This window comes from Oncorhynchus keta, chromosome 25 (genome assembly GCF_023373465.1).
Source record: "Oncorhynchus keta strain PuntledgeMale-10-30-2019 chromosome 25, Oket_V2, whole genome shotgun sequence".
Classification (NCBI taxonomy): Eukaryota; Metazoa; Chordata; class Actinopteri; order Salmoniformes; family Salmonidae; genus Oncorhynchus; species Oncorhynchus keta.
Window position 1 is genome coordinate 41,867,600 of NC_068445.1, and position 58,954 is coordinate 41,926,553.

Here is a 58,954-nt window from a genome sequence, read left to right on the forward strand (position 1 = left end):
TGCCGCCACTACACTCTAACCACTAGGCTACCTGCTGGCCCTACACTCTAACCACTAGGCTACCTGCTGGCCCTACACTCTAACCACTAGGCTACCTGCTGGCCCTACACTCTAACCACTAGGCTACCTGCCGTCCCTACACTCCAACCACTAGGCTACCTGCCGTCCCTACACTCTAACCACTAGGCTACCTGCCGTCCCTACACTCTAACCACTAGGCTACCTGCCTCCTCTACACTCTAACCACTAGGCTACCTGCCGGCCCTACACTCTAACATATAGGCTACCTGCTGGCCCTACACTCTAACCACTAGGCTACCTGCCTCCTCTACACTCTAACCACTAGGCTACCTGCCGCCCTACACTCTAACCACTAGGCTACCTGCCGTCCCTACACTCCAACCACTAGGCTACCTGCCGTCCCTACACTCTAACCACTAGGCTACCTGCCGTCCCTACACTCTAACCACTAGGCTACCTGCCTCCTCTACACTCTAACCACTAGGCTACCTGCCGCCACTACACTCTAACCACTAGGCTACCTGCTGGCCCTACACTCTAACCACTAGGCTACCTGCTGGCCCTACACTCTAACCACTAGGCTACCTGCCTCCTCTACACTCTAACCACTAGGCTACCTGCCGCCACTACACTCTAACCACTAGGCCACCTGCCGTCCCTACACTCCAACCACTAGGCTACCTGCCGTCCCTACACTCTAACCACTAGGCTACCTGCCGTACCTACACTCTAACCACTAGGCTACCTGCCTCCTCTACATTCTAACCACTAGGCTACCTGCTGGCCCTACACTCTAACCACTAGGCTACCTGCTGGCCCTACACTCTAACCACTAGGCGACCTGCCGTCCCTACACTCCAACCACTAGGCTACCTGCCGTCCCTACACTCTAACCACTAGGCTACCTGCCATCCCTACACTCTAACCACTAGGCTACCTGCCTCCTCTACACTCTAACCACTAGGCTATCTGCTGGCCCTACACTCTAACCACTAGGCTACCTGCCGGCCCTACACTCTAACCACTAGGCTACCTGCCGGCCCTACACTCTAACCACTAGGCTACCTGCTGGCCCTACACTCTAACCACTAGGCTACCTGCCGCCCCTACACTCTAACCACTAGGCTACCTGCTGGCCCTACACTCTAACCACTAGGCTACCTGCCGCCACTACACTCTAACCACTAGGCCACCTGCCGTCCCTACACTCCAACCACTAGGCTACCTGCCGTCCCTACACTCTAACCACTAGGCTACCTGCCGTCCCTACACTCTAACCACTAGGCTACCTGCCTCCTCTACACTCTAACCACTAGGCTACCTGCCGCCACTACACTCTAACCACTAGGCTACCTGCTGGCCCTACACTCTAACCACTAGGCTACCTGCTGGCCCTACACTCTAACCACTAGGCTACCTGCCGTCCCTACACTCTAACCACTAGGCTACCTGCCGTCCCTACACTCTAACCACTAGGCTACCTGCCGTCCCTACACTCTAACCACTAGGCTACCTGCCTCCTCTACACTCTAACCACTAGGCTACCTGCCGCCACTACACTCTAACCACTAGGCTACCTGCTGGCCCTACACTCTAACCACTAGGCTACCTGCCTCCTCTACACTCTAACCACTAGGCTACCTGCCGCCACTACACTCTAACCACTAGGCTACCTGCTGGCCCTACACTCTAACCACTAGGCTACCTGCTGGCCCTACACTCTAACCACTAGGCTACCTGCCGTCCCTACACTCTAACCACTAGGCTACCTGCCGTCCCTACACTCTAACCACTAGGCTACCTGCTGGCCCTACACTCTAACCACTAGGCTACCTGCCGCCACTACACTCTAACCACTAGGCCACCTGCCGTCCCTACACTCCAACCACTAGGCTACCTGCCGTCCCTACACTCTAACCACTAGGCTACCTGCCGTACCTACACTCTAACCACTAGGCTACCTGCCTCCTCTACACTCTAACCACTAGGCTACCTGCCGCCCCTACACTCTAACATATAGGCTACCTGCTGGCCCTACACTCTAACCACTAGGCTACCTGCTGGCCCTACACTCTAACCACTAGGCTACCTGCCGGCCCTACACTCTAACCACTAGGCTACCTGCCGTCCCTACACTCCAACCACTAGGCTACCTGCCGTCCCTACACTCTAACCACTAGGCTACCTGCCTCCTCTACACTCTAACCACTAGGCTATCTGCTCGCCCTACACTCTAACCACTAGGCTACCTGCTGGCCCTACACTCTAACCACTAGGCTACCTGCCTCCCTACACTCTAACCACTAGGCTACCTGCCGTCACTACACTCTAACCACTAGGCTACCTGCTGGCCCTACACTCTAACCACTAGGCTACCTGCCGCCACTACACTCTAACCACTAGGCTACCTGCTAGCCTTACACTCTAACCACTAGGCTACCTGCTACACTCCAACCACTAGGCTACCTGCCGTCCCTACACTCTAACCACTAGGCTACCTGCCGTCCCTACACTCTAACCACTAGGCTACCTGCCGTCCCTACACTCTAACCACTAGGCTACCTGCCTGGGCCCTACACTCTAACCACTAGGCTACCTGCTGGCCCTACACTCTAACCACTAGGCTACCTGCCGTCCCTACACTCCAACCACTAGGCTACCTGCCGTCCCTACACTCTAACCACGAGGCTACCTGCCTCCTCTACACTCCAACCACTGGGCTACCTGCCGTCCCTACACTCTAACCACTAGGCTACCTGCCGTCCCTACACTCTAACCACTAGGCTACCTGCCGTCCCTACACTCTAACCACTAGGCTACCTGCCTCCTCTACACTCCAACCACTAGGCTACCTGCCGTCCCTACACTCTATCCACGAGGCTACCTGCCGTCCCTACACTCTAACCACTAGGCAACCTGCCGTCCCTACACTCTAACCACTAGGCTACCTGCCGCCTCAAAATATTACCCGTGTACCTAGTACACAACCTTTGACCAGGGCCCAAAAGGGACTCCATTCATACGGACAGGCTAGGATGCATTTAATTGATCAGCCACTTTAAATGGGAGAACGGAGGGGAATAGAGGCCTCCTCTATACCTTTTCACCAAAACCATCTGCCTGAGGGTCACCCCCCTGTGACCCTTCCACCCCCACCTCTCCTACAAACCCCTCCACCCTCCACCCCCACCTCTCCTACAAACCCCTCCACCCCTCCATCCCCACCTCTCCTACAAACCCTCCACCCATCCACGCCCACCTCTCCTACAAACCCCTCCACCCCTCCATCCCCACCTCTCCTACAAACCCCTCCACCCATCCACCCCCACCTCTCCTACAAACCCCTCTACCCATCCACCCCCACCTCTCCTAACAAACCCTCTACCCATCCACCCCACCTCTCCATCTCCCCTCCACCCCCACCTCCCAACCTCTCCCTACAACCCCTCCACCCCCACCTTCTAACAAACCCCCCCTTCCACCCCCACCTCTCTAACAAACCCTCTACCCATCCACCCCCACCTCTCCTACAAACCCCTCCACCCCGACCCCTCCAAACCCCACCCCTCCACCCCCACCTCCTACAAGCCCCTCCACCCCTCCATCCCACCTCTCCTACAAACCCCTCCACCCCCACCTCTCATACAAACCCCTCTACCCCTCCACCCCCACCTCTCCATCTTCTCCCCTCAACCCCTCCACCCCCACCTCTCCTACAAACCCCTCCACCCCCACCTCTCTAACAAACCCTCTACCCCTCCACCCCCACCTCTCTAACAAACCCTCAACCCCTACCTCTGATACAAACCCCTCCACCCTCCACCCCTTCACCCCCACCTCCATCTTCTCCCCCAACCTCTCCACCCCCACCTCTCCTACAAACCCCTCCACCCCCATCTCTAACAAACTCTACCCCTCCACCCCTACCTCTCTAAGAAACCCTCAGCCCCTCCACCCCCACCTCTCCTACAAACCCCTCTACCCCCTCCACCCCCACCTCTCCATCTTCTCAACTCAACCCCTCCAACCCCACCTCTCCTACAAACCCCTCCTACAAACCCTCCTACAAACCTCCACCCCGACCTCTCTCTAACAAACTCCTCTACCCCTCCACCCCCACCCTCTAACAAACCCTCTACCCCTCCACCCCACCTCTCCTACAAACACCTCCAACCCCACCTCTCTAACAAACCCCTACCCCTCCACCCCCACCTCTCTAACAAACCCTCTACCCCTCCACCCCCACCCTCTAATAAAACCCCCCCTCCACCCCCACCTCTCCATCTTCTCCCTCAACCCCTCCACCCCCACCTCTCCATCTTCTCCCCTCAACCCCTCCACCCCCACCTCTCCATCTTCTCCCCTCAACCCCTCCACCCCCACCTCTCCATCTTCTCCCCTCAACCCCTCCACCCCAACCTCTCCATCTTCTCCCTCAACCCCCACCCCCACCTCTCCATCTTCTCCCCTCAACCCTCCACCTCCACCCCACCTCTCCATCTTCTCCCCTCAACCCCTCCACCTCCACCCCCACCTCTCCATCTTCTCCCTCAACCCCTCAACCCCACCTCTCCATCTTCTCCCCCTCAACCCCTCAACCCCCACCCCCACCTCTCCATCTTCTCCTCAACCCCTCCACCTCCACCCCCACCTCTCCACCCTCCACCCCCACCCCTCCTACAAACCCATCCACCCCCACCTCTCTAACAAACCCTCTACCCCTCCAACCCCACCTCTCCTACAAACCCTTCCAACCCCACCTCTCTAACAAACCCTCTACCCCTCCACCCCAACCTCTCTAACAAACCCCTCTACCCCTCCACCCCCACCTCTCTAACAAACCCCTCTACCCCTCCACCCCCACCTCTCCTACAAACCCCTCCACCCCTACCTCTGATACAAACCCTCTACCCCTCCACCCCCACCCTCCATCTCCATCTTCTCCCCTCAACCCCTCCATCTCCAACCCCACCTCTACATCTTCCCCCTCAACCCCTCCACCCACACCTCTCCATCTTCTCCCCTCAACCCTCAACCCCTCCACCTCCACCCCCACCTCTCCATCTTCCCTCAACCCTCCACCCCCAACTCTCCATCTTCTCCCCTCAACCCCTCCACCCCCACCCCCCACCTCTCCATTTTCTCCCCTCAACCCCTCCACCCCCACCTCTCCATCTTCTCCCCTCAACCCCTCAACCCCTCCACCCCTACCTCTCCATCTTCTCCCTCAACCCCTCCACCCCTCCACCCCCACCTCTCCATCTTCTCCCTCAACCCCTCCACCCTCCACCTCTCCTACAAACCCCTCCACCCCGACCTCTCAAACAAACTCCTCTACCCTCCACCCCCACCTCTCTAACAAACCCTCTACCCCTCCACCCCCACCTCTCTAACAAACCCCTCTACCCCTCCACCCCCACCTCTCTCACATATCCCCTACCCCTCCACCCCCACCTCTCCTACAAACCCCTCAACTCATCCACCCCCACCCCCACCTCTCCATCTTCTCCCTTCAACCCTCCACCCCCACCTCTCCATCTTCTCCCCTCAACCCCTCCACCCCCCACCCCCACCCCTCCATCTTCTCCTTCAACCCCTCCACCCCCACCTCTCCATCTTCTCCCTCAACCCACCACCCCTCCACCCCCACCTCTCCATCTTCTCCCTCCACCCTCCACCCCCACCTCTCCATCTTCTCTCCTCAACCCTCCACCCCCACCTCTCCATTTTCTCCTCAAACCCCCTCCACCCTCCACCCCCACCTCTCCATCTTCTCCCCTCAACCCTCCACCCCCACCTCTCCATCTTCTCCCTCAACCCCTCCACCCTCCACCCCCAACTCTCCATCTTCTCCCCCTCAAACCCTCCACCCCCACCTCTCCATCTTCTCCCTCAACCCCTCCACCCCACCTCTCCATCTTCTCCCTCAACCCCTCCACCCCAACTCTCCATCTTCTCCCTCAACCCCTCCACCCCCACCTCTCCATCTTCTCCCTCAACCCCTCCACCTCCACCCCCACTCTCCATCTTCTCCCTCCACCCTCCACCCCACCTCTCCATCTTCTCCCTTCAACCCTCCACCCCCTAACTCTCCATCTTCTCCTCAACCCTCCACCCCTCCACCCCCACCTCTCCATCTTCTCCCTCAACCCTCCACCCCTCCACCCCCACCTCTCCATCTTCTCCCCTCAACCCTCCACCCCACCTCTCCATCTTCTCCCCTCAACCCTCCACCCCTCCACCCCACCTCTCCATCTTCTCCCCTCAACCCCTCCACCCCCCACCTCTCCATCTTCTCCCTCTCAACCCTCCACCCCCACCTCTCCATCTTCTCCTCAACCCTCCACCCCACCTCTCCATCTTCTCAACCCTCCACCCCTCCACCCCCAACTCTCCATCTTCTCCCTCAACCCCTCCACCCCCCCCACCTCTCCATCTTTCCCTCAACCCTCCACCCCTCCACCCCACCTCTCCATCTTCTCCCCTCAACCCTCCACCCCCAACTCTCCATCTTCTCCTCAACCCCTCCACCCCTCCACCCCCACCTCTCCATCTTCTCCCCTCAACCCCTCCACCCCCACCTCTCCATCTTCTCCCCTCAACCCCTCCACCCTCCACCTCTCCATCTTTCCCCTCAACCCTCCACCCCCACCTCTCCATCTTTCTCAACCCCTCCACCCCTCCACCCCACCTCTCCATCTTCTCCCTCAACCCTCCACCCCCACCTCTCCATCTTCTCCCTCAACCCCTCCACCCCTCCACCCCCACCTCTCCATCTTCTCCCTCAACCCCTCCACCCCTCCACCCCACCTCTCCATCTTCTCCTTCAACCCCTCCACCCCCACCTCTCCATTTTCTCCCTCAACCCCTCCACCCCCACCTCTCCATCTTCTCCCTCAACCCCTCCACCCCCACCTCTCCATCTTCTCCCTCAACCCTCCACCTCCACCCCACCTCTCCATCTTCTCCTCAACCCTCCACCCACCTCTCCATTTTCCCCTCAACCCTCCACCCCACCTCTCCATCTTTCCCCTCAACCCCTCCACCCCCACCTCTCCATCTTCCTCAACCTCTCCCCCTCCACCCCCACCTCTCCATCTTCTCCCTTCAACCCCTCCACCCTCCACCTCTCCATCTTCTCCCTCAACCCCTCCACCCCTCCACCCCCACCTCTCCATCTTCTCAACCCCTCCACCCCTCCATCTTCCCACCCTCCACCCCCAACTCTCCATCTTCTCCCTCAACCCCTCCACCCCCACCTCTCCATCTTCTCCCCTCAACCCTCCACCCCACCCCCTCCATCTTTCCTCAACCCCTCCACCCCTCCACCTCTCCATAATAATATAATATAATATATCCACCCCACTTCTCATGTGTCCATCTTCTCCCTCAACCCCTCCACCCCCAACTGACCCTCCATCTTCTCCCTCAACCCTCCACCCCCCACCTCTCCATCTTCTCCCTCAACCCCTCCACCCTCCACCCCGTCTCCCCCTTCTCCTCTCATCCTCCCCCCCTCCACCCCCACCTCTCCATCTTCTCCCCTCAACCCCTCCACCCCTCCACCCCCACCTCTCCATCTTCTCCCTCAACCCTCCACCCCCAACTCTCCATCTTCTCCCCTCAACCCCTCCACCCCTCCCCCACCTCTCCATCTTCTCCCTTCAACCCCTCCACCCCCACCTCTCCATCTTCTCCCTCAACCCCCTCCACCCCCACCTCTCCATCTTCTCCCTCAACCCCTCCACCCCCACCTCTCCATCTTCTCCCCTCAACCCCTCCACCCTCCACCCCACCTCTCCATCTTCTCCCTCAACCCCTCCACCCCCACCTCTCCATCTTCTCCCTCAACCCCTCCACCCCCCTCTCCACCCCCACCTCTCCATCTTCTCCCCTCAACCCCTCCACCCTCCACCCCCATCTCTCCATCTTCTCCCTTCAACCCTCCACCCCCACCTCTCCATCTTCTCCCTCAACCCCTCCACCCCACCCTCCATCTTCTCCCTCAACCCTCCACCCCCACCTCTCCATCTTCTCCCCTCACCCTCCACCCCACCTCTCCATCTTCTCCCTTCAACCCCTCCACCCCACCTCTCCATCTTCTCCCTCAACCCTCCACCCCCAACTCTCCATCTTCTCCCTCAACCCCTCCACCCCCAACTCTCCATCTTCTCCCCTCAACCCCTCCACCCCCTCCACCCCCACCTCTCCATCTTCTCCCTTCAACCCCTCCACCCCACCTCTCCATCTTCTCCCCTCAGCCCCTCCACCCCCACCTCTCCATCTTCTCCCCCTCAACCCTCCACCCTCCACCCCCACCTCTCCATCTTCTCCCCTCAACCCCTCCACCCCACCTCTCCATCTTCTCCCCTCAACCCCTCCACCCCTCCACCCCACCTCTCCATCTTCTCCCTTCAACCCTCCACCCCCACCTCTCCATCTTCTCCCCTCAACCCCTCCACCCCACCTCTCCATCTTCTCCCCTCAACCCCTCCCCTCCACCCCCACCTCTCCATCTTCTCCCCTCAACCCCTCCACCCCCACCTCTCCATCTTCTCCCTCAACCCTCCACCCCCACCTCTCCATCTTTCCCTCAACCCTCCACCCCCACCTCTCCATCTTCTCCCTCAACCCCCTCCACCCCCAACTCTCCATCTTCTCCCTCAACCCCTCCACCTCCACCCCCACCTCTCCATCTTCTCCCTCAACCCTCCACCCCCACCTCTCCATCTTCTCCCTCAACCCTCCACCCCCACCCCCCACCTCTCCATCTTCTCCCTCAACCCTCCACCCCCACCTCTCCATCTTCTCCCCTCAACCCCTCCACCCCTCCACCCCCACCTCTCCATCTTCTCCCTTCAACCCTCCACCCCACCTCTCCATCTTCTCCCTCAACCCTCCACCCCCACCTCTCCATCTTTCCCCTCAACCCCCTCCACCCCCACCTCTCCATCTTCTCCCTCAACCCCCTCCACCCCTCCATCTTCTCCCCCCACCTCTCCATCTTCTCCCCTCAACCCCTCCACCCCCACCTCTCCATCTTCTCCCCTCAACCCCTCCACCCCCACCTCTCCATCTTCTCCCCTCAACCCCTCCCCCTCCACCCCCACCTCTCCATCTTCTCCCCTCAACCCTCCACCCCACCTCTCCATCTTCTCCCTCAACCCTCCACCCCCCCCACCTCTCCATCTTCTCCCTCAACCCTCCACCCCCACCTCTCCATCTTCTCCCTCCCCAACCCCCACCTCTCCATCTTCTCCCCCCCTCCACCCTCCACCCCACCTCTCCATCTTCTCCCTCAACCCCTCCACCCCATCCACCTCTCCACCTCTCCATCTCCCCTCAACCCTCCACCCCACCTCTCCATCTTCTCCCCTCACCCCTCCACCCCCACCTCTCCATCTTCTCCTCAACCCCTCCACCCTCCACCCCACCTCTCCATCTTCTCCTTCAACCCTCCACCCCACCTCTCCATCTTCTCCCCTCAACCCTCCACCCCCAACTCTCCATCTTCTCCCCTCAACCCTCCACCCCTCCACCCCCACCTCTCCATCTTCTCCCCTCAACCCCTCCACCCCTCCACCCCCACCTCTCCATCTTCCCCTTCAACCCCTCCACCCCCACCCTCCATTTTCTCCTCAACCCCTCCACCCCCACCTCTCCATCTTCTCCCCTCAACCCTCCACCCCCACCTCTCCATCTTCTCCCTCTCCCCTCCACCTCCATCCCCCTCTCCATCTTCTCCCCTCACCCCTCCACCCCCACCTCTCCATCTTCTCCCTTCAACCCTCCACCCCACCTCTCCATCTTCTCCCCTCAACCCCTCCACCCTCCACCCCCACCTCTCCATCTTCTCCCTTCAACCTCCCCTCCACCCTCATTTTCTCCCCTCAACCCCCTCCACCCCCACCTCTCCATCTTCTCCCTCAACCCTCCACCCCCACCTCTCCATCTTTCTCCCCTCAACCCCTCCACCCCTCCACCCCCATCTCTCCATCTTCTCCCTCAACCCCTCCACCCCTCCACCCCCACTCTCCATCTTCTCCCTCAACCCCTCCACCCCCACCTCTCCATCTTCTCCCCTCAACCCTCCACCCCCAACTCTCCATCTTCTCCCCTCAACCCCTCCCCCTCCACCCTCCATCTTCTCCCTCACCTCTCCACCCCCACCTCTCCATCTTCTCCCTCAACCCTCCATCTTCTCCCTCAACCTCCCTCCACCCCCACCTCTCCATCTTCTCCCCTCAACCCTCCACCCCCACCTCTCCATCTTCTCAACCCCTCAACCCTCCACCCCTCCACCCCCACCTCTCCATCTTCTCCCTTCAACCCCTCCACCCCCACCTCTCCATTTTCTCCCCTCAACCCCTCCACCCCCACCTCTCTATCTTCTCCCTTCAACCCCTCCACCCCCACCTCTCAATTTTCTCCCCTCAACCCCTCCACCCCTCCACCCCACCTCTCCATCTTCTCCCCTCTTCCCTCCACCCCACCTCTCCATTTTCTCCCCTCAACCCTCCACCCCCACCTCTCCATCTTCTCCCTCAACCCCTCCACCCCCACCTCTCCATCTTCTCCCCTCACCCCCTCCACCCCCACCTCTCCATCTTCTCCCCTCAACCCCTCCACCCCCACCTCTCCATCTTCTCCCCTCAACCCCTCCACCCCCACCTCTCCATCTTCTCCCCTCAACCCCTCCACCCCCACCTCTCCATCTTCTCCTCAACCCTCCACCCCCACCTCTCCATCTTCTCCTCAACCCCTCCACCCCTCCACCCCCAACTCTCCATCTTCTCCCCTCAACCCCTCCACCCCTCCACCCCCACCTCTCCATCTTCTCAATTCAACCCCTCCACCCCACCTCTCCATCTTCTCCCCTCAACCCTCCACCCCCAACTCTCCATCTTCTCCCCTCAACCCCTCCACCCCTCCACCCCCCCACCTCTCCATCTTCTCCCCTCAACCCCTCCACCCCTCCACCCCCAACTCTCCATCTTCTCCCCTCAACCCCTCCACCCCTCCCCCCCCACCTCTCCATCTTCTCCTTCAACCCCTCCACCCCAACTCTCCATCTTCTCCCCTCAACCCCTCCACCTCTCCACCCCCACCTCTCCATCTTCTCCCCTCAACCCTCCACCCCCACCTCTCCATCTTCTCCCCTCAACCCTCCACCCCCACCTCTCCATCTTCTCCCCTCAACCTCTCCATCCCCACCTCTCCATCTTCCCCTCACCTCTCCATCTTCTCCCCTCAACCCTGCACCCCCACCTCTCCATCTTCTCCTCTCAACCCCTCCACTTCTCAGGACTGGAGATGAAATGTAACTGAGCAGGAAAAGGGAGGAACAGTTGATATCATATGGCTAACGGGCAGTAATACCGTGTTATTGCTGTAAAATAGAGTATTAAAATACATTTAAACAGTAATACTATGATGTTTATTGAGTCATATAAGCAAGCACATTTCTTTATGTTCCTTGGTGGTGAACAGTCAGAATGAAGACGCATCATTTCATACGGCCTCTTCTGCCATCTAGTGGTCAACGGAGAAAACAATGCGCTGAATAACAGTTTTTCTCAATTGCTCAAACACCATTTCTGAAACCTTTCTCCATTTCCTGAAAACATTAAACACAAAACCTCATCTTCAAGCACTATTTACATAACCTCTGACTCCTCTCGCAAAATGAAACATTCGCCTCAAAACAGTTTTACCTGTGTTCAAAATCAAACACTGCTCTCAAATCATAAACAAAGTGATCAAAATGATATACACTCTCAAGCAGTCAGTAAACAATAGACCGGAAAATAGAAAACACATTGTTCAAAACATATAATTCTCAGGGAGAAGTACATTTTGAATCTAAAAAAATATGAATATTTTTCCATCATTGTCTTTTGATGAACGAAAACATGTTCTCTCATAGTAGCTCAAAATTGCTCAGAAATTACTACTCTGCTTTGCTCTTTGCAATTTTGTTTTCTGTTCTTCCTCCTCCTTGCACCCCTATTTTTACAGTACTGTACCCTGCATCTCACAAACTTGTCCTTTGTCTCTGTGATACTGTAAATCTAGTTCTTTGTTGATATGAACCTGCAACCAGTCAAAATCTATTGAGCAGTCAGTACTGTTACAGTTTTTCTCAATTGCTAAAACACTAAAACCCATTGGCTGAACAAAGTTCTCAGTTGCCTGGACTCATTTAGTTAATTATGCAGTCTGTTGTCAATACCTTAAACCATTTCACATGATAAAACACAATTTGCAGATCTCACTTAGACTTTTCATCAAAACTCTAAACACATTCTCATTCTCAAAACACATTCTGCACTCTAATGCACATGTCATCCATACTGGTAAACACAAGTGGCAACAATCAAATACAAATAGAGAACATATGTCATTGATTGAAAACAACCACTCAAAACTGATTTAACCTGTTTCAAATGATGCGACACAACCAATATAAAACAGTTCAGATAGCAAACAGGTTGTTGAAGGCGGGAAGGAGAAAGTCTAAGAATGGATACTGTAGTACAGTGCATTGTAGGCTGTATACTGTACAATGGACACATTGTATGGCCCTGACTGTGTCCAGACTGTGGCTAGAAAAATACTGTGAAATAGTGAAAATTATGATATTGCCCATTTAGTGTGAGAGCTGTTTGAAAAGACCTGAAATATCTTCCTGTTTTGGTGGGATGGCGTGTTGGCCTGCCTGATGACATTACCAGGCGGTAACTTAGTTAATAGACCAATACGAATGGGAGTTCTAAACCTCTCAGCCAATAACAGCTAGCTTTCAGTTTTCCCCTCCCCACTCAGACCACTCCCAAACAGTCCTAACAAAATTCTTGCTTGAGAAATTGATCTTTACTAAGAAGCTATTTTTGTTTATTTTAATTGAAAACAATTATGTTTCATTCATTCCTCCATCCATCAATACATTAAACATCTTATTGTTGATTGTTCCATCAATACATTAAACATCTTATTGTTGATTGTTTCATTAATACATTAAACATCTTATTGTTGATTGTTCCATCAATACATTAAATATCTTATTGTTGATTGTTCCATCAATACATTAAACATCTTATTGTTGATTGTTTCATTAATACATTAAACATCTTATTGTTGATTGTTTCATTAATACATTAAACATCTTATTGTTGATTGTTTCATTAATACATTAAACATCTTATTGTTGATTGTTTCATTAATACATTAAACATCTTATTGTTGATTGTTTCATTAATACATTAAACATCTTATTGTTGATTGTTCCATCAATACATTCAGAGCCTAACTCACTCTAGCTGTGATGTCATTCATATTGTACCTTTATATGGCGATCATAAAGATCATTATTGTTGATTTTCCATCAACTCTGGACCTCATTGTTCCCCCTAATCAGGGACTCATTTAGACCTGTGATGTCATTCTAATCATTGATTTACCTGGGACACCGGGTGGTGATCTCTAATAGGGATGCATAATAGATGCCAGGTGGGTGGCCCCTAGCCTGATTTTGGGACAAACTCAACAGGGCCTGGACCTGGGACATTGATTCCCCTCTAATCAGGGACTGATTTAGACCTGGGACACCAGGTGGGTGATTCCCCTCTAATCAGGGCCTGATTTAGACCTGGGACACCGGGTGGGTGATTCCCCTCTAATCAGGGCCTGATTTAGACCTGGGACGCCAGGTGGGTGATTCCCCTCTAATCAGGGCCTGATTTAGACCTGGGACACCAGGTGGGTGATTCCCCTCTAATCAGGGCCTGATTTAGACCTGGGACACCAGGTGGGTGATTCCCCTCTAATCAGGGCCTGATTTAGACCTGGGACGCCAGGTGGGTGATTCCCCTCTAATCAGGGCCTGACTTAGACCTGGGACATCAGGTGGGTGTAATTAATTATCTGGTCAAACAGAAAACCAGAGGCTCCGGACTTTGTAAGGGTCACCCAGTATGTGATTGGATGTCACCCAGTATGGGATTGGATGTCACCCAGTTTGGGATTGGATGTCACCCAGTATGGGATTGGATGTTACCCAGTATGGGATTGGATGTCACCCGGTATGCGATTGGATGTCACCCAGTATGGGGTTGGATGTCACCCGGTATGGGATTGGATGTCACCCAGTATGGGATTGGATGTCACCCAGTATGGGATTGGATGTCACCCGGTATGGGGTTGGATGTCACCCAGTATGGGATTGGATGTCACCCAGTATGGGATTGGATGTCACCCAGTATGGGATTGGATGTCACCCGGTATGCGATTGGATGTCACCCAGTATGGGGTTGGATGTCACCCAGTATGGGGTTGGATGTCACCCAGTATGGGATTGGATGTCACCCAGTATGTGATTGGATGTCACCCAGTATGGGATTGGATGTCACCCAGTATGGGATTGGATGTCACCCAGTATGGGATTGGATGTCACCCAGTATGGGATTGGATGTCACCCAGTATGGGGTTGGATGTCACCCAGTATGGGATTGGATGTCACCCAGTATGGGGTTGGATGTCACCCGGTATGGGATTGGATGTCACCCAGTATGGGATTGGATGTCACCCAGTATGGGATTGGATGTCACCCAGTATGGGATTGGATGTCACCCAGTATGGGGTTGGATGTCACCCAGTATGGGGTTGGATGTCACCCAGTATGGGATTGGATGTATGGGATTGGATGTCACCCAGTATGGGGTTGGATGTCACCCAGTATGGGATTGGATGTTACCCAGTATGGGATTGGATGTCACCCAGTATGGGATTGGATGGTATGGGATTGGATGTCACCCAGTATGGGGTTGGATGTTACCCAGTATGGGGTTGGATGTCACCCGGTATGGGATTGGATGTCACCCAGTATGGGATTGGATGTCACCCAGTATGGGGTATGGGATTGGATGTCCCCCAGTATGGGATTGGATGTCACCCGGTATGGGATTGGATGTCACCCAGTATGGGATTGGAAGTCCCCCAGTATGGGGTTGGATGTTACCCAGTATGGGATTGGATGTCACCCGGTATGGGATTGGATGTCACCCGGTATGGGATTGGATGTCACCCAGTATGGGGTTGGATGTCACCCAGTATGGGGTTGGATGTCACCCAGTATGGGGTTGGATGTCACCCGGTATGGAAATAGGACAATAAAAGGCCACTCTCAAATGTGCATTTTTGTCACACAATACAATGCCACAGATGTCTCAAGTTTTTCAGGGAGCGTGTAATTGGCATGCTGACTGAAGAAATGTCCTCCAGATCTGTTGCCAGATCGTTTTACGTTAATTTCTCTACCATGAGCCGCCTCCAACATCATTTTGGAGAATTTGGCAACCTGGTTGCTACTCAACAGGAAGATAAGGATCCTCAATTGATATTGTAGTCTTCTTCCACATGGACAATAATAGTCCTACCACAGTGTGTGTGTGTGTGTGTGTGTGTGTGTGTGTGTGTGTGTGTGTGTGTGTGTGTGTGTGTGTGTGTGTGTGTGTGTGTGTGTGTGTGTGTGTGTGTGTGTGTGTGTGTGAAGCCTCTATAAAGTCCCGAATACCCTCTTCCTGTCCGTAAGGCTCATGTGTACGTGTGAGAAGCTATTTCATTGCATAGAGACAATGAAACAGAAAAGAATACTATCAGTTTTAAATGTCTTTAGCCAACACCGTTTACAATAGAGTCTACACACTATACCAGCCCATGTATCGCTCTGTTGCATTTTTGTTTGTTTTTGAGGAATGTGTTGAGTTAACAGCAAATGATGGATTCAAGTAACATCTCATTGGTCCTTTTTGGTTGTAAGTCACAACAATGTTATCACTGTGTGAGTTTTTATAGCAAAGTAGACCGTCACGAACGTTGTTGTAAGAATCGGACCAAGGCGCAGCGTAGTGCGTAGAGTTCCAAATGTTTATTAATTAATAAAGAAACTCACCAAAACAATACAGAACAACCTAAACGCGTTGCTAAGGCAACGATACATAGACAAGGGCCCACAACAAACAGGTGGGAACAGGCTGCCTAAATATGATGTCCAATCAGAGAACCCGATAGACAGCTGGCTCTGATTGGGAACTATACCAGGCCAACCTAGAAATAAAGAAACTAGAATGCCCACCCTAGTCACACCCCGACCTAACCAAAATAGAGAATAAAGGATCTCTAAGGTCAGGGCGTGACACCTACTTACCAAAAATGGCAAAGTAAACGTTCCTAAATATTTCGTATTAAGTTCCGGTCAAGTTACACTTTCAACAGGAAGGGCATTTAGAAACTGTCATGGCTGTGTTGTGTTTAGTTTGCGCTAGATACTAACTTTATAATTAGATTTTGCTTTACATTTATGCTTCTTATTACTTGTATTCACACTTTCCATTATTGCAATCAAATCGAAATATAATACTGTTATCTGCATCTTGTAAATAGCAGCTGTTTTCGCTTCCCGAACCAACCCTGTCAGCTTGTATTAGCTAGCTAGCTATTTGTGCACAGCCGGCTAGCTAGTGTCACTGTGTAGTTTCCAGTCATGAAGTCAGTTTTGATGGTAGCAGAGAAGCAGTCATCGGTTAAGTCAATTGCCAAAATCATATCTAAAGATGAGTGATCTCTAATGCTTGCTATTCCTATATTTCTTTACTAGGAATCAACAACCGCGTGTCAGGGAAAAGCCAGCAGCAGTAGGTAGCGAGTTGCATTTCACGTAACTCCATATCGGCTAATATGATTCAATGCTGGGGGTGCTGGGGGGGCTAGGGAGGCTGGGTGCGCTGGAGTTGGAACTGGCTGGGGGTGCTGGGGGGCTGGGTGCGCTGGAGAGGCTGGGGGTGCTGTCTTGAGAGGCTGGGGGTGCTGGGGGGCTGGGTGCACTGGAGGGCCTGGGGGTGCTGGGGGCTGGGGGGCTGGGGGGCTGGGTGCGCTGGAGGGGCTGGGGGTGCTGGGGGGCTAGGGGGCTGGGTGCGCTGGAGGGGCTGGGGTGCTGGGGGGCTGGGTGCGCTGGAGAGGCTGGGGGTGCTGGGGGCTGGGGGGCTGGGGGCTGGGGGGCTGGGTGCGCTGGAGGGCCTGGGGGTGCTGGGGGGCTGGGGGGCTGGGTGCTGGGGGGCTGGGGGGCTGGGTGCTGGGGGGCTGGTGCTGGGGGGCGCTGGAGGGCCTGGGGGTGCTGGGGGGCTGGGGGGCTGGGTGCGCTGGAGGGGCTGGGGGTGCTGGGGGTGCTGGGGGGCTGGGGGTGCTGGAGGCTGGGGGCTATGTTCATATCCTTACAGGAGTTGAGACAGTTAGCTTCATACAGGACCTGAGGCACCCGGTTCAAGTCCCATAGGGCGGTGCAAAATTGGCCCAGCATCGTCCGGGTTAGGTTTTGGCCGGGGTAGGCCGTCATTGTAAATTAAGAACTTGTTCTTAACTGGCTTGCCTAGTTAAATAAAGGTAAAATAAAACGAAATAAAAAAGAATCCTATCCAAGTCTCCAATAGTGATTAGCTTTGTGTCCTGCCATTCCATTGTTGTGTGTCTGTATAGTAACAGTCTTAAGACATCCATCCGTTACAGGTACTCACATATAGCTCCAGGCAGCCACACTGCGTTCGTTGAGGCGGTTGGGCAGGCTGACTAGCTGTGTGTGGTACTCCGGCAGGATGCCAGTGCAGAAGCTCTCATCCACACACTGCCCCCCCCCCCCAGACACTGACGAAGGGCCAGCATGCACAGGAGCAGCAGGAGCTGCGTAGGAAAACACAGAAAGTTAAGTATCAACGTTGAGTTGGAGCCGAACACGGAAAACACAACACCAAAAAGGGATTGAATATCATTGTTAAACCTAGAGATTTACTGTCCCTGGTTTAATGATATAATGTCTTGTTATTAGGCCAGTGGCAGCTGAAGCTGAGCAGATAAAACATCAGGCACTAAACATTACATCTGTGCAACTCAATACAACTACAAGCCCAGGGCTCTACGCTGAGATTGTTTTTACGGGGAGCACATGTGCACCTCAGATGAAAAATGTAGGAGCACATGAAAAGATTTAGGAGCACAATGAAAACATTTCAGCGTATTAATGATAAGAATTGCCAGCAATTACAAAATACAGGGTTAAGGAGCACCAGAGAAAATGATTGAGATGTAGTCTGCATTGGCTATATGAATCCTAGCTACTTTTGAAGCTCATGTCCCGAAGAAGCTCTCCCTTTTCACTTTTTTTATGTTGTACTAAATGGTATCTGAGTACTATTGGGGCACTGGCGCTCCCAAATCAAAATGTCAGGTAGCAGAGCAAAACACATAGGAGCATATGTAACCGAAATGGAAGCACCGTAGTGCCCTGTAGCCTAGGTTTAGCTTACTGTCTTAGGCCTAATTCTGTCTTGTCCAAATGCCTGAAAATTACTAACTACAAACAACTACTGTACCCTAAAACGATACGAATCAAAACTCGATTCATTTTGACGGTTTGACCTTCCACTAAGAGAGCTAATGCTTAGCCGGGTGGTAGCACTGTAGCTCATACTGTGCTGTTAGAATGAGCCTAATAGCAACAGCAACAACAAAGGATGAGAATACTAAATCAAAGCACATAGTTTGTCTTCACATAAACCTCACAGCGTAGTAATAACCAGTGGCAACCAAGAACATTCAACACTCATAGTGAAAGTTAGCGACATAAAGTTGGGGTCAGCGTCACAGCTAGGGATGGGTAGACCCTTCAAGAGAATGGTCATAAAGTTGGGGTCAGCGTCACAGCTAGGGATGGGTAGACCCTTCAAGTGAATGGTCACAAAGTTGGGGTCAGCGTCACAGCGTCACAGCGTCACAGCTAGGGATGGGTAGAACCTTCAAGTGAAAAGTCATGGGCTGTGGTTACCAAGACAACACAGAGTTGGTTAAGTCTTGGGCTGTGGTTACCAAGACAACACATAGTTGGTTAAGTCATGGGCTGTGGTTACCAAGACAATACAGAGTTGGTTAGGTCATGGGCTGTGGTTGCCAAGACAACACAGAGTTGGTTAAGTCTTGGGCTGAGTTGGTTAAAGCTGCAAAATGTTACTTTTTGGGTGAGCTGACCAAATTCACATAGAAATGTGGGTTATAGATCTGCAATTCGCATTGAAAGCAGGTCTAATAAGCCGTAGATGTTGTCTATATGCGCTATTTCTATGCCTCCCGTTCTTAAGTTTCGCTTTTACTGTTGGTTTTGTACACCAGTTTCAAACAGCTGAAAGTACAATATTTTTTGGTTTTGGAAAATATATTTCACAGCGGTTTAGATAGTACAATGATTCTCTACACTATACTTGCTTGTTTGGTCACTATTGCTATTATTTCAATTGCTGATTGCCACTTTCATTATTTTGTCACCATTCTAGGTTGTAGCCAAGGGTTGTGACTACGTGGTTTTGTGGTTTGACTGCAACGAAGAGGGAGGGAACATCTGCTTTGAGGTAATCCCAATGGTGTTCTCTCCACAGCCACTGCTGATGTTATCCCACCCTCTCTCTAGGTTAGAAAACAATTGAGCAGGTGATGAACCGTCCATACGGCTTTGAGCGGACCGTATACCGCGCCAAGTTCAGCTCCATCACCGACAAGGACATCTGGGCAGCCATGAACGAGCTGGGAGAGCCAAACCGTAACGAGGCTCTGTCCGTAGATGCCCGGCAGGAGCTGGACCTGCGTATCAGATGTACCTTCACCCAGTAGCCTACCCTACCCTACCCCTACCCTACCCTACCCTACCCTACCCTACCCTACCCTACCCTACTCTACTCTACTCTACTCTACTCTACTCTACTCTACTCTACTCTACTCTACTCTACTCTACACATATACAGAGAGAGTATTGCCTTCATTGTTACATTACACAGCCACAGATGTGTCATTTTCTTAAAAATCTGTCCTCTCCTCTTCTCCTCATCAGACTGTCTTTGTCCTGATCACTTCTCATCGTCAGAACGGCTTAAGTCAGTGTTAACTGTGCTAATGCCAGTGGGGCTGTCCTGATCACTTCTCATCGTCAGAATGGCTTAATTCAGTGTTAACTGTGCTAATGCCAGTGGGGCTGTCCTGATCACTTCTCATCGTCAGAATGGCTTAATTCAGTGTTAACTGTGCTAATGCCAGTGGGGCTGTCCTGATCACTTCTCATCGTCAGAAGGGCTTAATTCAGTGTTAACTGTGCTAATGCCAGTGGGGCTGTCCTGATCACTTCTCATCGTCAGAACGGCTTAATTCAGTGTTAACTGTGCTAATGCCAGTGGGGCTGTCCTGATCACTTCTCATCGTCAGAACGGCTTAATTCAGTGTTAACTGTGCTAATGCCAGTGGGGCTGTCCTGATCACTTCTCATCGTCAGAATGGCTTAATTCAGTGTTAACTGTGCTAATGCCAGTGGGGCTGTCCTGATCACTTCTCATCGTCAGAATGGCTTAATTCAGTGTTAACTGTGCTAATGCCAGTGGGGCTGTCCTGATCACTTCTCATCGTCAGAATGGCTTAATTCAGTGTTAACTGTGCTAATGGATACTCTCCTATATCCATCCTGCCCTGCCTATCTAAGGTCTTCGAAAGCCAAGTCAACAAACAGGTCACTGACCATCTCGAATCCCACCGTACCTTCTCCGCTGTGCAATCTGGTTTCCGAGCCGGTCACGGGTGCAGTTCAGCCACACTCAAGGTACTAAACGATATCATAACCGCCATCGATAAAAGACAGTACTGTGCAGCCGTCTTCATCGACCTCGCCAAGGCTTTCGACTCTGTCAATCGCCATATTCTTATCGGCAGACTCAACAGCCTCGGTTTTTCGGATGACTGCCTTGCCTGGTTCACCAATTACTTTGCAGACAGAGTTCAGTGTGTCAAATCGGAGGGCATGCTGTCCGGTCCTCTGGCAGTCTCTATGGGGGTGCCACAGGGTTCAATTCTCGGGCCGACTCTTTTCTCTGTATATATCAATGATGTTGCTCTGGCTGCGGGCGATTCCCTGATCCACCTCTACGCAGACGACACCATTCTATATACTTTCGGCCCGTCATTGGACACTGTACTATCTAACCTCCAAACGAGATTCAATGCCATACAGCACTCCTTCCGTGGCCTCCAACTGCTCTTAAACGCGAGTAAAACCAAATGCATGCTTTTCAACCGATCGCTGCCTGCACCCGCATGCCCGGCTGGCATCACCACCCTGGATGGTTCCGACCTTGAATATGTGGACATCTATAAGTACCTAGGTGTCTGGCTAGACTGCAAACTCTCCTTCCAGACTCACATCAAACATCTCCAATCGAAAATCAAATCAAGAGTCGGCTTTCTCTTCCGCAACAAAGCCTCCTTCACTCACGCTGCCAAGCTTACACTAGTAAAACTGACTATCCTACCGATCCTCGACTTCGGCGATGTCATCTACAAAATGGCTTCCAACACTCTACTCAGCAAACTGGATGCAGTCTATCACAGTGCCATCCGTTTTGTCACTAAAGCACCTTATACCACCCACCACTGCGACTTGTATGCTCTAGTCGGCTGGCCCTCGCTACATATTCGTCGCCAGACCCACTGGCTCCAGGTCATCTACAAGTCCATGCTAGGTAAAGCTCCGCCTTATCTCAGTTCACTGGTCACGATGGCAACTCCCATCCGTAGCACGCGCTCCAGCAGGTGTATCTCACTGATCATCCCTAAAGCCAACACCTCATTTGGCCTCCTTTCGTTCCAGTACTCTGCTGCCTGTGACTGGAACGAATTGCAAAAATCACTGAAGTCGGAGACTTTTATCTCCCTCACCAACTTCAAACATCAGCTATCCGAGCAGCTAACCGATCGCTGCAGCTGTACATAGTCTATAGGTAAATAGCCCACCCTTTTTCACCTACCTCATTCCCATATGGTTTTTATACTGTTTTTTTATTTATTTACTTTTCTGCTCTTTTGCACACCAATACCTCTACCTGTACATGACCATCTGATCATGTATCACTCCAGTGTTAATCTGCAAAATTGTATTATTCGCCTACCTCCTCATGCCTTTTGCACACATTGTATATAGACTGCCCATTTTTTCTACTGTGTTATTGACTTGTTAATTGTTTACTCCATGTGTAACTCTGTGTTGTCTGTTCACACTGCTATGCTTTATCTTGGCCAGGTCGCAGTTGCAAATGAGAACTTGTTCTCAACTAGCCTACCTGGTTAAATAAAGGTGAAATAAAAAAAAATTTAAAAAAAATATGGTAGTATCCACATTAACATGGTAGTATCCACATTAACATGGTAGTATCCACATTAACATGGTAGTATCCACATTAATATGGTAGTATCCACATTAACATGGTAGTATCCACATTAATATGGTAGTATCCACATTAACATGGTAGTATCCACATTAACATGGTAGTATCCACATTAACATGGTAGTATCCACATTAACATGGTAGTATCCACATTAACATGGTAGTATCCACATTAACATGGTAGTATCCACATTAATATGGTAGTATCCACATTAACATGGTAGTATCCACATTAACATGGTAGTATCCACATTAATATGGTAGTATCCACATTAACATGGTAGTATCCACATTAACATGGTAGTATCCACATTCATATGGTAGTATCCACATTAATATGGTAGTATCCACATTAACATGGTAGTATCCACATTAACATGGTAGTATCCACATTAACATGAGTATCCACATTAATATGGTAGTATCCACATTAACATGGTAGTATCCACATTAATATGGTAGTATCCACATTAACATGGTAGTATCCACATTAACATGGTAGTATCCACATTAACATGGTAGTATCCACATTAATATGGTAGTATCCACATTAACATGGTAGTATCCACATTAATATGGTAGTATCCACATTAACATGGTAGTATCCACATTAACATGGTAGTATCCACATTAACATGGTAGTATCCACATTAACATGGTAGTATCCACATTAACATGGTAGTATCCACATTAACATGGTAGTATCCACATTAATATGGTAGTATCCACATTAACATGGTAGTATCCACATTAACATGGTAGTATCCACATTAATATGGTAGTATCCACATTAATATGGTAGTATCCACATTAACATGGTAGTATCCACATTAACATGGTAGTATCCACATTAACATGGTAGTATCCACATTAACATGGTAGTATCCACATTCATATGGTAGTATCCACATTAATATGGTAGTATCCACATTAACATGGTAGTATCCACATTAACATGGTAGTATCCACATTAACATGGTAGTATCCACATTAATATGGTAGTATCCACATTAACATGGTAGTATCCACATTAATTGTAGTATCCACATTAACATGGTAGTATCCACATTAACATGGTAGTATCCACATTCATATGGTAGTATCCACATTAATATGGTAGTATCCACATTAACATGGTAGTATCCACATTAATATGGTAGTATCCACATTAACATGGTAGTATCCACATTAACATGGTAGTATCCACATTAACATGGTAGTATCCACATTAATATGGTAGTATCCACATTAACATGGTAGTATCCACATTAACATGGTAGTAACATTAATATGGTAGTATCCACATTAATATGGTAGTATCCACATTAATATGGTAGTATCCACATTAACATGGTAGTATCCACATTAACATGGTAGTATCCACATTAACATGGTAGTATCCACATTAATATGGTAGTATCACATTAACATGGTAGTATCCACATTAACATGGTAGTATCCACATTAACATGGTAGTATCCACATTAACATGGTAGTATCCACATTAACATGGTAGTATCCACATTAACATGGTAGTATCCACATTAATATGGTAGTATCCACATTAACATGGTAGTATCCACATTAACATGGTAGTATCCACATTAATATGGTAGTATCCACATTAATATGGTAGTATCCACATTAACATGGTAGTATCCACATTAACATGGTAGTATCCACATTAACATGGTAGTATTTAGAAACATTCTAAAAGTGACTCGAAAACAAGAATTCATTTAACATGAATTTCTATCGGACACAAAAATTCATCTGAAACACAACCAAAACAAACAGCAAATGCATCCAACACGTTTGTAGATTCACGAGCTTGATGTTATCATTGTGTCCTCAGAATATGGGACCAAATACTAAACATTTGACTACTTTTCAATGCACATATCATTTAGTTTATCCCAAAACTGTTGTCCCCTAAAATGGGGGGGACCATGTACATAAAGTGCTGTAATTTCTAAACAAGTTCGTCCAATAAGGATATAAATACACTCAAATTAAAGCTGACAGACTAAATTTGACCTTCATAGTCATTGTATAATTTCAAATCTAAAGAGCTGGACTACAGAGCCAAAACAACTACAAAATTGGAGCTCACTGTGTGTGTATTTATACCATGGTATTGTTGAATACTCATTTCTGATTGGCTTGAAGGTCATTCGACAAAGTGCATTATTTCCCATTGAGGCAAAGAGGTCAATGGAACTCGCTGAAAACAATGGAAATGCCATGGAAACGCCTGGGGGAAAGATGGTGAATCTCCTCATTGACCCCCAGCAGAATTAGCCTACATTTAGTTTGTTGTATGTGTATTTCACACTATGTTGAGGTAAAACCCGGACTATAATGCTGTTTAGATGTCACTCCCCAAATACATGTTCATGTTATAGTCACCAATCAACTGCATTAGTTAAAAAATGACTTTTACTACCATAGATTTCTCTAGCTACTAGTTTATACGAACAGGAGCATTTAGTAGTCACTTATTCTGAACCTGAAAAGGGCCTACTTCTAAATGTTATGCACCAAACACAGCCAAATAGATACCAATCTGACTGTAGTAACCACATTGTTGTGTGCTTGTTACAATACCTCAATCAAGACGGATTTGATGAATATTCACTTTGTTAGATAAGACTGGTTGAATATGCGCCAATCTGGCGTCTTTCTTCACCTACGGTCTGCGTTCCATTGACCTCTTTACCATATCGAGAATGAATGGTATAATTCAATGGCTATGAAGTCCTCAAAATGTTGTTCAATGTGATGTTTTGGTGCCTCTAGGGGCCATTCAGAAAGCTGGTTGAGGACCATATTACTGATGAATGTGATGTTTTGGTGCCTCTAGGGGCCATTCAGAAAGCTGCTTGAGGACCATATTACTGATGAATGTGATGTTTTGGTGCCTCTAGGGGCCATTCAGAAAGCTGGTTGAGGACCATATTACTGATGAATGTGATGTTTTGGTGCCTCTAGGGGCCATTTAGAAAGCTGGTTGAGGACCATATTACTGATGAATGTGATGTTTTGGTGCCTCTAGGGGCCATTCAGAAAGCTGGTTGAGGACCATATTACTGATGAATGTGATGTTTTGGTGCCTCTAGGGGCCATTCAGAAAGCTGGTTGAGGACCATATTACTGATGAATGTGATGTTTTGGTGCCTCTAGGGGCCATTCAGAAAGCTGGTTGAGGACCATATTACTGATGAATGTGATGTTTTGGTGCCTCTAGGGGCCATTTAGAAAGCTGGTTGAGGACCATATTACTGATGAATGTGATGTTTTGGTGCCTCTAGGGGCCATTCAGAAAGCAGCTTGAGGACCATATTACTGATGAATGTGATGTTTTGGTGCCTCTAGGGGCCATTCAGAAAGCTGCTTGAGGACCATATTACTGATGAATGTGATGTTTTGGTGCCTCTAGGGGCCATTCAGAAAGCTGCTTGAGGACCATATTACTGATGAATGTGATGTTTTGGTGCCTCTAGGGGCCATTCAGAAAGCTGGTTGAGGACCATATTACTGATGAATGTGATGTTTTGGTGCCTCTAGGGGCCATTCAGAAAGCTGGTTGAGGACCATATTACTGATGAATGTGATGTTTTGGTGCCTCTAGGGGCCATTCAGAAAGCTGCTTGAGGACCATATTACTGATGAATGTGATGTTTTGGTGCCTCTAGGGGCCATTCAGAAAGCTGGTTGAGGACCATATTACTGATGAATGTGATGTTTTGGTGCCTCTAGGGGCCATTCAGAAAGCTGCTTGAGGACCATATTACTGATGAATGTGATGTTTTGGTGCCTCTAGGGGCCATTCAGAAAGCTGCTTGAGGACCATATTACTGATGAATGTGATGTTTTGGTGCCTCTAGGGGCCATTCAGAAAGCTGGTTGAGGACCATATTACTGATGAATGTGATGTTTTGGTGCCTCTAGGGGCCATTCAGAAAGCTGGTTGAGGACCAAATTACTGATGAATGTGATGTTTTGGTGCCTCTAGGGGCCATTCAGAAAGCTGGTTGAGGACCAAATTACTGATGAATGTGATGCTTTGGTGCCTCTAGGGGCCATTCAGAAAGCTGGTTGAGGACCATATTACTGAGGAATGTGATATTTTGGTGCCTCTAGGGGCCATTCAGAAAGCTGGTTGAGGACCATATTACTGAGGAATGTGATATTTTGGTGCCTCTAGGGGCCATTCAGAAAGCTGGTTGAGGACCAAATTACTGATGAATGGGTTTGTTTTTCTTTCTTTGTGCATTTTGTATTTATGTCTTGATATGTGTATTTTCAGGCATTAATATGTAATTCAGGGCTCATCTGTAAAAGAGACCTTGGTCTCAGTATGACTCCCTGATAAAATAAAGGTTAAATAAAATACACGTTCTATGTTTGAGCTGCTTTTGAAAGAAAAAAGTCAAATAGAAAACATTGTTGAATTCGATTTTAATAATAGCAAGTTAGTACCTGATGGTTTGGTTACCAAGGGAACTAGCTACTGTAGCTATCTAGTTAACTTGCTAGCTAACTTACTTCAGTGGATGTTGAACAAATTTCTACCAACAAATGAGAACACATTTCTTGTGACAAATGTGTTAAACGATAACCTTGTTATAAAAGGGATAATTAACTCGAGGCTCTATGTGTTCTCTGGAAAATAATGCAACTCTGTGGAAAGTTAGTTGTGCCCCGCTAACACATTGTGGAATTGTTTATCTCTTACATATACGGCTATGGCCAGCAGGTATCGTGATCATTGAAGGTTAAACCTTCTTCAAGATATCTGCTAAATAACTACACAATTCAGCAGAAGTGTATACACTGTATTTACTATCATCAAGGTTCAAATCAAATCCAATTTTATTTGTCACATACACACGGTTAGCAGATGTTAATGCGAGTGTAGCGAAATGCTTGTGCTTCTAGGTCCGACAATGCAGTAATAACCAACGAGTAATCTAGCTAACAATTCCAAAACTACTACCTTATACACACAAGTGTAAAGGGATAAATAATATGTCCATAAAGATATATGAATGAGTGATGGTGATGGTTGTAATAAAATTATTGCAACTTACACTATGTTACCAAAAGTATGTGGACACCTGCTTGTCAAACATCTCATTCCAAAATCATGGGCATTAATATGGAGTCGGTCCCCCCTTCGCTGCTATAATAGCCTCCACTCTTCTGGGAAGGCTTTCCACCAGATGTTGGAACATTGCTACTGGGACTTGCATCCATTCAGCCACGAGGATTAGTGAGGTCAGGCATTGATGTTGGGTGATTAGGCCTGGCTAGCAGTCCGCGTTCCCATTCATCCCAAAGGTGTTCAATGGGGTTGATGTCAGGGCTCTGTGCAGGCCAGTCAAGTTCTTCCACACCAACCTCGGGCACATTGTCATGCTGAAACAGGAAAGAGCCTTCCCCAATCTTGTGCCACAAGGTTGGAAGCACAGAATCGTCTAGAATGTCATTGTTATGCTGTGGCGTTAAGATTTCCCTTCAGTGGAACTACGGGTCCTAGCCCAAACCATGAAAAACAGCCCCAGACCATTATTCCTCCTCCACCAAACTTTACAGTTGGCACTATGCATTGGGGCAGGTAGCGTTGTCCTGGCATCCGCCAAACCCAGATTCGTCCATCGGACTGCCAGATGGTGAAGCATGATGCATCACTCCAGAGAACGCGTTTCCACTGCTCCAGAGTCCAATGGCGGTGAGCTTTACTCCACTCGAGCCGACGATTGGCATGGTGATCTTATGCTTGTGTGCTTGGCCATGGAAACCCATTTCATAAAGCTTCCGACAAAGAGTTATTGTGCTGACGTTGCTTCCAGAGGCAATTTGGAACTTGTTAGTGAGTGTTACAACTGAGGACAGACATTCTTTTACACACTTCAGCATTCGGTGGTCCCGTTCTGTGAGCTTGTGTGGCCTACCACTTCGTGTCTGAGCCGTTGTTGCTCCTAGACATTTCCACTTCACAATAACAGCACTTACATTTGACCAGGGCAGCTCTAGCAAGGCTAACTGACTTGTTGGAAAGGTGGCATCCTATTTACGGTGCCACGTTGAAAGTCACTGAGCTCTTCATTAAGGCGATTATATTGCCAGTATTGGTCTATCGAGATTGCATGGCTGTGTGCTCAAATTTATACACCTGTCAGTAACAGGTGTGGCTCAACTAGCCAAATGCACTAATTGGAAGGTGTCCACATACTTTTGTATATATTGTGTATTTGCATTGTGGTCCTCTGAAGAGTGTGTCTGAAGTGTGTTCGCTTCCATTTTAGGTATTGGTTGGCAGCACACCATGCAGATAGCAGAGCGTCTGTACACCCAGGGCTGGAGGAAAAACAACAAGACAAGATGCAAAAATACGTTTTTTTGTTGTTGTCAATAATGATGTTTGGTTTGTGATGTGATTGGTCTGAAGCCAAATCCAAACGGGCTTCCCTTGACATTTTTTGTTGTTGTTGGTGCGCCACGACCAATCACAGTTGAGCTCACTCTGTTTAGCTCAACACCGATTGGCTATTATTTGATACTTTTTTTATGAAGGCAGGTCATATGTTCACCGGCTTCCCTTGCATTCAATGCTACGGACTGCAACAATGTCATACTCTTTATTACCAGACAGCATCAGATAGATGTGCTACGTATACAGAGACAGAGGGTGGCTGTTTTGCTCGCTCGGATGCTTTCTCCAGTGAGATACATTCAGCCTCTTGTGAATTGAAGGACATTTTATGGAATACGAGAGAGACAAAAGATAGAAAATAAAAAAATTAAAAGTTTCTTGGTACATTTTTGGGCATCGAGGAATACACAACACTGCCATCCAGTCAGAGCCAGAGAGCCAGTCAGTCAGAGCCAGAGAGCCAGTCAGTCAGAGCCAGAGAGCCAGTCAGTCAGAGCCAGAGAGCCAGTCAGTCAGAGCCAGTGGTTACAGATGTCTATCCTAGGCCCTAGGCTGGGTCAGGGAGGTAAAATGGTGAAATGTTATCTTTTGGCTAAACGTTTCTGCTAAGCAGTATTACGGTATGTTACTGTAAATTATGATTAATATTCATATTATTATACATGCTAGGCCACTACGAACCCACTAACTATTCTGTTTGGCGCTCTGGGCTGGGGACTGGGTCAGGGGACTGGGTCAGGGGGACTGGGTCAGGGGACAGGGGGACTGAGTCAGGAGGACTGGGTTAGGGGGACTGGGTCAGGAGGACTGGGTCAGGTGAACTGGGACAGGGGGACTGGGTCAGTGGGACTGGGTCAGGAGGACTGGGTCAGGGGGACTGGGTCAGGAGGACTGGGTCAGTGGGACTGGGACAGGGGGACTGGGTCAGGAGGACTGGGTCAGGGGGACTGGGTCAGGAGGACTGGGTCAGGGGGACTGGGTCAGGAGGACTGGGTCAGGAGGACTGGGTCAGGGGGACTGGGTCAGGGGGACTGGGTCAGGGGGACTGGGTCAGGAGGACTGGGTCAGGGGGACTGGGTCAGGAGGACTGGGTCAGGGGGACTGGGTCAGGAGGACTGGGTCAGGGGGACTGGGTCAGGAGGATTGGGTCAGGGGGACTGGGTCAGGAGGACTGGGTCAATGACCATTCATTCTATTCCTGTTTCAAAATGGACATCAAGTCTAAGCTACTGGGTTCCTATTTGTTGGTCAAAGTTTGACTACATAATAATTGTTGTTAGAGCACCACTCTCATTTATTGTTATTGTTATTTTAATTTTATTTTAAACAACACAAAACAAAATATACAAAAGATAACATACCCAGACCCACCTGTCCAGACCCACCTGTCCAGACCCACCTGTCCAGACCCACCTGTCCAGACCCACCTGTCCAGACCTACCTGTCCAGACCCACCTGTTCTCAGTTTTTAAGTATATGTTTTTTCATGACAATTGACTAGAAGAGTGTCGTCCAACCCGTCGGGCATCTCACCGCCCCCTCATATAATGTCTTGAAATATGCAGACCTTACATTTACATTGTAATACTTCTAACAGCCAACATTCTAACTCCGCCCATAACTTCCTGGACTTGATTGCGTTCCCAGAAGGCATGGGTTATTGAGTCATTGTTAGTTTTACAATTAAGACATCACTCTGTTGTTGTGCTGTAGAATTTGTGATTTTTTGTCTCTTGCATGTGTTTTTACTGGATAAAGGGAACATTTTAGTTATCTATAATTTCGTTAAAACCACCCTCAGATTTAGGAAGGTTAAAACCACCCTCAGACTTAGGGAGGTTAAAACCACCCTCAGACTTAGGAAGGTTAAAACCACCCTCAGACTTAGGAAGGTTAAAACCACCCTCAGACTTAGGAAGGTTAAAACCACCCTCAGACTTAGGAAGGTTAAAACCACCCTCAGACTTAGGAAGGTTAAAACCACCCTCAGACTTAGGAAGGTTAAAACCACCCTCAGACTTAGGAAGGTTAAAACCACCCTCAGACTTAGGAAGGTTAAAACCACCCTCAGACTTAGGAAGGTTAAAACCACCCTCAGACTTAGGAATGTTAAAGCCACCCTCAGACTTTGGAAGGTTAAAACCACCCTCAGACTTAGGAAGGTTAAAACCCCCCTCAGACTTAGGGAGGTTAAAACCACCCTCAGACTTAGGAAGGTTAAAACCACCCTCAGACTTAGGAAGGTTAAAACCACCCTCAGACATAGGAAGGTTAAACCACCCTCAGATTTAGGAAGGATAAAACCACCCTCAGACTTAGGAAGGTTAAAACCACCCCCTGACTTAGGAAGGTTAAAATCACCCTCAGACTTAGGAAGGTTAAAACCACCCTCAGACTTAGGAATGTTAAAACCACCCTCAGACTTAGGGAGGTTAAAACCACCTTCAGACTTAGGAAGGTTAAAACCACCCTCAGACTTTGGAAGGTTAAAACCACCCTCACACTTAGGAAGGTTTAAACCACCCTCAGACTTAGGAAGGTTAAAACCACCCTCAGACTTAGGAAGGTTAAAACCACCCTCAGACTTAGGGAGGTTAAAACCACCCTCAGACTTAGGAAGGTTAAAACCACCCTCAGACTTAGGGAGGTTAAAACCACCTTCAGACTTAGGAAGGTTAAAACCACCCTCAGACTTTGGAAGGTTAAAACCACCCTCAGACTCAGGAAGGTTTAAACCACCCTCAGACTTAGGAAGGTTAAAACCATCCTCAGACTTAGGAAGGTTAAATCCACCCTCAGACTAAAACCACCCTCAGACTTAGGAAGGTTAAAACCACTCAGACGCAGACTTAGGAAGGTTAAAACCACCCTCAGACTTAGGAAGGTTAAAACCACCCTCAGACTTAGGGAGGTTAAAACCACCTTCAGACTTAGGAAGGTTAAAACCACCCTCAGACTTAGGAAGGTTAAATCCACCCTCAGACTTCGGAAGGTTAAAACCACCCGCAGACTTAGGAAGGTTAAAACCACCCTCAGACTTAGGAAGGTTAAAACCACCCTCAGACTTAGGGAGGTTAAAACCACCTTCAGACTTAGGAAGGTTAAAACCACCCTCAGACTTAGGAAGGTTAAAACCACCCGCAGACTTAGGAAGGTTAAAACCACCCTCAGACTTAGGAAGGTTAAAACCACCCTCAGACTTAGGAAGGTTAAAACCACCCTCAGACTTAGGAAGGTTAAAACCACCCTCAGACTTAGGAAGGTTAAAACCACCCTCAGACTTCGGAAGGTTAAAACCACCCTCAGACTTAGGAAGGTTAAAACCACCCGCAGACTTAGGAAGGTTAAAACCACCCTCAGTGGAGATGTAAAACATTCCTTTTAGTTCTATGAGTTTTATTTGCCCATATGAAGTCTGTTATGACAGAGTACACTTTTTTTTAGAGAATGTCTTCGGTGGGGTAATTGGTATAGGCACTTTCATTTGTCAGTAGATACCAGTTTACCCAGTAAGGGGACGGGATGGTCAATCAAATAAGGAAGATTACATAAACATTATTTTAGTGGAAATTTGCTCAATTTTGGTATCTAGTCTGAAATCTCTGACTGCCTTCCACCATGAAAAGGCATGTGCTAAAATTAGATTACTTTGAGGCACGCGCACAAACACTTTGGTCGAGCGGTGAGGCACCAGGCCTCTGACACACGGACAGCAGACGTTAGTTCCCCCCTCCTTTAACCGGTTTGGTGGCCGAGATGTGGCCTTTGGTCGGTGGTGAGGGACCAGGCCTCTGACACACGGACAGCAGACGTTAGTTCCCCCCTCCTTTAACTGGTTTGGTGGCCGAGATGTGGCCTTTGGTCGGTGGTGAGGGACCAGAAAAGGGGGCTTTTAAATGAACAGATCCACTTGAGCTGAGGAAGTCATTAAAGCATTAGTGGTCTTTGTGATTGAATCTGTGCTTGAAATTCACTGCTTTACTGAGGGACCTTACAGATACTTGTATGTGTGGGGTACAGAGATGGAGTAGTCATTCAAACATCATGTTAACCCCTATTATTTAACACAGGATGAGTCTGTGCAACATCCATTTTGGAAAAAGTCAAGGGGTGTGAGTACTTTCTGAAGGCCCTGTATGTATGTGGTTACTGATGAATAACGGTGGTTTTTCAAAGCCTCGCAAAGAAGGGCACCGATTGGTAAAAATAAATAAAAAGCAGACGCTGAATATCCCTTTGAGCCTGGGGAAGATATTAATTACACTTTGGATGGTGTATGAATACACCCGGTCCCTACAAAGATACAGACGTCCTTCCTAACTCAGTTGAGAAAGAGGAAGGAAACCACTCAGGGATTTCACCACGAGGCCAATGGTGACTTTAAAACAGTTACAGAGTTGAATGGCTGTGAAAGGAGAGAACTGAGGATGAATCAACAACATAGCTAAATGGGATAGTAAGGAAATGGTTTGATTTCAAGGAAAGCAGTGGTGTCCTTGTGTGTCTGTAACACCCAACAGGCTTGTGTGGCAGAGGACCAAGTAAAAATAGAAGTAAAGGAAAAACAGTCTGAGGAATCAAAGGAGAGTAGTTTCACTTCTCAAAGGTCTACCTCACAGACTTCTTCTACCTTCTCACTGATGTCTTCAATCTGGTGCATTAAATCAACTACATAAAACATATTTCCTACGATCCCTGACGATCACGAAGGAATTCCCTCTGAGCCAACCTAAAACTCCAGGATCTGGTATCCCTGGAGGAGTGCAAAGGACAAATACAGTGAGCTCCAAAAAAGTAATGGGACAGTGAATGTTTTCATGTTGTTCTGTCTCTGTGCTCCAGCACTTTGGATATTAAATGATACAATGACTGTGAGTTTAAAGTGCAGACTGTCAGCTTTAATTTGAGGGTATTTTTTATATATACATATAACCGTTTAGAAATTACATTTACATTACATTTACATTACATTTACATTACATTTACATTTACATTACATTACATTTACATTACATTTACATTACATTTACATTTACATTTACATTACATTTACATTACATTTACATTACATTTACATTTACATTTACATTACATTTACATTACATTTACATTTACATTTACATTACATTTACATTACATTTACATTACATTACATTACATTTACATTACATTTACATTACATTTACATTTACATTTACATTACATTTACATTTACATTTACATTACATTTACATTACATTTACATTACATTTACATTTACATTTAAGTCATTTAGCAGACGCTCTTATCCAGAGCGACTTACAAATTGGTGCATTCACCTTATGACACCCAGTGGAACAGCCACTTTACAATAGTGCATCTAAATCTTTTAAGGGGGGTGAGAAGGATTACTTTATCCTATCCTAGGTGTTCCTTAAAGAGGTGGGGTTTCAGGTGTCTCCGGAAGGTGGTGATTGACTCCGCTGTCCTGGCGTCGTGAGGGAGTGTGTTCCACCATTGGGGAGCCAGAGCAGCGAACAGTTTTGACTGGGCTGAGTGGGAACTGTACTTCCTCAGTAAATTACAACACTTTTTGTACATAGACCCCCCTCATTTTAGGAGACCGAAAGTTTTGGGACAAATTCACTTATGTGTGTATTAAAGTAGTAGAAAGTAAAGTAGTTGGTCCCATATTCACACGGAATGACTACATCAAGCTTGTGACTACAAATTTGTTGGACGCCTTTGCTGTGTTTCAGATGATTATTTCGCGGCCAGTAGAAATGAATGATAAATAAGAAAACTGTAACTAGACCACTGAGGAACATTCAATGTCGTCTTGGTAAGAAACTCCAGTGTACATTTGGCCTTGTGTTTTAGGCTATTGTCCTGCTGAAAGGTGAATGTGTCTCCCAGTGTCTGGTGGAAAGCAGACTGAAACAGGTTTTCCACTAGGATTTTGCCTGTGCTTTGCTTTATTCCGTTTCATTTGACATCCTTGCCGATGACAAGCATACCCATAACATGATGCAGCCACCACCATGCTTGAAAATATGAAGAGTGACACTCAGTGATGTCTTGTATTTGCGCCAAATATACCTTCTTTTTTTTTTAGGACAAAAAAGTTTGTTTCTTTGCCCCATTTTTGGCAGTTTTACTTTAGTGCCTTGTTGAAAACAGGATGCATCTTTTGGAACATATTTTATTCTGTACAGACATTCTTCTTTTCACTCTGTCATTTAGGTTAGTATTGTGGAGTAACTATGCCGTTGATCCATCCTCAGTTTTCTCCTATCACGGCCATTCAACTCTGTTACTGTTTTAAAATCACCATTAGCCTCATGGGGAAATCCCTGAGCGGATTACTTCCTCTTTGGCAACTGAGTTAGGAAGTTGCGACTGTATCTTTGTAGTGACTGGGTGTATTGATACACCAATCAGTGCCCATCTTTGTGAGGTATTGGAAAAAAAGGGCTTGTAAAGTAAACATTTCACGGTAAGGTCTATACTTGTTGTATTCGGCGCATGTGACAAACAAAGATTGATTTGATTTTGATTTAAACCGACCAGATGTTAGAGGTGAAAGGGAAAGTCCAGAACTGAAACTACATTCCTTCAATCAGGAGGGAACTCGGCCTGTATTCAAGTTCACTTTCACTTTCATTTGGCCTTTTTTTCAAAGGACACCTAAACTTCTTTCCTGGAAACGGGAACCTTTCCACAGAATCTGCTTGTCTCCCAGTCAGTTATTCTACAGTAGTCTACAATTAACACAGTCCTCTTATTGATTAGGTGAATCAATTCATGTTATAAATATACCAGATTGATACAATGAACCTTGTACTTTTATCCATTATTCAGACTCTACTAACACAAACACAATATTGCATTTGTTTTATGGTATTTGTGTTATATTGTACAGCTACTGGGGAGCTGTTACCAACTCCCTGCATAGTGTACATTTGATAAGGATTATTTTTACATTTTTACATAGCCAGAATGTATTTGCACATGAGATTCGTCTTTTGAGTTCTCAGGAAAATGTATAGTTGTCTCTCATTCAACAGAATATCAGGGAGGATTTGGTCATGCAATGCAAGGTCCTCTTCAGTGCTGCTCAGACAGCTTGGATCATATCATGCCTCCAACATGCTTCCCTTTTACTGTTTAGATATTTTATGGGAAAAGGGTTCGATCTATACATTGAGTTTTGATGGTGGCAATATGGAGGGGGCTCACATTGATATTTCTATTATGTAACCCCCCGTAATTCAAACCCTGTACGGTTATGGAGTAGGTCATTCCCTGTCAGAGAGGCTGTTTCCCCCTGCCTTCAACATGCCTCCTGGTCTACTGTCAGAGAGGCTGTTTCCCCCTGCCTTCAACATGCCTCCTGGTCTACTGTCAGAGAGGCTGTTTCCCCCTGCCTTCAACATGCCTCCTGGTCTACTGTCAGAGAGGCTGTTTCCCCCTGCCTTCAACAACAGAGAGGCTGTTTCCCCTGCCTTCAACATGCCTCCTGGTCTACTGTCAGAGAGGCTGTTTCCCCCTGCCTTCAACATGCCTCCTGGTCTACTGTCAGAGAGGCTGTTTCCCCTGCCTTCAACATGCCTCCTGGTCTACTGTCAGAGAGGCTGTTTCCCCCTGCCTTCAACATGCCTCCTGGTCTACTGTCAGAGCCTTCAACATCCCTCCTGGCTCAGAGAGGCTGTTTCCCCCTGCCTTCAACATGCCTCCTGGTTCCCTGTCAGAGAGGCCCTGCCTTCAACATGCCTCCTGGTCTACTGTCAGAGAGGCTGTGCCTTCAACATGCCTCCTGGTTCCCTTCAACATGCCTCCTCAACATCCCTCCTGGTTCCCTGTCAGAGAGGCTGTTTCCCCTGCCTTCAACATGCCTCCTGGTCTACTGTCAGAGAGGCTGTTTCCCCTGCCTTCAACATCCCTCCTGGTCTACTGTCAGAGAGGCTGTTTCCCCCTGCCTTCAACATCCCTCCTGGTCTACTGTCAGAGAGGCTGTTTGCCTTCAACATCCCTCCTGGTCTACTGTCAGAGAGGCTGTTTCCCCCTGCCTTCAACATGCCTCCTGGTTCCCTGTCAGAGAGGCTGTTTCCCCCTGCCTTCAACATGCCTCCTGGTCTACTGTCAGAGAGGCTGTTTCCCCCTGCCTTCAACATGCCTCCTGGTCTACTGTCAGAGAGGCTGTTTCCCCCTGCCTTCAACATGCCTCCTGGTCTACTGTCAGAGAGGCTGTTTCCCCCTGCCTTCAACATGCCTCCTGCCTCCTGGTCTCAACATGCCTCCTGGTTCCCTGTCAGAGAGGCTGTTTCCCCCTGCCTTCAACATGCCTCCTGGTCTACTGTCAGAGAGGCTGTTTCCCCCTGCCTTCAACATGCCTCCTGGTTCCCTGTCAGAGAGGCTGTTTCCCCCTGCCTTCAACATGCCTCCTGGTTCCCTGTCAGAGAGGCTGTTTCCCCCTGCCTTCAACATGCCTCCTGGTCTACTGTCAGAGAGGCTGTTTCCCCCTGCCTTCAACATGCCTCCTGGTCTACTGTCAGAGAGGCTGTTTCCCCCTGCCTTCAACATGCCTCCTGGTCTACTGTCAGAGAGGCTGTTTCCCCCTGCCTTCAACATGCCTCCTGGTCTACTGTCAGAGAGGCTGTTTCCCCCTGCCTTCAACATGCCTCCTGGTTCCCTGTCAGAGAGGCTGTTTCCCCCTGCCTTCAACATGCCTCCTGGTCTACTGTCAGAGAGGCTGTTTCCCCCTGCCTTCAACATGCCTCCTGGTCTACTGTCAGAGAGTGTTTCTGAGAAACAAGATGTCTAGTGTGAAAGGAGAAGCAGGGAAAAGGGAAAAACTCCCGCTTTCATCTTCCTCCCACTCTCATTGGATGACTGCCAGAGAGGGCAAGGAATTCAGTATAAATACAAGCCAAGCTCTCCTCCATTCACAACTTCTATCACTTCTCTCCTCCTTTCACAACGTTCATCACTTGACTGAGCTGTCCATCCAGACTCTGAAAGAAACTGAAGAAGCAGTATCCATGACCAACACGATGACATCAACGGTCCTCATCAGCTTCCTGGCCTGTCTGCTCCTGGTCAATGTTGAAGGTAACATCTCTGAAATATCTTCAATTATATTTCTAATATCGTTGACATCTTTATTAGAAATCTGTAGCATATGAATTGACTTGCAAAGCCTGGGAGATGTGTAGTAAAACAATAGGTTTGATTTCTGACTGAAGAGTTTAGTTCTTAGCTGCAATAATGCCATAACCAAACCTGCCATAAACCTTTCTTGTCATCTCCAGGCCAGGTGGGTCATTCTAAAGCTCGGTGCCTGTGTCTGAATGGACTGGTGAACCACGTTAAATCTCGTCACATTGAGAAGCTCGAGGTGTACACCTCCAGCCACTCCTGCAGGAACATGGAGATCATGTAAGAAGTCTGTCTGTCTGTCTGTCTGTCTGTCTGTCTGTCTGTCTGTCTGTCTGTCTGTCTGTCTGTCTGTACCATATTAATATCAGTGCATATTGTGACCAGCTCAGTAGATGGACACAATGGTAAATGTTGCTATTTATTTGTACACCTGCTAGTAGGATAATATTATTTCTCTATATGCTCAGTTGGAAAGTGGTGAAGGCTAACTTCTAACAGTAGTCTCTCTCTCCTTGTATATTCAGTGTCACTCTGAAGAACGGAAAAGGGAAAAAGTGTCTGAATCCAGAGGCTCCATTTGCCAAGAAAACCATTGAGAAAATAATGAAAAAACACAGGTGAGGACAACATATGCAGACTTCATTACAGATTCAATACACACTAACTGATCCATATGCATCTTTCTCAACAGAGCAATACTCAGTACATCAGTATTACATCAGTATTTCCATATTATATCAGTACATCAGTATTCTATCAGTATTTACCATATTATATCAGTACATCAGTATTACATCAGTATTTCAGCATTATATCAGTACATCAGTATTACATCAGTACTATATCAGTACATCAGTATTACATCGGTATTTCAGTATTATATCAGTACATCAGTATTATATCATTATTTCAGTATTATATCAGTACATCAGTATTATATCAGTATTTCATTATTATATCAGTATTTCAATATGATATCAGTACATCACTAGTATATCAGTACTATATCAGTATATCATTATATCAGTATTATATCAGTATGTCAGTATTATATCAGTACTATATCAGTACATCATTATATCAGTATTATATCAGTACATCAGCATTATATCAGTAATATGTATATTACAATATGTACATTATATATGTATTACTGATATATGTACTAATGATATATGTACTAATGATATATGTACTAATGATATATGGATAATGATTGTTTTTCCTTTCAGGAGTGTGCAGTGAACTGAAGACTGCCTGAAGACTGCCTAAAGACTGCCTAAAGACTGCCTAAAGACTGCCTGAAGACTGCCTGAAGACTACCTGAAGACTGCCTAAAGACTGCCTGAAGACTACCTGAAGACTGCCTAAAGACTGCCTAAAGACTACCTGAAGACTGCCTAAAGACTGCCTGAAAACTGCCTAAAGACTACCTGAAGACGGCCTAAAGACTGCCTAAAGACTGCCTGAAGACTGCCTAAAGACTGCCTGAAGACTGCCTGAAAACTGCCTGAAGACTGCCCAAAGACTGCCTGAAAACTGCCTGAAGACTGCCTGAAAACTGCCTGAAAACTGTCTGAAGACTGCCTGAAGACTGCCTAAAGACTGCCTAAAGACTGCCCGAAGACTGCCTGAAGACTGCCTGAAAACTGCCTGAAAACTGCCTGAAGACTGCCTAAAGACTGCCTGAAGACTGCCTAAAGACTGCCTGAAGACTGCCTGAAGACTTCCTAAAGACTGCCTAAAGACTGCCTAAAGACTGCCTGAAGACTGCCTGAAAACTGCCTGAAAACTGCCTGAAGACTGCCTAAAGACTGCCTGAAGACTGCCTAAAGACTGCCTACAGACTGCCTAAAGACTGCCTAAAGACTGCCTGAAGACTGCCTAAAGACTGCCTGAAGACTGCCTGAAAACTGCCTGAAGACTGCCTAAAGACTGCCTAAAGACTGCATGAAGACTGCCTAAAGACTGCCTGAAGACTGCCTGAAAACTGCCTGAAGACTGCCTAAAGACTGCCTAAAGACTGCCTAAAGACTACCTGAAGACTGCCTAAAGACTGCCTGAAGACAGCCTGAAGACTGCCTAAAGACTGCCTAAAGACTGCCTGAAGACTGCCTGAAGACAGCCTGAAGACTGCCTAAAGACTGCCTGAAGACTGCCTGAAGACTGCCTGAAGACAGCCTAAATATATGTTTACACTGTTGAATGGCACGTAGAAAGTTGTTTTTTAAATGTACAAAGTCAGTATCTGTTACACAATATGACTTACTAGTTGAGTGACATTTCTAGCATTTCCAATGGAAAAAATAAAAGCATGTAAATATTCTTTTTTATTATGTAATGTAATATATGTATGTATTTCTCAGGTTTTCTATCAAATTAAAAAAGAAGCATTTGACTCTACTTCTTGCTCTATTTGACCTCTTTTCCTCTAAATTGAGCTCAGGTACATCCTTGTTTCCACTGATCATCCTTGAGATATTTCAACAACTTGATTGTCCACCTGTGGTAAATTCATATGATTGGACATGATTTGGGAAGTCACACACCTGTCTATATAAGCTCCCACAGTTGACAACGCTTGTCAGAGCAAAAACCAAGCCGTAGAGCTCCGAGACACGTTTGTGTCATGTGCCCATCAAGAAACTGACTGTTAGAACTGCCAAATTCCCTTCGGTCACCCAAGTCATAGACTGTTCTCTCTGCTACCGCACGGCAAGCAATACTGGAGCACCAAGTCTGGGACCAAAAGGCTCCTTACCAGCTTCTACCCCCGAGCCATAAACCTGCTGAACAACTATTCATATGGCCACCCTGACTATCTACATTGTTTTTACACTGCTCCTACCCACTGTTTAGTATCAATGCATAGTCATCTTACAAATTACCTCGACTATCCTGTACCCCAGCACATTGACTCGGTACCGGTACCCCCTGAATATAACCTCCACATTGACTCTGTACCGGTACCCCCTGTATATAACCTCCACATTAACTCTGTACCGGTACCCCCTGTATATAGCCTCCACATTGACTCTACTGGTACCCCCTGTATATAGGCTCCACATTGACTCTGTACCGGTACCCCCTTTATATAGCCTCCACATTGACTCTGTACCGGTACCACCTGTATATAGCCTCCACATTGACTCTGTACCGGTACCCCCTGTATATAACCTCCACATTAACTCTGTACCGGTACCCCCTGTATATAGCCTCCACATTGACTCTACTGGTACCCCCCTGTATATAGGCTCCACATTGACTCTGTACCGGTACCCCCTTTATATAGCCTCCACATTGACTCTGTACCGGTACCACCTGTATATAGCCTCCACATTGACTCGGTACCGGTACCCCCATGTATATAGCCTCCACATTGACTCTGTACCGGTACCCCCCTGTATATAGCCTCCACATTGACTCTACTGGTACCCCCCTGTATATAGGCTCCACATTGACTCTGTACCGGTACCCCCTTTATATAGCCTCCACATTGACTCGGTACCGGTACCCCCTGTATATAGCCTCCACATTGACTCTGTACTGGTACCCCCTGTATATAGCCTCCACATTGACTCTGTACTGGTAGCCCCTGTATATAGCCTCCACATTGACTCTGTACTGGTACCCCCTGTATATAGCCTCCACATTGACTCGGTACCGGTAGCCCCTGTATATAGCCTCCACATTGACTCTGTACTGGTAGCCCCAGTATATAACCTCCACATTGACTCGGTACCGGTAGCCCCTGTATATAGCCTCCACATTGACTCTGTACTGGTAGCCCCAGTATATAACCTCCACATTGACTCGGTACCGGTAGCCCCTGTATACAGCCTCCACATTGACTCTGTACCGGTAGCCCCTGTATATAGCCTCCACATTGACTCTGTACTGGTAGCCCCTGTATATAGCCTCCACATTGACTCTGTACCGGTAGCCCCTGTATATAGCCTCCACATTGACTCTGTACCGGTAGCCCCTGTATATAGCCTCCATATTGACTCTGTACCGGTAGCCCCTGTATATAACCTCCACATTGACTCGGTACCGGTAGCCCCTGTATACAGCCTCCACATTGACTCGGTACCGGTAGCCCCTGTATACAGCCTCCACATTGACTCTGTACCGGTACCACCTGTATATAGCCTCCACATTGACTCTGTACCGGTACCCCCTTTATATAGCCTCCACATTGACTCTGTACCGGTACCACCTGTATATAGCCTCCACATTGACTCTGTACCGGTACCCCCTGTATATAACCTCCACATTAACTCTGTACCGGTACCCCCTGTATATAGCCTCCACATTGACTCTACTGGTACCCCCCTGTATATAGGCTCCACATTGACTCTGTACCGGTACCCCCTTTATATAGCCTCCACATTGACTCTGTACCGGTACCACCTGTATATAGCCTCCACATTGACTCGGTACCGGTACCCCCATGTATATAGCCTCCACATTGACTCTGTACCGGTACCCCCTTTATATAGCCTCCACATTGACTCTGTACCGGTACCACCTGTATATAGCCTCCACATTGACTCTGTACCGGTACCCCCTGTATATAGCCTCCACATTGACTCTGTACTGGTACCCCCTGTATATAGCCTCCACATTGACTCTGTACTGGTAGCCCCTGTATATAGCCTCCACATTGACTCTGTACTGGTACCCCCTGTATATAGCCTCCACATTGACTCTGTACTGGTAGCCCCTGTATATAGCCTCCACATTGACTCTGTACTGGTAGCCCCAGTATATAGCCTCCACATTGACTCTGTACTGGTAGCCCCTGTATATAGCCTCCACATTGACTCTGTACTGGTAGCCCCAGTATATAACCTCCACATTGACTCGGTACCGGTAGCCCCTGTATACAGCCTCCACATTGACTCTGTACCGGTAGCCCCTGTATATAGCCTCCACATTGACTCTGTACTGGTAGCCCCTGTATATAGCCTCCACATTGACTCTGTACCGGTAGCCCCTGTATATAGCCTATTGACTCTCCGGTAGCCCCTGTATATAGCCTCCATATTGACTCTGTACCGGTAGCCCCTGTATATAACCTCCACATTGACTCGGTACCGGTAGCCCCTGTATACAGCCTCCACATTGACTCGGTACCGGTAGCCCCTGTATACAGCCTCCACATTGACTCGGTACCGGTAGCCCCTGTATATAGTCTCCACATTGACTCGGTACCGGTAGCCCCTGTATACAGCCTCCACATTGACTCTGTACCGGTAGCCCCTGTATATAACCTCCACATTGACTCGGTACCGGTAGCCCCTGTATACAGCCTCCACATTGACTCCGTACCGGTAGCCCCTGTATACAGCCTCCACATTGACTCGGTACCGGTAGCCCCTGTATATAACCTCCACATTGACTCGGTACCGGTAGCCCCTGTATATAGCCTCCACATTGACTCTGTACCGGTAGCCCCAGTATATAACCTCCACATTGACTCTGTACTGGTAGCCCCTGTATATAACCTCCACATTGACTCGGTACCGGTAGCCCCTGTATATAGCCTCCACATTGACTCGGTACCGGTAGCCCCTGTATATAACCTCCACATTGACTCGGTACCGGTAGCCCCTGTATACAGCCTCCACATTGACTCGGTACCGGTAGCCCCTGTATACAGCCTCCACATTGACTCGGTACCGGTAGCCCCTGTATACAGCCTCCACATTGACTCGGTACCGGTAGCCCCTGTATATAGCCTCCACATTGACTCGGTACCGGTAGCCCCTGTATATAACCTCCACATTGACTCGGTACCGGTAGCCCCTGTATATAGCCTCCACATTGACTCGGTACCGGTAGCCCCTGTATATAGCCTCCACATTGACTCGGTACCGGTAGCCCCTGTATATAACCTCCACATTGACTCGGTACCGGTAGCCCCTGTATATAACCTCCACATTGACTCGGTACCGGTAGCCCCTGTATATAACCTCCACATTGACTCGGTACCGGTAGCCCCTGTATACAGCCTCCAGATTGACTCGGTACCGGTAGCCCCTGTATATAGCCTCCACATTGACTCGGTACCGGTAGCCCCAGTATATAGCCTCCACATTGACTCGGTACCGGTACCCCCTGTATACAGCCTCCACATTGACTCGGTACCGGTAGCCCCTGTATATAACCTCCACATTGACTCTGTACTGGTAGCCCCCAGTATATAACCTCCTCCACATTGACTCGGTACCGGTAGCCCCTGTATACAGCCTCCACATTGACTCGGTACCGGTAGCCCCTGTATATAACCTCCACATTGACTCGGTACCGGTAGCCCCTGTATACAGCCTCCACATTGACTCGGTACCGGTAGCCCCAGTATATAACCTCCACATTGACTCGGTACCGGTAGCCCCAGTATATAACCTCCACATTGACTCGGTACCGGTAGCCCCTGTATACAGCCTCCACATTGACTCGGTACCGGTAGCCCCTGTATATAACCTCCACATTGACTCTGTACCGGTACCCCCTGTATATAGCCTCCACATTGACTCGGTACCGGTAGCCCCAGTATATAACCTCCACATTGACTCGGTACCGGTAGCCCCAGTATATAACCTCCACATTGACTCGGTACCGGTAGCCCCTGTATACAGCCTCCACATTGACTCGGTACCGGTAGCCCCTGTATATAACCTCCACATTGACTCGGTACCGGTAGCCCCTGTATACAGCCTCCACATTGACTCGGTACCGGTAGCCCCAGTATATAACCTCCACATTGACTCGGTACCGGTAGCCCCAGTATATAACCTCCACATTGACTCGGTACCGGTAGCCCCTGTATACAGCCTCCACATTGACTCGTTACCGGTAGCCCCTGTATATAACCTCCACATTGACTCGGTACCGGTAGCCCCTGTATATAACCTCCACATTGACTCGGTACCGGTAGCCCCTGTATATAGCCTCCACATTGACTCTGTACCAGTAGCCCCTGTATATAACCTCCACATTGACTCGGTACCGGTAGCCCCTGTATATAACCTCCACATTGACTCGGTACCGGTAGCCCCTGTATATAACCTCCACATTGACTCGGTACCGGTAGCCCCTGTATATAACCTCCACATTGACTCGGTACCGGTAGCCCCTGTATATAGCCTCCACATTGACTCTGTACCGGTAGCCCCTGTATATAACCTCCACATTGACTCGGTACCGGTAGCCCCTGTATATAACCTCCACATTGACTCGGTACCGGTAGCCCCTGTATACAGCCTCCACATTGACTCGGTACCGGTAGCCCCTGTATATAACCTCGTTATCTAATTAATGATAGGTTAATTAATTGAATTAACCATTTAATGGTTCAAATAGATGACCAATCAGCCCAAGCGACTTACAGCTGTAATCGCAGCAAAAGGTGGCGCTACAAAGTATTAACTTAAGGGGGCTGAATAATTTTGCACGCCCAATTTGTCCGTTTTTCATTTGTTAAAAAAGTTTGAAATATCCAATAAATGTCGTTCCACTTCATGATTGTGTCCCACTTGTTGTTGATTCTTCACAAAAAAATACAGTTTTATATCTTTATGTTTGAAGCCTGAAATGTGGCAAAAGGTCGCAAAGTTCAAGGGGGCCGAATACTTTCGCAAGGCACTGTAAATATTTCTGGGACAAATCACTCACTCAATGCTAAACCTCATTAAGATATATTATTAACTTGGGTCAAACGTTTAAGGTAGCCTTCCACAAGCTTCCCACAACGTTGGGTGAATTTTGGCCCATTTCTCCAGACAGAGTTGGTGTAACTGAGTCAGGTTGGTAAGCCTCCTTGCTCGCACACGCTTTTTCAGTTCTGCCCACACATTTTCTATGGGATTGAGGTCAGTACTATGTGATGGCCACTCCAATACCCTGACTTTGTAGCCCTTAAGCCATTTTGCCACAACTTTCGAAGTATGCCTGGGGTCATTGTCCAGTTGGAAGACCCATTTGCGACCAAGCTTTAACTTCCTGACTGATGTCTTGAAATGCTGCTTCAATATATCCACATAATTTTCTTGCCTCATGATGCCATCTATTTTGTGAAGTGCACCAGTCCGTCCTGCAGCAAAGCACCCACACAACATGATGCTGCCACCCCCGTACTTCACGGTTGGGATGATGTTCTTCAGCTTGCAAGCCTCCCCATTTTTCTTCCAAACATAACGATGGTCATTCTTGCCAAAAAGTTGTATTTTTGTTTCACAGACCAGAGGACATTTCTCCAAAAAGTACCATCTTTGTCCCCATGTGCAGTTGCAAACTGTAGTCTGGCTTTTTAATGGTGGTTTTGGAGCAGTGTCTTCTTCCTTGTTGAGCGGCCTTTCAGGATATATCGATATAGGACTCGTTTTACTGTGGATATAGATACTTTTGTAAATGTTTCCTCCAGCATCTTCACAAGGTCCTTTTCTGCTGTTCTGGGACTGATTTCCACTTTTCGCAACAAAGTACATTCATCTCTAGGAGACAGAACGCGTCTCCTTCCTGAGTGGTATGACGGCTGTGTGGTCCCATGGTGTTTATACTTGCATACTATTGTTTGTACAGGTGAACGTGATACCTTCAGGCATTTGGAAATGGCTCCCAAGGATGAACCAGACTTGTGGGGGTCTACAATATTTTTTTCTGAGGTCTTGTGTGTGGTCAGTGTGTGGACAGTGCGTGGTCAGTGCGTGGTCAATGTGTGGTCAGTTTGTGGTCAGTTTGTGGTCAATGTGTGGTCAGTGTGTGGTCAGTGTGTGGTCAGTGTTTGGTCAGTGTGTGGTCAGTGTGTGGTCAGTGTGTGGTCAGTGTGTGGTCAGCGTGTGGTCAGTGTGTGGTCAGCGTGTGGTCAGCGTGTGGTCAGTGTGTGGTCAGTGTGTGGTCAGTGTGTGGTCAGTGTGTGGTCAGTGTGTGGTCAGTGTGTGGTCAGTGTGTGGTCAGCGTGTGGTCAGTGTGTGGTCAGTGTGTGGTCAGTGTGTGGTCAGCGTGTGGTCAGTGTGTGGTCAGTGTTTGGTCAGCGTGTGGTCAGTGTGTGGTCAGTGTGTGGTCAGTGCGTGGTCAGTGCGTGGTCAGTGCGTGCTCAGTGTGTGGTCAGTGTTTGGTCAGTGCGTGGTCAGTGTGTGGTCAGTGTGTGGTCAGTGTGTGGTCAGTGTTTGGTCAGTGCGTGGTCAGTGTGTGGTCAGTGTGTGGTCAGTGTGTGGTCAGCGTGTGGTCAGTGTGTGGTCAGTTTGTGGTCAGTGTGTGGTCAGTGTGTGGTCAGCGTGTGGTCAGTGCGTGGTCAGTGTGTGGTCAGTGTGTGGTCAGTGTTTGGTCAGTGCGTGGTCAGTGTGTGGTCAGTGTGTGGTCAGCGTGTGGGCAGTGTGTGGTCAGTTTGTGGTCAGTGTGTGGTCAGTGTGTGGTCAGTGCGTGGTCAGTGCGTGGTCAGTGTGTGGTCAGTGTGTGGTCAGCGTGTGGTCAGTGTGTGGTCAGTGCGTGGTCAGTGTGTGGTCAGTGTGTGGTCAGTGTTTGGTCAGTGCGTGGTCAGTGTGTGGTCAGTGTGTGGTCAGCGTGTGGGCAGTGTGTGGTCAGTTTGTGGTCAGTGTGTGGTCAGTGTGTGGTCAGTGCGTGGTCAGTGTGTGGTCAGTGTGTGGTCAGCGTGTGGTCAGTGTGTGGTCAGTGTGTGGTCAGTGCGTGGTCAGTGTGTGGTCAGTGTGTGGTCAGTGTGTGGTCAGCGTGTGGTCAGTGTGTGGTCAGCGTGTGGTCAGTGCGTGGTCAGTGCGTGGTCAGTGTGTGGTCAGTGTGTGGTCAGTGTGTGGTCAGTGTGTGGTCAGTTTGTGGTCAGTGTGTGGTCAGTGTGTGGTCAGCGTGTGGTCAGTGTGTGGTCAGTGCGTGGTCAGTGTGTGGTCAGTGTGTGGTCAGTGTGTGGTCAGTGCGTGGTCAGTGCGTGGTCAGTGTGTGGTCAGTGTGTGGTCAGTGTGTGGTCAGTCTTTTGAATCAACACCGTTGCTGAATCAGATGTTAACTGGACGGGAGTAGCTCTGTTCATACCAAAACAAGTCTTATTACGGACTAACAAGGCCGTTTCTACTGAAGTTTCTACCACACACACACACACACACACACACACACACACACACACACACACACACACACACACACACACACACACACACACACAAACACACACACACACACACACACACACACACACACACACACACACACACACACACACACACACACACACACACACACACACACACACACACACAAACACACACACACACACACACAAACCACACACACCACACACACACACACACACACAAAGTTGTGTGATTCTCTGGAATTCCGTATTGCCACTTCCTGTTTTAAACCACAGCTTTATATTCTTCAACGTCATCATGTTATTTGTCTCTGTTCTACCCATCTCTTAACTGAAACCACTTGATGTCATTTAAACCTTTCAATCTCTGATATTGTCTTCATCACTGTTCCACCATCCTTCTTGGCTGTATTGCTGTGGTTTGTTTGTTGCGTTTCCTAAAATAACTTTCATGTCTGGTTGATTCTTTGTTCTGCAAAAAAAGTGAATGTGAACAATATCAGATTCTTCAAAGGAAATATGTGTTAATTAATACATTTGAGGTAGTTTGGAGGTGTACTACTCTACTACTAAGTTTATTGACACACAAGGACACCACTGCTTTCCTTGAAATCAAACCATTTACCTGCTATCCAATTTAAACCGACCAGATGTTAGAGGTGAAAGGGAAAGTCCAGAACTGAAACTACATTCCTTCAATCAGGAGGGAACTCGGCCTGTATTCAAGTTCACTTTCACTTTCATTTGGCCTTTTTTTCAAAAGGACACCTAAACCTCTTTCCTGGAAACAGGAACCTTTCCAACAGAATCTGCTTGTCTCCCAGTCAGTTATTCTACAGTAGTCTACTATTAACACGGTCCTTCCATTGATAAATATACCATACTGAGCCAAAGGTCCTTTCTAACACAAACACAATGCATTGGATTTGGTTATGGTTGGTATTTGACGACAACATGAACAGTTACTGTGGAGCTGTTACTAGCTCTCTAAAATCATTAATCTGACAGGGATCCTTTATTACAGGTCTGAGATCAGATCATTCATCTGACAGGGATCCTTTATTACAGGTCTGAGATCAGATCATTCATCTGACAGGGATCCTTAATTACAGATCTGAGATCAGATCATTCATCTGACAGGGATCCTTTATTACAGGTCTGAGATCAGATCATTCATCTGACAGGGATCCTTAATTACAGATCTGAGATCAGATCATTCATCTGACAGGGATCCTTAATTACAGATCTGAGATCAGATCATTCATCTGACAGGGATCCTTAATTACAGATCTGAGATCAGATCATTCATCTGACAGGGATCCTTAATTACAGGTCTGAGATCAGATCATTCATCTGACAGGGATCCTTAATTACAGATCTGGGATCAGATCATTAATCTGACAGGGATCCTTTATTACAGGTCTGAGATCAGATCATTCATCTGACAGGGATCCTTAATTACAGGTCTGAGATCAGATCATTCATCTGACAGGGATCCTTTATTAAAGGTCTGAGATCAGATCATTCATCTGACAGGGATCCTTTATTACAGGTCTGAGATCAGATCATTCATCTGACAGGGATCCTTAATTACAGATCTGAGATCAGATCATTCATCTGTCAGGGATCCTTAATTATAGGTCTGAGATCAGATCATTCATCTGACAGGGATCCTTAATTACAGGTCTGAGATCAGATCATTCATCTGTCAGGGATCCTTAATTACAGGTCTGAGATCAGATCATTCATCTGTCAGGGACTCTTAATTACAGGTAAACAATAAGATCTGACATCAGATACATTTTTTTTCAATTACTGTATTAGATCTTTACTGTATTAAATCATTTAAATTAGGCAAGTAGTTGAATATTGGTATGCAATTTTGGAAATACACTTGAAAAGTCTTGGCATGTGTTTGAAAATATTAAAATACACAGATTTAAATACAGTCCCATGCATTTAACCCAGGTTGGTTTGGAATGTTAAATCATGTATTTGGAAATAAATCTGTGAAAACACTTTCAAATTCTTCAAATTGACAAGGGAGATCATAGTCGTACAATTTCACATCTAACTAAAATGTTTGTATGCAGTGTTTCTCAAGTGCAATAATATGCATGAAAACGAGTCGTCTCTCATTGAATGACAACATACACTTCATTGAAGAATCCCTTCTGTTGACCAATCACTGACAAACAGGCATAGACTTTGACTACTGAACATTGGCTTGTCTCAGGAACAGCTGAAAAAACCCTTGCCGATTTATATAAGGAATAGGGCTCTGGTCTAAAGTAGTGCACTATATAGGGAATAGGGCTCTGGTCAAATATAGTGCACTATATAAGGAATAGTGCTCTAGTCAAAAGTAGTGCACTATATAGGGAATAGGGCTCTGGTCAAAAGTAGTGCACTATATAAGGAATACGGCTCTAGTCTAAAGTAGTGCACTATATAGAGAATAGGGCTCTGGTCAAATATAGTGCACTATATAGGGAATAGGGCTCTGCTCAAAAGTAGTGCACTATATATAGGGAATAGGGCTCTCGTCTAAAGTAGTGCACTATGTAGGGAATAGGGCTCTGGTCAAAAGTAGTGCACTATGTAGGGAATAGGGCTCTGGTCAAAAGTAGTGCACTATGTAGGGAATAGGGCTCTGGTCTAAAGTAGTGCACTATATAGGGAATAGGGTGCCATTTGGGATGGAAGAGGAAAGACAGATTGTATCACCTCTCTGCCTTTAAGCACTCCTCAAATGTCACTGTCAGAGAGAGTTTCTGAGAAATGGGAAATCCTGTGTGAAAGGAGAAGCAGGGAAAAGGAGAAAGAAGCTGAAACAGAGGAAAGGGAAAACCCCTCTCTTTCTCTGTCTCCCCTTCTCATTGGATGACTGTCAGAGAAAGGGTGGGGCTTATTATAAATACAGTATAAATACAAGCCAAGCTCTCCTCCATTCACAACTTCTATCACTTCTCTCCTCCTTTCACAACGTTCATCACTTGACTGAGCTGTCCATCCAGACTCTGAAAGAAACTGAAGAAGCAGTATCCATGACCAACACGATGACATCAACGGTCCTCATCAGCTTCCTGGCCTGTCTGCTCCTGGTCAATGTTGAAGGTAACATCTCTGAAATATCTTCAATTATATTTCTAATATCGTTGACATCTTTATTAGAAATCTGTAGCATATGAATTGACTTGCAAAGCCTGGGAGATGTGTAGTAAAACAATAGGTTTGATTTCTGACTGGAGAGTTTAGTTCTTAGCTGCAATAATGCCATAACCAAACCTGCCATAAACCTTTCTTGTCATCTCCAGGCCAGGTGGGTCATTCTAAAGCTCGGTGCCAGTGTCTGAATGGACTGGTGAACCACGTTAAACCTCTTCACATTGAGAAGCTCGAGGTGTACACCTCCAGCCACTCCTGCAGGAACATGGAGATCATGTAAGAAATCTGTCTGTCTGTCTGTCTGTCTGTCTGTCTGTCTGTCTGTCTGTCTGTCTGTCTGTCTGTCTGTCTGTCTGTCTGTCTGTCTGTCTGTCTGTCTGTCTGTCTGTCTGTCTGTACCATATTAATATCAGTGCATATTGTGACCAGCTCAGTAGATGGACACAATGGTAAATGTTGCTATTTATTTGTACACCTGCTAGTAGGATAATATTATTTCTCTATATGCTCAGTTGGAAAGTGGTGAAGGCTAACTTCTAACAGTAGTCTCTCTCTCCTTGTATATTCAGTGTCACTCTGAAGAACGGAAAAGGGAAGAAGTGTCTGAATCCAGAGGCTCCATTTGCCAAGAAAACCATTGAGAAAATAATGAACAACCGAAGGTGAGGACTGCGGTATATCAGTATTACATCAGTATATCAGTATTACATCAGTACATCAGTATTACATCAGTACATCAGTACATCAGTATATCAGTACATCAGTATATCAATATTACATCAGTACATCAGTATTACATCAGTATATCATTATATCAGTATTATATCAGAAAACCATTGAGAAAATAATGAACAACCAAAGGTGAGGACAACATATCAGTAATTCAGTATTATATCAGTATTATATCAGTATTATATCAGTATTATATCAGTACATCAGTATTATATCAGTACACCAGTATTATATCAGTAGATCAGTATTATATCAATATTATATCAGTATTATATCAGTATATCAGTATTTCAGTATTATACCAGTATTATATCAGTACGCCAGTATTATATCGGTACATCAATAAGTCAATACATCGATTCATTGCTATATCAGTACACCAATATATCAGTACATCAGTATACCAGTATCAGTATATCAGTACATACCAGTATGTCAGTATATCTTGAGTCTCTATTTATTAGTAGTTAATTATTAAGATATTAATTATATAAGTATAATAATACATAGTTTTATTTCAGGAGTGTGCAGTAAACCTGTGAACTAATGACACCAATCCCATTGAGAACTTGATGGAACAGAGAGCACCATGAGAGAGAGAGTTAATCCTGATGAATTACCACAGTTGAGTCAATGCACTGCAGACTGCCTGAATACGTTTACTCTGTTTAATGGTACTTAGAAAGTCTGTTTTTAAATGGACAAAATTGGTGTATCTTTCACCATATGACTTACTAGTTGAGAGACATTCATAACATCTTCCAATGGAAACTTAAATAAAAGTTAAAGTTTTTTTAGGTCAGTTTAATATTTTCTTGAATGTTCAATTGTTTATTTATTGAAAATATAAAAAGCCTGTAAATAAGGTGAATGCACCAATTTGTAAGTCGCTCTGGATAAGAGCGTCTGCTAAATGACTTAAATGTAAATGTACATGTAAATGTAGGTATATTTTTTTATTTTGGAAGGTCAAGACTTGAAATGTTTTACATTATGTTTAGTTATCAAAATGATCAACATCTGTGTAAATACTGTATATTCTATATGTGTTGTTTACTTTTTCTATCAAAATAATAAAGATGCATTTGACTCTACTTTCTTCTCTATTTTCCTCTGTTCAGCTAGTCTTTGATAGCAGACCAAATGTCACTGCAATGATGATAGTCAGATGACAGACTATGTAGAGTGAGATGTCTTCTAGAACATAGCCTAAAGGAACACATTATGTAGAGTGAGATGTCTTCTAGAACATAGCCTAAAGGAACACATTATGTAGAGTGGGATGTCTTCTAGAACATAACCTAAAGGAACACATTATGTAGAGTGGGATGTCTTCTAGAACATAGCCTAAAGGAACACATTATGTAGAGTGGGATGTCTTCTAGAACATAGTCTAAAGGAACACATTATGTAGAGTGAGATGTCTTCTAGAACATAGCCTAAAGGAACACATTATGTAGAGTGAGATGTCTTCTAGAACATAGTCTAAAGGAACACATTATGTAGAGTGAGATGTCTTCTAGAACATAGCCTAAAGGAACACATTATGTAGAGTGAGATGTCTTCTAGAACATAGCCTAAAGGAACACATTATGTAGAGTGAGATGTCTTCTAGAACATAGTCTAAAGGAACACATTATGTAGAGTGAGATGTCTTCTAGAACATAGCCTAAAGGAACACATTATGTAGAGTGAGATGTCTTCTAGAACATAACCTAAAGGAACACATTATGTAGAGTGAGATGTCTTCTAGAACATAGTCTAAAGGAACACATTATGTAGAGTGAGATGTCTTCTAGAACATAGCCTAAAGGAACACATTATGTAGAGTGAGATGTCTTCTAGAACATAGTCTAAAGGAACACATTATGTAGAGTGGGATGTCTTCTAGAACATAGTCTAAAGGAACACATTATGTAGAGTGGGATGTCTTCTAGAACATAGTCTAAAGGAACACATTATGTAGAGTGAGATGTCTTCTAGAACATAGCCTAAAGGAACACATTATGTAGAGTGGGATGTCTTCTAGAACATAGCCTAAAGGAACACATTATGTAGAGTGAGATGTCTTCTAGAACATAGCCTAAAGGAACACATTATGTAGAGTGAGATGTCTTCTAGAACATAGCCTAAAGGAACACATTATGTAGAGTGAGATGTCTTCTAGAACATAGTCTAAAGGAACACATTATGTAGAGTGAGATGTCTTCTAGAACATAGCCTAAAGGAACACATTATGTAGAGTGAGATGTCTTCTAGAACATAGTCTAAAGGAACACATTATGTAGAGTGAGATGTCTTCTAGAACATAGCCTAAAGGAACACATTATGTAGAGTGAGATGTCTTCTAGAACATAGCCTAAAGGAACACATTATGTAGAGTGGGATGTCTTCTAGAACATAGTCTAAAGGAACACATTATGTAGAGTGAGATGTCTTCTAGAACATAGTCTAAAGGAACACATTATGTAGAGTGAGATGTCTTCTAGAACATAGCCTAAAGGAACACATTATGTAGAGTGGGATGTCTTCTAGAACATAGTCTAAAGGAACACATTATGTAGAGTGAGATGTCTTCTAGAACATAGCCTAAAGGAACACATTATGTAGAGTGGGATGTCTTCTAGAACATAGTCTAAAGGAACACATTATGTAGAGTGAGATGTCTTCTAGAACATAGCCTAAAGGAACACATTATGTAGAGTGAGATGTCTTCTAGAACATAGTCTAAAGGAACACATTATGTAGAGTGAGATGTCTTCTAGAACATAGTCTAAAGGAACACATTATGTAGAGTGAGATGTCTTCTAGAACATAGCCTAAAGGAACACATTATGTAGAGTGAGATGTCTTCTAGAACATAGCCTAAAGGAACACATTATGTAGAGTGAGATGTCTTCTAGAACATAGTCTAAAGGAACACATTATGTAGAGTGAGATGTCTTCTAGAACATAGCCTAAAGGAACACATTATGTAGAGTGAGATGTCTTCTAGAACATAGTCTAAAGGAACACATTATGTAGAGTGAGATGTCTTCTAGAACATAGTCTAAAGGAACACATTATGTAGAGTGAGATGTCTTCTAGAACATAGCCTAAAGGAACACATTATGTAGAGTGAGATGTCTTCTAGAACATAGTCTAAAGGAACACATTATGTAGAGTGAGATGTCTTCTAGAACATAGCCTAAAGGAACACATTATGTAGAGTGAGATGTCTTCTAGAACATAGTCTAAAGGAACACATTATGTAGAGTGAGATGTCTTCTAGAACATAGCCTAAAGGAACACATTATGTAGAGTGAGATGTCTTCTAGAACATAGCCTAAAGGAACACATTATGTAGAGTGAGATGTGTCTTCTAGAACATAGTCTAAAGGAACACATTATGTAGAGTGAGATGTCTTCTAGAACATAGTCTAAAGGAACACATTATGTAGAGTGAGATGTATTCTAGAACATAGCCTAAATGAACACATTATGTAGAGTGAGATGTCTTCTAGAACATAGTCTAAAGGAACACATTATGTAGAGTGAGATGTCTTCTAGAACATAGTCTAAAGGAACACATTATGTAAGTGAGATGTATTCTAGAACATAGCCTAAAGGAACACATTATGTAGAGTGAGATGTCTTCTAGATTGTCTTCTAGAACATAGTCTAAAGGAACACATTATGTAGAGTGGGATGTCTTCTAGAACATAGCCTAAAGGAACACATTATGTAGAGTGAGATGTCTTCTAGAACATAGCCTAAAGGAACACATTATGTAGAGTGAGATGTCTTCTAGAACATAACCTAAAGGAACACATTATGTAGAGTGAGATGTCTTCTAGAACATAGTCTAAAGGAACACATTATGTAGAGTGAGATGTCTTCTAGAACATAGCCTAAAGGAACACATTATGTAGAGTGAGATGTCTTCTAGAACATAGCCTAAAGGAACACATTATGTAGAGTGAGATGTCTTCTAGAACATAGCCTAAAGGAACACATTATGTAGAGTGAGATGTCTTCTAGAACATAGCCTAAAGGAACACATTATGAACACATTAGAGTGAGATGTCTTCTAGAACATAGCCTAAAGGAACACATTATGTAGAGTGAGATGTCTTCTAGAACATAGCCTAAAGGAACACATTATGTAGAGTGAGATGTCTTCTAGAACATAGTCTAAAGGAACACATTATGTAGAGTGAGATGTCTTCTAGAACATAGCCTAAAGGAACACATTATGTAGAGTGAGATGTCTTCTAGAACATAGCCTAAAGGAACACATTATGTAGAGTGAGATGTCTTCTAGAACATAACCTAAAGGAACACATTATGTAGAGTGAGATGTCTTCTAGAACATAGTCTAAAGGAACACATTATGTAGAGTGAGATGTCTTCTAGAACATAGCCTAAAGGAACACATTATGTAGAGTGGGATGTCTTCTAGAACATAGCCTAAAGGAACACATTATGTAGAGTGAGATGTCTTCTAGAACATAACCTAAAGGAACACATTATGTAGAGTGAGATGTCTTCTAGAACATAGTCTAAAGGAACACATTATGTAGAGTGAGATGTCTTCTAGAACATAGCCTAAAGGAACACATTAGAGTGAGATGTCTTCTAGAACATAGCCTAAAGGAACACATTATGTAGAGTGAGATGTCTTCTAGAACATAGTCTAAAGGAACACATTATGTAGAGTGAGATGTCTTCTAGAACATAGCCTAAAGGAACACATTATGAACACATTAGAGAGTGAGATGTCTTCTAGAACATAGCCTAAAGGAACACATTATGTAGAGTGAGATGTCTTCTAGAACATAGTCTAAAGGAACACATTATGTAGAGTGAGATGTCTTCTAGAACATAGCCTAAAGGAACACATTATGTAGAGTGAGATGTCTTCTAGAACATAGCCTAAAGGAACACATTATGTAGAGTGAGATGTCTTCTAGAACATAGTCTAAAGGAACACATTATGTAGAGTGAGATGTCTTCTAGAACATAGCCTAAAGGAACACATTATGTAGAGTGAGATGTCTTCTAGAACATAGTCTAAAGGAACACATTATGTAGAGTGAGATGTCTTCTAGAACATAGTCTAAAGGAACACATTATGTAGAGTGAGATGTCTTCTAGAACATAGCCTAAAGGAACACATTATGTAGAGTGAGATGTCTTCTAGAACATAGTGGTAGATGTCTTCTAGAACATAGCCTAAAGGAACACATTATGTAGAGTGAGATGTCTTCTAGAACATAACCTAAAGGAACACATTATGTAGAGTGGGATGTCTTCTAGAACATAGCCTAAAGGAACACATTATGTAGAGTGAGATGTCTTCTAGAACATAGCCTAAAGGAACACATTATGTAGAGTGAGATGTCTTCTAGAACATAACCTAAAGGAACACATTATGTAGAGTGAGATGTCTTCTAGAACATAGCCTAAAGGAACACATTATGTAGAGTGAGATGTCTTCTAGAACATAGCCTAAAGGAACACATTATGTAGAGTGAGATGTCTTCTAGAACATAGCCTAAAGGAACACATTATGTAGAGTGGGATGTCTTCTAGAACATAGCCTAAAGGAACACATTATGTAGAGTGAGATGTCTTCTAGAACATAGCCTAAAGGAACACATTATGTAGAGTGAGATGTCTTCTAGAACATAGCCTAAAGGAAGTGAGATGTCTTCTAGAACATAGCACACATTATGTAGAGTGAGATGTCTTCTAGAACATAGCCTAAAGGAACACATTATGTAGAGTGAGATGTCTTCTAGAACATAGCCTAAAGGAACACATTATGTAGAGTGAGATGTCTTCTAGAACATAGTCTAAAGGAACACATTATGTAGAGTGAGATGTCTTCTAGAACATAGCCTAAAGGAACACATTATGTAGAGTGGGATGTCTTCTAGAACATAGCCTAAAGGAACACATTATGTAGAGAGAGATGTCTTCTAGAACATTCTAAAGGAACACATTATGTAGAGTGAGATGTCTTCTAGAACATAGTCTAAAGGAACACATTATGTAGAGTGAGATGTCTTCTAGAACATAGCCTAAAGGAACACATTATGTAGAGTGAGATGTCTTCTAGAACATAGCCTAAAGGAACACATTATGTAGAGTGAGATGTCTTCTAGAACATAGCCTAAAGGAACACATTATGTAGAGTGAGATGTCTTCTAGAACATAGTCTAAAGGAACACATTATGTAGAGTGAGATGTCTTCTAGAACATAGCCTAAAGGAACACATTATGTAGAGTGAGATGTCTTCTAGAACATAGCCTAAAGGAACACATTATGTAGAGTGTGATGTCTTCTAGAACATAACCTAAAGGAACACATTATGTAGAGTGAGATGTCTTCTAGAACATAGTCTAAAGGAACACATTATGTAGAGTGTGATGTCTTCTAGAACATAACCTAAAGGAACACATTATGTAGAGTGTGATGTCTTCTAGAACATAACCTAAAGGAACACATTATGTAGAGTGAGATGTCTTCTAGAACATAACCTAAAGGAACACATTATGTAGAGTGGGATGTCTTCTAGAACATAGCCTAAAGGAACACATTATGTAGAGTGAGATGTCTTCTAGAACATAGCCTAAAGGAACACATTATGTAGAGTGAGATGTCTTCTAGAACATAGTCTAAAGGAACACATTATGTAGAGTGAGATGTCTTCTAGAACATAGCCTAAAGGAACACATTATGTAGAGTGAGATGTCTTCTAGAACATAGTCTAAAGGAACACATTATGTAGAGTGTGATGTCTTCTAGAACATAGCCTAAAGGAACACATTATGTAGAGTGGGATGTCTTCTAGAACATAGCCTAAAGGAACACATTATGTAGAGTGAGATGTCTTCTAGAACATAGTCTAAAGGAACACATTATGTAGAGTGAGATGTCTTCTAGAACATAGCCTAAAGGAACACATTATGTAGAGTGGGATGTCTTCTAGAACATAGCCTAAAGAAACACAAATACATCTAGAAATCATGATCAGTTTTAGTAGCAACTACACGTGTATAGAGCTT

General features: G+C 46.3%; 2 protein-coding genes across 2 annotated transcripts; both read left to right on the top strand.

The window, feature by feature from the left end:
* The first annotated feature begins 37,696 nt into the window (after nucleotides 1-37,696).
* LOC118357958 (C-X-C motif chemokine 11-1-like) lies at nucleotides 37,697-40,281 on the top strand. Its single transcript, XM_035735267.2, has 4 exons — nucleotides 37,697-37,848; nucleotides 38,049-38,175; nucleotides 38,421-38,513; nucleotides 39,129-40,281. The coding sequence occupies exons 1-4, from the start codon at nucleotides 37,779-37,781 to the stop codon at nucleotides 39,139-39,141; spliced, it is 303 nt and encodes a 100-aa protein (XP_035591160.1). The 5' UTR covers nucleotides 37,697-37,778; the 3' UTR covers nucleotides 39,142-40,281.
* A 10,685-nt stretch (nucleotides 40,282-50,966) lies between these two features.
* Nucleotides 50,967-52,995, top strand: LOC118357959 (C-X-C motif chemokine 11-1-like). The gene is made up of 4 exons (XM_035735268.2): nucleotides 50,967-51,118; nucleotides 51,319-51,445; nucleotides 51,739-51,831; nucleotides 52,423-52,995. The coding sequence occupies exons 1-4, from the start codon at nucleotides 51,049-51,051 to the stop codon at nucleotides 52,433-52,435; spliced, it is 303 nt and encodes a 100-aa protein (XP_035591161.2). The 5' UTR covers nucleotides 50,967-51,048; the 3' UTR covers nucleotides 52,436-52,995.
* The last annotated feature ends 5,959 nt before the right edge of the window (nucleotides 52,996-58,954 follow it).

Excerpts from the sequence above, each read along its gene's own strand:
- LOC118357959 (XM_035735268.2), top strand. The coding sequence starts at position 51,049 with ATGACCAACACGATGACATCAACGGTCCTCATCAGCTTCCTGGCCTGT. Across the intron at positions 51,119-51,318 it reads GCTCCTGGTCAATGTTGAAG|GCCAGGTGGGTCATTCTAAA; the intron begins GTAACATCTCTG and ends TGTCATCTCCAG. Across the intron at positions 51,446-51,738 it reads TGCAGGAACATGGAGATCAT|TGTCACTCTGAAGAACGGAA; the intron begins GTAAGAAATCTG and ends TTGTATATTCAG.
- LOC118357958 (XM_035735267.2), top strand. The coding sequence starts at position 37,779 with ATGACCAACACGATGACATCAACGGTCCTCATCAGCTTCCTGGCCTGT. Across the intron at positions 37,849-38,048 it reads GCTCCTGGTCAATGTTGAAG|GCCAGGTGGGTCATTCTAAA; the intron begins GTAACATCTCTG and ends TGTCATCTCCAG. Across the intron at positions 38,176-38,420 it reads TGCAGGAACATGGAGATCAT|TGTCACTCTGAAGAACGGAA; the intron begins GTAAGAAGTCTG and ends TTGTATATTCAG.